Genomic DNA, 62,068 nt, shown 5'->3' with positions numbered 1-62,068 from the left:
GAGGAATTCACACAGTGCCTCTGCCTCAGCACTTGTCTTGAAGGCAGGAAAAGCCCAAAGGCCCAGGCACAGGTCGGGAAAGGCCCAGCAGTTCTTCTGGCTGAGCACCACAGTTTCTGCCACTTGTTTCTCTGGGTCATGGGAGGTTGGTGGCTAAGTTACAGCATCATTTCCAAGAAGGCACTGAAGCTGAAAATGAGACAACTAGCGACAGTAGCAGAGTGCCCAGTGCTACCACCTAAAGTACTGGCTGGTCTGAGCCAGGATGGCTCTGACAGGAGTCTGCTGAGCTCAGTCACGTCCCTGGGTGTGTTTAACCCCTGGCGTCTTTGTCCTGGGCCTTTTTCTAACTGTGGCTGCCAGCTGACAAGTCCTTCCTGCCCAGTTCTCATTTGTAGCATGCCCACAGCTGTGTGTGCTGCCCCCCTCAGGAATCACATGGGTTATTTGTTGTGGAATTAAGGACAAAATTCACCATAGCATTTAGCTCCTTTCCAGAGAAGCCAGATTCCCATTCAGGACAGTATCTTCTGGGCATGTTAGAATTATTCAAGAGTAGCACTACGATGGAAACCCTTAAACTAGCAAGATGAGACTTTGGCCAAAGAGTCTGACAAAAGGATAGAAATTCTAGTAGAATCTATAGGACTAATTTCTAGACCTGGCTTCCTCAGAGCACAGTAGATTCTCAAACACTTTTCTTACGAGTAATTTGAATATAAACTACCAGCTCTAGTTAAGCCCCTCTTGTGAGACTATTTTAGAGAAACAAGAAGTCTGTTTTCTCAGTAGATATCAAGCACAGTTTAATTTACGAAAATAATCCCATTTGCCCACAGGCTGAATTTATAAAATCTCTCTCACTGCAACTGATTCATATGTAGCCTAAGACAAAATTTATCTGTGTTTTACTTTTCCATAATATCCATGTATTTGGGTCAGCAGTAACCCAAATACACTAAAGTTATAACACCTTTTAAACACAAGGGAAAATTCCACTGTAACTATTCATTTAAATTGCTAAAGTCAAGGTACAAAATCTGAGCATCCTTGCTCCATCCTCCCTCCTGGTGAGTCCAGTATATGGAGGGGGAGGGGGAGAGGGAGGGGGATACAGAGCAGCCAAACCAGCTCCTTCAACTTCAAACAAGTCTTCCCCCCCTGTGCATATTGGCGACTAGCAGGCTGCCATGTGGCTCTGCAGACCTCTTCATATACTTAGAATTCTCCATTGTCCTGGGTTTTCTTTTCCTTTTCCTATTCACACTCTGCATTCCTTCCACATTGTCCTGAGTTTTCTTCTTTGAAAAACCCCACGTTATTCAGTTGCACGCTCTCCTGGTAATAATTTAAGGTTGCAGTTATATATACACGGATCCATTTCATGATGTCTGGTTTTGACAGTGAGTGTTAATACCCAAACCTTTGTACATGGCAGTCATAAAATCCATCAACTATGTACAGAAAGTGAAAGAAGTGCTTAGACTGTATTTTCTACTGTTGTGAAGCGGATCTGATCTTCCTGGGTTGGGTGGAACAAGGTCAATCCAATTTTACACACGTGATCAATTTAGTAGCCCTTTTGACAATTATGATGATGATTATATTGCAGATTAGAGAGTCCATAATACAGTAATTGATGCAAGGAAATCCAAAGAACTTATTGTTTCTCCTTTAGGAGACACAGATTTCTGGCTTTTTCATTAATTGTTTAGACTTTCTGTGCTTCTAATTCACTTACTGCATATTCTTATAGTTGTTAAGTAAGACTTAGCATAGGAGTTTGTTTCAAAAAATGCCTAGTGGTTTTTTGCTAAGTACCCTCAACTCAAAGCCAAAAAAGGAAGAAGAACCATCTGGAAGGCACAAAGTCATCTGCCAAAGCTTGTACATTTTACTCAGGAGGTACTCAGTGATGTGATGACTGCTCTCATTTCAGAGGCCATTTGAAAAGGCTTTGTTGTGTATTTTATAGCCTGTAATTGCTCAACAAATACTTATCTGTACACTAAACACATGCAGATCATGGATGCGAGGACTAGTGAAGGTGCAGTCTCTGCCTTCAAGGAGCTGACGATGTCGAGGAGGTGATACACCAATATACTAATAATGAACTTTGCTTAGAGACAGAGAAAAATCAGTGGCACGGGATCAGCAAACACAAAATGACGGGGGTCCAGAGAAGGGAGAAATTCATCCCCCTGGACTAAGGGAAGGCTTCATAGAGAGGTGGTACTTGGGTGAGGGCTGAAAGACCCTGCATCCCGGGCAGAAGGTAGGGCACAAGCAGGCACAGGGCAGAAAGTACAAAGCAGGGCTAGGGAACAGCAAGCAGTCATCACATCCCTGGCTCAGCAGAGTGGGGAGGAGGGGGTTAAAATGGAAGAGACATTTGCTTGCAATGGACAGAAAGTTGCAGTGAAAAAAATCCACTTAGGAGTTATCTAAAGACTGGGAATGAAGACCAGTGATACCCGTTTGACTGGATTTAGAAAGTAGAAATGAAGGCTCCTACCCCCACTTCTCTCATTTTCTGTGTGGTGCTCTCTTCCTTCTAATTTCATTCTCCTATTTCATTCTGGAGACCAACTCACCCACTTGGGGAACTTGGCTTGTATCGTTCAAGAAACAGCTTCTGAGACTTTTTCTAGTTCAAGTACCCAGTTGGTTAGGAGTAGGTTCAACTGCAATATAAGAACATAATTCTCTCTCACAGCTCACATCAAGAAATTCAGAGGTAAGGAGCTTCGGGCTGGCATTCGTGCCATCCCATCACTCTCCCGTGTGTGGGTTCCACCCTGTGATCCTCTCACGCCCTGGGATGACACTGAAGCTCAGCTGTTATGTCTGCCTTTTTCAGGCAGCAAAAAAGGAGAAAGGTTAAAAGAGCAGTCTCTCTTTTTAAGAGAACTTCCTTGAAGTTGCACATACCACGTGGTCTCTCTCCTATTTAGAGACCACATCACATGTCATCCATACCAGAACCCTTGTGTAGGTGACAGGCATAAAGTGGGACTGTCCCAGCATGGATGGCTGTCTGCCTCATATAGTCCATGGCCACACCTTTGTGTAAGGGAGGCTGACCTCCTGTCGTTTATTCTGGGCAGCCATGTGCTTGCTGGAACAGGGGAAAAGGAGGACAGATAACTAATTAGTATCTCTGCCACAAGCACCCTTTGACACATACTCAAACTCTTTGACAACTCTAAACTCCCAGAGAAAAATTCACAATTGTCATAGTCTGTGGACTGGTTTTGTATAGGGCAGGCTTCTACCCTGGTCCTATCAGCTATGAACAGGAAGAGGCAGTGGGGACAAGACAACGGAGTGCAAGGTACCCCTTTCAGAGGCTGTGTGCAGGAGCAGAGACTCTGAGATAGGGGCCTGGGCAGAGCAGGCAAGTTAACTGACTTGTTCACTACAACAGGCTAGAGATGGTGTTGCAGACGGCGACTGATGCTGTAAAATAGAAAATCACTCTACTCCAGCTCAGCAGGCAGGCTGTGGGAAATCACCAAAGTATTTTTTGTAAGGAAATGGTGTGAGTGAAGCTTACTAAGACAAGGTTATCCTGGTATGGGGTGGGCACTGATCTGGCCCAAAGGTAAGATGAGAATTAGAAGCTCCCTTAGGTAACACCTGCATTAGGCCACGTCAGACTGAATTGGATTTTTTGTTTCAAAGTATTAAGGGGGTACAGATGTTTTAGGTTACACAGATCACTTTTGATGCTTGAGTCCCAGCTATAGGGTGCCCATCACCCACATAGTGCACACTGTACCCAAGCTACAGAATGGGGGAAATATTCACAAGCCATACATCTGGTAAAGGGCTAATATCTGGAATTTACAAAGAACTCAAGCAAATCAGCAAGAAAAAAAACAAACAACCCTATTAAAAAGTGAGCAAAAGACATAAACAGAAGCTTCTCAAAAGAAGAAAGACAAATGGCCAATAAACACATGAAAAAGTGCTCAACATCAGTAATCACCAGAGACATGTAAATTAAAACCTGAAAGAGATATCACTTTACCCCCGTTAGAATGACTTTTATTAAAAGGTCCAAAAACAATGGATGCTGGTGTGGATGCAGAGCGAGGAACATGGAGGCACTGTTGGTGGAACTACAGATTAGTACAACCCTTACGGAAAACAGCATGGAGATGCCTCAGAGAACCAAAAGCAGACCTAACATTCGATCCGGCAATTCTACTATTGGGTATATTGGGTATCTACATAAAGAAAAAGATTTTCTATTGTACCCTCAATGAATCCCCAACAATAAAAAAAAAAGAAAAAAAAAAAAAAAAAAAGAAAAAGATTTTCCATCAAAAAGACACTGTAACTTCTGATGTTCCATCAAAAAGCTATAACCTCTGATGTTAACTGAATTTAACCCACTCTGACCCTTGTGGCAGCCCTTCACCTTTGACTTAGAGCAGAACTGTACAAGGGGAGAGAGAGGTGAAAGCTAAGTAGGCAATTACAGCAACAAGAAGGTCACTGGCAGCATAACCACAAAGGAAAAGTAGAAAAATCTATAAAAAGCAGAATTTCAAATTAAAAACCATGGCAGCTTGGACCATACAGTTAAGTGGCACTTAATACAAGTGTGACTGTGTTATATACCATCACACCATAATGTACAGTCATAATGATACCCTCAAGTTCTTTAAAAAAATCCTTGCACTATATTTCAGAAAGTAAGAACATCTGTAATACACATGCATTATATAACATGCTTTTATTCTTAATGTAAATTAAATTAAATGTAAGTTAAATTAAATGTAAATTTATTCTTAATGGTAAGAATAAAGTTTTGTTGTATTCGTTTCAGAGGTAAGCTTGGGTATTTGAAGACAGCCTTATTGGGGAACATCTTATTTCCCAAATAATAATTAAATGAGTCCTCACTGTACCTGACACAAACATGTTTTCAAATGGATATTATAGTTCAGCACATAGACGTATAGATTATGTTTACCTTGCTGACCACCAAGGGGGAAGCATTGCTCTGGAGACCCAAAAACCTCAGCTAAATGAATGAATAAAACTCATTCAGGGCAGCGCCTGTGGCTCAAGGAGTAGGGCGCTGGTCCCATATGCCGGAGGTGGCGGGTTCAAACCTAGCCCCGGCCAAAAACCAAAAAAAAAAAAAAAAAAAACCCAAAACTCATTCAAAGAAGTCAAGCCTCTTGTTTATCAGAGAAATGCAGCTAAGTAATGCAGGAGGCCTTAGTATGATATAAGACACGCAACATAAGCCCTAGGTAAGCACACATTTCCTACTGAAGGGCAGAGCTTATGTGACTCTCCCTTGAAAGACCAATTTCCGTAATAGTTTAATCCTTGAGCAGAATACATAGAATAACAGAATTATAAAAGACAGTGTAAAAGATGTATATATATACAGAAATCTATGGCCATCTTTTATGGTTTACATAGAAATATAATAAACAGTATTATGCTCTAAATTTAAAGAAACACACCCATGGGAACATAAGAGAAGGACTCTAGTCATTTTGAATAACAAATGGGAATACTATACTAGGATGGCTGAGAGAAAAATACAAAGAATCTTCTAGAAGTTTGAGCCTTTGCGTCTGACTGCTGAAGCATTCCTCCATTTCAAATGAGGATTTTTTTTTTTTAAAGCATCCCTCACAGATTATTTTTGACTTAGCCAAGCGGGGAGCCTATTTTAAAACTCCCAATTTGAAAATCATGGAAGCTTTATAAAGTCCTCCACCTGCATCTCTTTTTAGGAACACAGTCCTTTATTCTCTAAAGGATGAAAACCTCTAGCATATAAAAACTTTGTTAAGCTGTCATTATCAAAAGAGCAAAAAAAAAAAAAAAAAACCAAAAAAAACAGTGGACAAAGAAGAAACAAATTGCATCTTCGAATAAGTTTTCTTGAAGCTGTTGTTAAAAGCTATAACCTCTGATGTTAACTAAATTTAACCCAGTCTGACCCTTGCGGCAGCCCTTAACCTCTTCTTTCTTCTGTTTCCTGTGGCTGCTGGAGAAAACTGGCCCAGGCATTGGAAAAGCGTTCTCTGTAGCACACAAAGGCCCAGCCTTCCTGCTACCCTGTCAGGAGGCCCCGAGTTGACCGCAGGGTCAGCACCTGTGCTGAGAAGCAGGTGACAGTGGACTGCCTGCATCCTTCTTGAGCAAGTTGTGAGAGTGTCTACCCTTCAAATATCACACTGCAGTTTCAGGCATTCAAGCCACTGAAGTTCAGGTTTTCTTTGTGAATGCAGCCTTTACACAAATTAATCTATTGCTGTTCAACTGACTGTAAAATTAGTAGATTTACTGTTGCAAAAAAAAAAAAAAAGAAAGAAAGAAAAACTAAGAGCTTTCACTTCCACTTTGGTAAGGTCATGGATGTGTCCTAGGCTGCCAACAAAGCAGCTTTTAAAATCTTTGCAGCAGAACCTAGCAACTTTTAGGGCAAAAAAGCAGCAAAACAATGACTCCAATGTACAGTGGAAAGTCTTCCCTATACAGTAAACATCTAAAAATCCACATTTGAGGAACTTTCCAAAATGGAGTTATTTGCCTTTAATTCTGTTTTCTTCAAAAATGAGAAACAGTGAAAGTACAAATTTATCACTATCATTCCACTTGCTGTCAGTCCCACCTTCCTTAAATAGCCTCATAATCAGAAGGTCTCATGTGGGTGTTTAGAAATAGCAAAAAGTTGTATTTTAAATGTAAAATGCTAACTAATAACTTGGTCTCATTTTCCTTTGGTTTCCCCAGTAGTAAACATGGCACATTTTGTAAGCTTTCATATACTTGCTTGTTGTTCTGTGTGGTATCCTATCATAATGATAGAAATTATTTTCATTATTTCAAAATGACCACAGTTAACTGAATCACCCCAAACTCAACACCTTTGCAACAGAAGCACATGGGTCTGTTGTTTCTCCAAAGGAGACTTCTGTACTTACTTTTTGCTTCATCCACTTTTCACAGAAGATAAATGGACCTTCCATATACAAATACTTTTATTTAGCAGACATAAAAGCTCTTTTAAAAATTCATTACAGGGAGGAGGGTGGGGCCTGGTGTGTGCCACACCTTTGGGAGGCAAGACAGGATTGTAAGAGGGACTTGACCTAACAAATGCAATCAGTGTAACCTGGTTTCTTGTACCCTCAATGAATCCATAACAATAAAAAAGAAAAAAGAAAAAAAATCCACAAGTAAAAAAAAAAAAATTCATTACAGTATGTCACTTTAGACAGATTTTATTTTGCTCATTTGCAACCACCATGTTTTAATAATCGATGCCATCATTTTTTGACAAGAGAAGTTATTAATTTGGAGAGCAATGTTATGAGAAATCTTACATGGTAAAGAAATTTATTCTGACTCTAATAATAGTTTGAGAGCACAGATGTGGTCACAGATGTCCTCTAGCTCGGCTGCAGAGCCAGTCTAAGCAGCATCATGATGGATTTAGGTTATGTAAAGAAAGTGATTCCCAAGTCTTATAAAAGATGGAAACAAGGAGCTAAATTTCCTTGCCTGGAGTTTTTTGTTTTTATTTTTCAAAAATATAGAGATCTTTACATCTATGGAATAGATTGATCACAGTCCTTCTGAGGTAGATGGTAGAGATTCTGGAAGAGGGCTTTTAGCTTTAAAGGTTTATAATAACAGACACATGCCATTGGGCTAAGAGTATCTGTAGGAAGTTGAACAAGTTACCTAACACTCAGCCAAAGCCTCTTTACATGCCTGGCTCTTGATGACCCTTTTGACAAGTCTGTAAACATAAGCTAAGGATCCACTCAGTTATTGACTTGGCACTGTAGTGACAAGAGTTGCAGCCATGTAAGGTAATTGCTTTCAGCTCCATTTAGTTGTTGCCTCAAGTATTATAAACCTCAACTTCCCTACTTTAGCCCTGATAGGAGCTTATAATCTTATTGGGGGGAATAATATAAATTAACTATAATCCACAAACAACTATCTGTTGAAGAATTTTCTGAATATGTGAACCCACACAGGCTTTGTAACATCTATATAACTTCAAAATAAACTCGGGATTTTTATTAATATCCAATTTGTTTTATAATTAGTTGTTATAGTTATTTTGACATTATGAAGACACACCCTAGTGTCAATAACTTCTTAAAGAAATCACCCACAGTATAATTAATTTCTTTGTGGAAAAGATATACTGTGCCTCAGGGACCTTGGCCTAAGTAACTGAGTCTCACATACCTCCCTGTTTGAGAAGGTTCCCTCTGCAGCAGGGAAAAGTGAAAAGACTGAAAGCTCATAGGCAAGGAGAGGGACAGGATATTTCCATTAATACTTCACCAGAGCATTCAATACACAAATGTACAGAATGAGAAACTTCACAGGCTTACCATGGAAATTACAATGTGGTGGAAAGTGTGAAAGTTTTAGGGTCACCAGGATTTGAGTCTGAGCATTAATTTTGGTAAATTACATGCAGAACTAAGACTTGGGAAAGCTCTATGTGTCCAAGAGTTCTATGCACATAACAGATCAGATAGTTTACAGATCTGTGGCATAGTAATATTACTTTCCCAAACCAAAAAGTCTTTATTCTAGGGTCTTCAAAATCTGCCACCACCAAGCTGAACCCAAGGCTCTTGATGACTTTTTTTTTTTTTTTTTTAAATACGGAACACTTCACGAATTTGCGTGTCATCCTTGCGCAGGGGCCATGCTAATCTTCTCTGTATCGTTCCAATTTTAGTATATGTGCTGCCGAAGTGAGCACAGCTCTTGATGACTTTTGTTTTTGAGACCAAGTCTCACTTTGTCACCCTTGGTAGAGTGCCATGGAGTTACAGCTCACATCAACCTCAAACTCTTGGGTTCAAGCAATTCTCTTGCCTTAGCCTCCCAGGTAGCTGGAACTACAGACACCTTCCACTATGCCCAGCTATTTTTAGAGATGAGGTCTTGCTCTGGCTCAGACTGGTCTTGAACCTGTGAGCTCAGGCAATCCACCCGCCTCCGCCTCCCAAAGTGCTAGGATTTCAGGGGTGAGCCACAGTGCCAGGCCTCAATGACATTTCAAGAGTTGCCCAGTCCCATTTTGGCTGGAAGTCAAAGCAGCGCTCAAGGGAAAAGATGAAAAACAACAACAACAAAACTGGCTTCTTCTCTGTCTGCCAGCATGTCTGTACTGTCTGTCTCTTTCCTGCCTGTCTCCTCCCAGGGACAATGAGGCAACATATTGTAGATGTGGAGACATCTGACAATGGCAGGCTAGAAAGTTTCCCCAACTACCTACTCTGAACAGATCTGCCTTCAAAAAGGACTACAAATGGATGTTGGCAGGATGTAGCTTTGGTTACCATTGACTTGGTGTGAATTTATTCATATCATAATCTCACCAGTTTTACCACCCTTAGTTTGGGTACTAAATGCCTCGATTACTTTTACATATTTCACATCATTTAGTATGTTTGAGAACTTGTAACTTCACTGCTTCACTCACTACTTTAGCAGCAAGGAACCACTTAGGGTTAAAGCACCTACTATGGCACCAGACTGCCTAGGGTTATTTTTTAATCTTGATTCTACTAGTTGTGTGACCTTGGGCAACTTCATTTTTTTATGCTCCAGTTCCGTTATCTGTAAAATGGGTAATAAAAGTAACTAGATCATAAGGTTGTCCTGAAGATTAAATAAATTGATATATGTTAAGTACTTAGAACGGTGTCAAAGACATAAGTAAAAGCAATAATAGATGAAGGCAATTATAATTACAGAGCACCCTAACATTTCCCAAAGTATTGTGCTACTCACTCTATCCTGGTATCCATATCAAACGGCCTTACATCTTGGTATTGAGAAATAATTTGCAGAATAAAATGAATCTTTAATCCTTCTCGTTTAACGTGGAAATGAACTTTGGGTCACGGAGTGGTTTCAGGGTTTACCACCTTACTATTTTAACGGGGAAGGCCAACGCCACCAGCCACTGTGGACTTGAGGAAACCGAGACTTGGTCTTTGCGCTCAAGGGATACTTAAGGCTGAACTAGTTTCGTAGTCTGTAATAAAAGAAGTTAACACCTGATTCAAGGAGCTATTTATGAGAACGAAATAAGACAATATGTTAACAGTTTCTCTTCATACAAGTAATCAAACTATTCCCAGATTAGGTGGCTTCACTAAACTGGGATTGCAGAGTCTTGCTCTGTATTGAGGAACGTCCTATTGCATAGGAGGTGGTTAATACCAATTCGAAGGAAAAGGCAGTCAGCAGCCTCGTGGCCCTCGGGTCGCCCCCAAAATACAGCAGGAGAGAAACCAGGGGCACCCGACTGCACTTAGTTTTGGAAGTGGCTCTACTGGGACTCTGGGCAAGTAGGTTACACACTCCGCGTCCGTTTTCCTCTTGGTCAAACGACCATCTGTTAGAACCTCTCCCAAAGAGAACGTGACCCGAATCCGCCCCGCCGACCCCATCTGCCAACCGAGGGAAGCCTTGTCCCCGATTCCGTCTGCCCACCTGCATGTCGGGATCGTACTCTTTTACTCGCAATCATAAAAGACGTTTATTAAATATTTGGCTAAATATTATATTAAATAAAAAAGACGTTTACGAAAGTACATTATGAGCCCTAGTGGGAGACGTAGCCATACCGAGACTGGCATTAATGTAATTGGATGAAAGGATGCTCTGATTGCTGCCGAAACGCCAACATCTTCATCACAGCCCTGGCTGGAGCGGCGGGAGCCAGGAGAGCTGTAATTTCTCTAAGGGAAATTTCCTGCCCAAAGTGCTCCACATTTTTTGTCGGAGGAATTTAATCTCTCCAGCCGAAAAGCACCGCTCCCCTGTCACTTTTCCTTTAAAGGACGCGGGTCGAAGCCCCGCCCACTACGGAGAGCGAAGGGATCTCGCCCGCGATCCAGTCTACTGGCTCCTCTGTCAGACCTTACAAATCGCTGACCCCAGGACTGGTAATGCTGAAGGTGAGGGGTGTGCAGCGATGAGGGCACCTGCCGCGGGAGGAATTAGTCTTAGCAGACATGCCTGCGGAGAAGGTGGCACTGGCAGTGTCGCGTTCTTGGAAGGTCAGGGCCACTCCTTCCCGCCCGAGCGGAAGGCAGAGAGGTCCCGCAGGCCCTGCCGCGGAGTAAGAGGTTTGGCCGGGCTGAAAAGCCGTCTTCGGGCCCAGGCTGCCGCCCGAACTCCCAGGGTCGCACGTCCTGCTGATACCCACGTCCGGTCCGGTCCTGCTCCGCCATTGCGGCCCATCTGTGCGCACGCGCAGTTCGTCCCTTCTCTGGCTGAAGCGTGTAGCGGGTCCCCTTCCCTGGGTGGGCGTGGCCGCCGCTGCCACACGTGACCGGGTCAGCTCCGCCCGGAAGTGCCACTGCTGCCCGGTGCACGGGTCCCGCTCCGGCGCGGGTGCTGACCCCGAGAGGCTGGACGGACGGTTTTTCTTGCTGCCTGCTGGTGCCAGAGAAGCCCTTAGTGAAGACCACTGTGGCTTTTCCTTTTCTATTTATCGTAGGTTCCGTGGCCTAAAACGAAGGAAGTAAAATAAGTTTCCTACTGAGAAGGCTCAGTTTCAAGTATATGTTACGAAAGGAATTAATCTGAGAAAAGTACACAGGGTAAAGAGAGGAATCTGGAAAATCGACTGTTATTTATTGTGCCAAGCATAACATTATGATGAATAAACTGGTTTTGTTTCCCGCTTCATGGGAAACAGTCTCGTGAGGAAGACAAAGTAATACAAAATTGAAATTGTGGTAAGTGTTTTAAGGAAAAGATAAATAGGACTACGAAGCATTTAATGTTAAGCTCAACAAATTTAGGAGGGGATGGGAGATTTGGCTTAGTTTGGGAGGTAGTCAGAAGAATATCTGAGAAAGATAGCACTTGGCGTTGACAGCGAGTCCTGAATTTCAAACCGTGGCTTAGGCAGCGAGGAGGGAGGCTGGAGAGGTGGAGGAGCCTTCTGGTTTGGTAAAGGTGTAGGTCTTTAATCTCAGCGCAGTTTTAAGGCGGAGAGGGCTGTGGGTATGGTGACCGCAGTGCAGTGGAGAGAACTGGTTGCAGGGCTCAAGCTGAGTGTAAGAACTGCGTTAAGAGACTAGCAAGGACCGCAAGAAGATGGTCGATATTGGGCAGTACCTGTGGCTCAGTGGGTAGGGCGCCGGCCCCATATGCCGAGGGTGGCGGGTTCAAACCCGGCCCGGCCAAACCGCAAACAAAGAATAGCCGGGTGTTAGGGCGGCGCCTGTGACTCAAGGAGTAGGGCGCCGGCCCCATATACCGAGGGTGGTGGGTTCAAACCCGGCCCGGCCAAACTGCAAACAAAAAATAGCCGGGTGTTGTGGCGGGCGCCTGTAGTCCCAGCTACTCGGGAGGCTGAGGCAAGAGAGTCGCTTACGCCCAGGAGTTGGAGGTTGCTGTCAGCTGTGACGACACGGCACTCTATCTAGGGCGATAAAGTGAGACTATGTCTCAAAAAAAAAAAAGAAGAAGATGGTCGATATCATAGAGGAGGGTGGTAACTGTGGCAGAAAACTGGATGGACTTGAGTTGGTCCTCAGAGTGAGGGAGAGAGGAGTTGTCAGGTGGTTCACTAAGATACAGAGTTCTAAAGAGGAGGACATGGCCATTTAGAAGATAAACATAGAAATAAGTATTTTTTTTTTTTTTGAGACAGTCTTACTCTGATGACCTTACTACTGGGCTGTAGTGATCCTCCTGCCTCAGCCTCCAGAGTAGTTGAGACTACAGGTACACACCTCCATAGTTGGCTTATTTTTCTGTTTTTGGTGTGTGGGGGGGGGGGAGTGTCTCTTGCTTAGGCTGGTCTGAAACTACTGGCCTCAAACAATCCTCCCATCCTGGCCTCCCAAAGTGTTAGGATTATAGGTGTGAGCCATCATCACCCCTAGCCAAGTTCAACTTTTAATACTAAATATTTAATTCTGAGTTTAAAAGCTTTTAAAAAATACTCTGGATAGTCACTAAATTATTTGAATTTAACAGCTTAAAGAAATGTAGTTAAGTCATTGGCCAAAGGTATATATTGATTTTTTTCCCCAGTGTTCTAAATCAGAGTTCTAGCTTGTAAAAAGCTCAGCTTTATAGTGGAAAGCAGTTTGTGTTCTTTTGGAAGAGCCAAACCAGAGCCAAGGGAGGGCAGCATGAAGGTTCAGGAGGCATAATGCAATACTCTGGGATTAAGGCTGCACAAACCAGCTAGAGTAGAGAAGGCGGGACAGTTGGCAGGCAGAAGCAAGGACTTTGTTAAACTCTTCTAGAAGGTGTGAAAGAATTCTTAGGATGATAGGAATTGGCAAAATTCATTCCACAAATATCTAATCCACTAGAATATATGTAATTTTTATCCAGCCTCCCTGGAAAGGATGGATATAAATTTGTGACTTTCAGCTATGTGAGAAAAATCAGTGAGTGAACAAGTAATAGAAGTTATATTCACTTCCTCAGTCTGCCTGGCTTTAAAATGCAAGTAATTTAATTTCTTGTAGTTCACAGCAACCTCCAACTCTTGGGCTCAAGTGATTCTCTTGCCTCAGCCTCCCGTGTAGCTGGGACTACAGGCACCCGCCACAACACCTGGCTATTTTTAAGGACAAGGTCGGGCTCTGGCTCAGGCTGGTCTTGAACCTGTGAGCTCAGGCAGTCCACCCGCCTCAGCCTCCCAAGTGCTAGGATTACAGGCGTGAGCCACCGGTACCCGGCCTAGCAATTTAATTTCTTATAGGGCAGCACTCCCCATCCACCCCTCATGATACCACATATTTAAATTGTATTCCAGGAAGTTCTTTACAAATCTGTTATCAGTACCTTCAGGAGAATGCAAAATAATATATTATACAGGGGATGCAGCTGACCTTTGGAGCAATAACTGTCACTTTTTTTTTGGTTTAAGAATGTTCACAGTAGCTTTATTCATGGTAGCCAAAAACTGAAAACAGCATAGGTGTTCATTTTTTTAAATTTATTTATTATTAAATCATAGCTGTGTACATTAATGCAATCATGGGGCACCATACACTAGTTTTATAGACCATTTGACATATCCTCATCACACTGGTTAACATAGCCTTCCTAGCATTTTCTTAGTTATTGTGTTAAGACACTTATATTCTACATTTAGTAAGTTTCACATGTACCCTTGTAAGATGCACGGTAGGTGTGGTCCCACCAATCACCCTCTCTCCGCCCATCAGCATAGGTGTTCATTAATAGAAAACTAGATTTAGAAACTGCTGTACGTTCATATACTAGGACACTTCTCAAAAGCAAAAAGGAACAAAACTAATGTTACATACAACAACATGGATACATCTTGAAAACATTGTATCTCTGAGATGCCTTGCAACAAAGTATATATACTGTTCAGTTTTATTTCTATGATGTCTTAGAACAGACTATGATGGAAGAAAGTTAGAACAATGGTTATCTCTAAGTGGGGATGGGTATTGACTTGGAAGAGGCATGAGGCAACTTTCAGGGATGGTAGTGATGTTCTACAAATTGATAGGGGTTTTGGTTACAGAGATGTAAGTACTTGTCAATTTATTGATCAAATGTTCAAGGTTTGTACATTTCATTATGTGTAAATTTTATATCAAAAGAAAAAATTTTAAACAAATATTAAACTTGTTAATGATATTTGAGGATGAATGTACTAGTGTCTGTCTTAGTTTGAAATGTATCAAAATGTAAGCAAAATGAATGGAAAGAGAAGTGCATGGATGGATAAAGCAAGAATAAAAACATTAAGTATAGAATCTAGGTAAAGGCATTGGGGTACTCACTGTAAAGTTTCAATTTTTTTGTGTGTTTAACAGAAAAATTTTCTGTATCTTTGATTTTCATAAAAAGATGTTGGGGAATATAGTCCTTTAAAGAATATTGTTTATTTTAGACAACAGAAGACTAATATGAAAATAAATGAACACAACTGTAGGTTCACATGAACTGTAGCATACGGAGATAGCCACATATTTATTTCATAATTTCTTACTTTATGGCTACTATTTAAATAATTTCTGTTTCTTATGGAGTATGTGGATAATACATCAAAATAACTGTATTTTATACATTTGGAATGATGCCATTGGCATTCTTTCTTTCTTACATCATCCTGGGAAAGTCTTGGAGTTTTGATCCAGTTTCCGGTAAACAAGGAATAAATAAAAATAAATTATGGGTTTCTTTCTACAGTGTGGAGTCAGCTATTAAATTTAAAGCTACGGGTAGATGCAGACTCATGCAGTGTGGCCTGATTCTGATAAGGTCTAAGTAGTAATCAAATCAGAAATGGGCATCTTATTATATAAAATTGTGCATTTTAAGTAAACTGATGTTAAGATAATTGGCTTTTAGGATATTATGGATGTCTTAGAGACAGTGTAGTCGTGGGAGTAAGAGTACAGCTAATGCACAAATATTATCCTGAGAACATAGCATTTTTATTTTGATTGAGACTGCTGGTCTGTCTGTTGAGCTTAGTATTACTTATCTGACAGAAGTATCAAAGACTTTTGTCAGAGAATATTGCTTCCTAGTTTACATCAGCTTTTAAAAGTTAAGGGTAATCTCAAACATCCTGCCTCAAACTACCTTTGAACAACTTACATTATAATGTTTTATTACTCATTTTCTTAAATTTCTCTCTCTCTCTTTTTTTTTTGTCCTAACCCAGTGGTTCTTTACTGGAAAGGGGAGAGGAAATACCTGTGCTTTGAGAAACATCCCCAAATGATGCTGACAGGCCTCTAGTTTCTGAGAAACACTGCTCTAATATAGTCATGTGAACTTTTAACTGTTTATTAGCAAGAAATTGTACAAGTTCTATCTCAAACTGATATCACCATTTGTGATGATGAGACACTTCTAGACTCAGGTTTGATGAAAACTAGATAGAAAAATAAAGGTGATGTGCATCACAGAACAATTCAGAATTTTAAGTTTATCAGGTTCCTTACTTACAAGTCACTTAGTCATGGGCTTGAAACATCGGTAAAGCTGTACAAAGCCAGAGTGCCAATGTATAATACTAAGTTACAGTGAAATTTAGAACTGTGCAGACTCAGTAGGCATATCGACATGACTAGTGAAATGAACATTTTTCCCTATAGGCTATTCGTTGATTTTTGTTTGTTTGTTTTTAGACACAGGGTCTTGCTCTGTCACCCAGGCTGGAGTGTAGTGGTGAGATCATATTTCACTACAGTCTTGAACTCCTGGGCCCAAGTGATCCTCACCTAGGCCTCCCAAAGTGCTGGGATTACAGGAGTGAGCTGCCATGTCTGGCCTGATTGGTTTTTAAAAAACTTTTTAATTATGAAAAAAAATTGTGGAAAAACTTAATAACTGAACACATATATATAACCATAACCTAGATTCAGTGGATGTTGCCATAATTACATTGTCTAACTTTATATTTCCGGCTGAACCATTTCAAAGTAATTGACATGTCGTGGCACTACCCTAAATACTTCAGCGTTCCTTCCCTAAGAATTCCATTTTCTCACCTAAGAAAATTGACTCTACTTCTCTACTAGTGTCTAATACCTAGTCCCTATTCAGATTTTACTCTTCATCCCCAACATACCTTTCCAGCATTTTATGTGTGAATATCCTTTTTTCCCCTAATGACGTTGACTTTTTTAGATATCAAGCCAGTTGTCTTGTCCCACAATCTGGATCTGGAACAAGACACCTTGCAGTGTCCTCTGATTTGTTTCTCCCCAAGTCTGGTCCTTGTATCCTCTAGAAACTGGAAGCCAGCTCCTGACACTGCTTCAGGTTCAGGGTCAGCCTTTTGGCAAGGCCGCTTCATAGGTCTGGTGCACTGTGAGTGGCTTCACATCAGGAGGGGTATGCTGCGATGGCCAGTTGTCCCATCATTGAAGATGCTGAGTCTGACCTTTGATTAAGATGGTGGCAGACAGCTGTCTCCTTGGCAAAGTGTGTTTTTTTTCTTCTTCCGTCTGCAAGTAATCTGTGGGTGACCCTTTGGCGTCAGCTTTCTGCCTAATAATTTTTCACATCTACTGTTGTGTTAATCAGTGATTTCTTTGGAGATGGCCAAATGGTAATTTTCTAATTGTGTTTGCTTTTCTTTTCCATTTATTAGCTGTCATTCTTCTGTAAAGAAGAGCTTTTCCTCATCAAGTGGGGATGATTACAGTTCTTCTTTAAAAAGGTAGGATAAATGCTCAGTTCTTTTTGTTTAATTACCAATTTACCAATTTCAAAGTAAGGAATTAGAGTGTCAGCCACATGCAGTTGTGGCAAACTATCATTTTCATATATTTTTGCATGTTCAGTGTATTGAAATGAATTACGGTCATTACTCCTTTATGTTTAAATTATACCAAATTTGACCAGCGGGAGTCTCTTCATGCTGCCAAACTGTAAATGACATGTAAACAAACAAATTACAGTACTATCAGGGAAATCCTAAAACTAGATATTTGATGATAGAAAGGAACAGTTATTAATTGGGATTATTAAAAAGATAAAAATCATGCCTCTTAGAGATAGAAATGGAGGTATTCTCTGATAAAATAGGATTTATTTTGAAATACTTCCTGGGTAGCTGGGGAGGGAGACGGTTGAGGGCAGAGATGAAATGAAACAAGCGAGGCATGTGCTGTTTGTTGGCTGTTTGTCTGTAGGAGTTTGAAAAGTTTGCCAATGAAAGGTTTTAAACTTCTGAATTTATGTTGACATTTATAATTCAAATTAAATATTAGAGGAATTTTTATTTTTAAGGGCCTATTTTGAAGTAACATGTATATTTTCAACTTTGCTAATCTAAAGGCAAAATTTAAGTAGTAAAATGAATTGCAATGAACTATTATGTCTACTGCATAAATCAAGAAAATTTGAAGCTTTTTTAAATTTAAAATTAAATTTGAATAATGGTAAAAGACTCTGAATTAGAAAGCATCCTTTCAGTATTTTTCTACTCATTTCCTTTCCCTTTTTCTCTCCTTGGAAATGGTTTTTAAAGCCTTAAAAAAAAAATCTTGCATTATTTTTTTGAAATAGTCTTTGTTTTGTAAACGAATATGTATAGAATTTATTTACCAGTATAAAAATAATACTCAGAAAAATTTGGGAATAATGATGATCAGAAAAGATAAGGGAAAGATCACTTTTGTCTTCAAATAACCAGGGTTTTAATAAATTTCTTTGCATCTTTCTCTTATGTCTAGTATTTTTGTTTATTCACTTACTTCTTTGAAAAGAATTTTGCATTTTGAGCTGGGGGTGTGGGGAAGCACAACTATAACTCGGGAGACAGAGGCAGGAGGATCAGCCCAGGAGCTAGAGGCTGTGATGAGCTATGATGATGCCACTGCACCCCAGCCTAGGACAGGGAAGACTGAGGGGAGAAGCAAGTTTGATGTGGGAGATTCTGAAGTGAATTCTGGACTTGTTAACTCTGGAATGACTATTGCATACCTAGGTAGAAGTGCAGGGTACGCATTAAACCCTCCCAGCGGCAAAGATTGGAGCTAGAACTGTCAATTTGGGCGTTGAGTGTTAGCAAGCTGGGTAAGGATGGAAGTAGACTGCGTGTTCATCACTTTCCATTTAATATATTGTATTTTTTTTTTCATATCACTTTTCAACATGAGGGGTTGAGGTGTCAGTGGGTCATACAGCACGGTAGGTTCAAAGCCAGGAACTAGAGGAAATTTCTAGTTTTAAACACCCAGGTGATTCTCATACAGGTGGCACAGGGACTGTTCCTGGAGAAGCACTACTGAAGACACCTTTTTTCCTCCTTCCTCTGACAAGTCACACTTTAGCATACCCTAGATGAGACGACAAGTCCTGTCATCACTCCTTCAGCCTGTGTCTCTAAGATTTATTAAATGTGTGAGTGGAAGGAGAGAGGTGTAATTTAAAAAAATCAACGTACAGTTTATAAGTGCTTCCAAGTCAGTCTTACGGCCATGAAGTAAAACTGCTATCATCATATATGTTGCAGTTAACATTTGGCAGAAATACCTGAAAGATCTTTATCGTTTTTGAGGCTGGCACTTCAGTTTATGTTAGGGCATTTCCTTTTTGGCAGTCTCAGTTATTTCTTCCAGTGGGTCAGCTTCCTTCCTGGAGAGGCCTCTTTTCCATAGTATTCTTATCCTTTGTATATCATCACATATTGTATTGATGAATTATTAACAGTTAATTATACTAAAGTTTTATGAATTGGTGTTTATAAATTACCAATCATTTTATATGCTACATTCTCATAAACTCTCAAGACGATATCTGCTTTTGGAGTTGGTCCTAAAAGATCCATGGGAAATAATAGTCAAATGAGATCTTGTTACAGAAGGAAAAAATGGAAAACCAAAGCACTGTGCGAATCTGGCTTATTCTAATAACAACTTGTGCTGGGGACAGTGCCATCATGAGTTAGCCTGACCAAGGTGACTGATAGTCCACCTTATTGGTGCAGGTTTCTCTGCATGAATTTGGTCGACCAGGGCACAGCATTTCCTTAGCCCTTAACAGATAATGTAGTCTGCAACTTCACACACAACCCTGTCAGTTACCACAGTGTCAGACCACAGGAGTGACTGAATTTTAATGAACTTTTCTTACTACTTTCTTAGGATGGCTGCCCTTTTTCTAAATAGGTTAACTCTACAAACCATAAAGACTGAAAGTAATTGCATTAGATGTTTTGCAAAACACATTGTGCAAAAGTCAGCACCAGGATGGTGGTCCCCTACTGCTCCTGCCCCACGGCTGTCTTTCCTAGTTCATGCAAAGGCTTTTAGCACTGTCCACGACATCCAGGATGAAAGAAAAAAGAAAAAAAAGGATGGAACATCTTTCAGTAACGTTGGAAGAAAAATTAGTGAGCGAATCATTCACGTACTGGATGAGAAGGGCAATGATTTGGGAAACATGCACCGAGCAGATGTGATTAGACTCCTGGAAGAGCGGGACCTGAGGCTGGTTGTGAGGGATGCCAGCGCAGAGCCACCTTGGTACCAGCTCATGACGGGGATACAGATTCGCGAAGAACGACTAAGGCTGAGAGACAGGGAGAAAGCTAGACCCAAAATAGGTAGGTGTTTTGCTGTTTGACCACTGATCCTTCAAATCTGCAGTTTAAATTCTGGTATTTACATGGTGCCTGTGACATTGGGGAAACAAGAGATTGGCAGATTCATGATTCTGCCACCATCCTATGTCTCCCTTTTCCTTCCATCCCTTCTATTCCTTTTTTTGTTTTTCCTTGATACCTTGCCCATTGTCCCTTCCTCTAATCCTGTGTCAAATGAAGGAGAAACAAGATGAACAAACCAAAAATGATGGAAACTCTTTTCCCTCTCCAGCCTTGTCCCTGGAGCAGAGTAGCTGGTGGGGGAAAGGGAATGAGACTCCAAGGGATGATTTCAAGTTCCTTGTCCTGTCCTGGGTGTTTTTCCCGCCTCATCTCTAAAGTGGAGTTGTTTGGTTAATTACCTAGAAGTACCTTTTAAACTCTCAAGTGATTCTGAGTGTGTCTGTCATGTCACACTTGTCACTTAAGCCTCAGAGAAGCCGTGAGTTGTATGTAAAGTGAAGATATTTTTTGTAATTCCTAAAAAGTGCTGATTCTGAGAGACCGTTCAATGGATAAGGCATGAGGATAGGAGTCAGGGCCCCAGTGTTGCCATCATGAGCTTGTGCACCTTGAGAAAATCACACTTCATCTGTGGCCAGTTTTGTGAATCCACCTTAACGAAGTTGACTAGAAAACAAAAAAATATTCAGAACAGACTAATCACAGGGAATAAGAAAACATTTTTTTAAATAATTTTTATTTTGGAAATTAAAAAGCATACAGGAAAAGATAATAAACATGTTACCCATCATCCAAAATGAGCAAGTGTGTTGTTGCACTTTCAATTTTTTTAAACAAAACATTATAGAAAAAGTTGTCTTCTATATTCCCTTCTCCCATCTGTCCTGCCCAGAGGTGCCCTGCCCACTCTGTGCCCTGCCCAGCCCATGTTGTTAAACTAATCACATACAAGTGTATTTGTAAACAGTATATATTATTATGTGCAAAAAAATGGAGTTCTGTCATTTTCAAAACCCTATCCATGTTTATATAACAGGTATAGCGAATGTATTATTGCCTATGTCCTTCCTTATAAGAATGTATCATAAATTTAATCCAGTTCCATCAACACTGGGCTTACTTTCAGTAGTTATGAACACTGATACATACTCTAGCCCAGTGATTTTCAACCTTTTTTACCTCATGGCACACTTCAACCTATAGTTATACTTCTATGGCACACTTAAATTATGTTGATCGTAAAAAAAAAAAGATATACTTACTGTGCTTTGATCTTCTTTTGAAAGTAAATTAAGGGTGCATCTTACAAGGGTACATGTGAAACTTAGTAAATGTAGAATATAAATGTCTTAACACAATAACTAAGAAAATGCCAGGAAGGCTATGTTAACCAGTGTGATGAAAATGTGTCAAATGGTCTATAAAACCAGTGTATGGTGCCCCATGATCGCATTAATGTACACAGCTATGATTTAATAAAAAAAAAAAGAAAGTAAATTAATGATCCTTAAAAAATTTTGTGGCACACCTAAAATCCTCTCACAGCATACTGGTTGAAAATCACTGGTCTAGGGTCTCTGAAACTAAGTGGGTCAAAGTGCTTTCCTCAGCAGTGTATGAAGTTTTTTCTACATCCTCACCCATACTTGGTACTCTAGTTTTTGTCATGCTAATGGTGAGAAACCGTATCTTGTTTTAATTTGTATTTCTTTTCACCATCTGAGTTTATTCTTCTGAGTTGTCTATTCATATTTCTTTTTCTTAGGTGATTTTTCTTCCTGATTATTAGCTCTGTTGTAATATAACCATTTTATCCCAAATGTATTTTTTACTTTATTACACAGTTGCATTTTTGAGATGGGAGTCTTTCATAATGAACTCCTTTCCCTATCCTGAAGTCAAAAACTAGTGTATCGTTTCTTCTATTTGTTCTAAAGTTAAATTTTTTCCCTGCAGACAATTAGTTCATCTGGGAGATCTAACTTCCCCATCAGAAAACTTCCAATTGTCCCAATATCTTTTTGAGCAATCTGTTCCTTCCCTGTTGAGTAATTTTCCAGTAGGCAGGACTTCTGGAGACAGAGGGTGTGGACGCAAGGAGAGCATCAGAAAAGGGGTGGATAAAAAGAGGACTCCATAGACACTGGCCCGTATCAGAAAGAAAAATGGGAGAAATTAAGTTTATCATAAAGCTAAACTTTATTCTTTTAAATAATTCTTTTGATGTTTTTTCATCCAATGATGGTTAACAATAAATGGAAGTATTTCAGATTTTAAAAACCCTTACCTGGCAGGTAAAAAATGGGTACCTTTATGTTTATTGCCCCCATTTAATCAACTGTTTACAGGTCTGTGAAACAAAGTCATACAAGAGGATCATTAGGTGGTAACCAAATATTCTGTGAAGTGATATGGGAAAGGTCAGGATTCATAGTAGACTCATCAATAATAGCCCTGCACCAAATGTCACTGTTTTGAACTAGGACCAACCCTGATGAAGGAGCTAACTTTTTCTTCAAATATTGGACAACATGATTTGGACACAAAGAATAAACAGATTCAGCATTGGATTGAAAAAAAATTCAAAGTTCAAATTACTATAAAGAAAGGGAAAAACACAGATGAGCCAGAAAATAAAATAGTAAGTAAAAGCAGGTATGATTGACTGGTTTCTTTTCCAACCTAAAACTATAGCTGTAAAAAATCTGAAGACTTTCAAGGCAAAGAAAAATGACTGGTAAATCTACCCAGTGTTATCAGCTTTCCAGTTTGTTTTTCAAAACATAAGCATACTATGTATGAATTTTCCATTATGGTGTATTTTGCCATATGAAAATAAGACATCCTCCAAAAATAAGACCTACTTATAGGAAAGATAAAACGTCCCCTGAAAATAAGACCTAGTGCATCTTTGGGAGCACACTTTAAAATAAGACACTGTCTTATTTTTGGGGAAACAGGGTATAAAAGCTATATGCAATTCTATTTTACAAACTGTAGACTAAATGTTAAATAAGAAAGCTGGAAACTTTACAGACTCATCCTTTAAGTTTGTTTCCACTTTGTATTTATGAAAAGCATCATATGGTCGAACTGTCTTCTATAAAGTATTTATGAGTTTAAAAGCCCAGGATAAGTTTATGGAGTATCTTATTTCACTGTTGAAGTCAGATAACTTTATCACCCATCAAAGGCAGCATTAGTCCAGTGGTTTTGAACCCTAGATCCATGGTATAGTCATTAAGGTGATTAGTCCCAGCAGATGAAGAATTTGAGCCCAGGTCTGTATTTTTTTAAAAATTACTCCAAGTGACTCTGTGTTAGTGAGTGTTGGGAACTTCACTGAGCTAATAATTTTCAAGATAAGGATATACTATGCCAATGCCCAAATCCCTGCTTTGTACTTGTTTTGGGGAGAGGGCAGTCTGGAACGCAATGTAGCCCCTCAGTGCAATTACAGTGGAGATCTAAGACTATAAAAAGCCTTTACAGTGCATCACGTCAGTTACATGAAAGTTACTATACAGATTTCAGTCATCTTGACCAGGTATGTGTGAACTGATGCTAATCCCTTAAATAGCAATTCAAGAATGTTGAGAGTTTTATGGATATTAAAGCATTGACACTAGAAAGCATCAAAGACACTTATTTTAAATTAATCTTTGGATGTTTTCCTTTTTTAGGAGGAGATATTTAATCAAATACTCGAGACTATGCCTGGAATAGCTACCTTCTCATCCAAGCCACAAGCTATTAAAGGAGGAAAAGCTTTAACCTGTGTTCTCTGTCCGCTGACCAAAAAGGAAGAGAAGGGATATAGAGACACTGAAGAGACCCAGAAAAGAGACACTTTGAAAAAAGATAATGGAAATGATAAGGAATCAAATGTTCTACATCTGTGATTTTAATAAAGAAAAATATGCCTCTAAGAATTTTCCTCTAAGGAAAATTACTGAGCTCATTGGTCTATAGCCCTTTAAACAAAGCAATGTGATACTTAGTTGAGGGTAAGTATTGCAACTGTCGAGAGCACCTGGTCTTTTATACAGCTCAGCGCTTCTCCATTTTTAGACAAAGATGAGCTCTGCTCTTCTAGTTTCCTTTTAGGAGGGAGATAGCCACTGAGACGAGAGGCCAAACTCCGTTTTTCACGAGATTTTTTTACCTTTGAGAATAAAGAAGATAGGCAATTAGAAATCAAAATCAAAATTATCTGAATTAATTTGATAATAGTTTTATGTACTGGCAGATACAGTATACAACATTCCTTTATAAGACAAGTCTTTCACAGTAGTGCTGACTCATATAGTAATTGCAAATATTCCAAACAGATTCTATCTCGCTTTATTTTATATTTTTGAGAGAGTCTCACTCTGGAGCCTTGGCTGGAGTGCAGTGGTGTCTTCATAGTTCACTGCAACCTCAAACTCTGGGGCTCATGTGATACTCCAGCCTCCAAGTAGCTGAGACTACAGGTGCACACTACCACTTTCGCTAATTTTTTTCTATTTTTGGTAGAGATGGGGGTCTTGCTTTTGATTAGGCTGTTGACAAACTCTTGACTTCAAAAGATCCTCCCACCCCCACCTCCAAGAGTGCTGGGATCACAAGCCTGAGCCCATCTGGTTCTAAATAATTTCTCTTTTAAAGAAACAGCCATCCCAAGAAGTTCCAACTTACTTTGAATTTCATTTTCTTCTTGTCAGGATCATGCACAATGGCATGTCGAGTGAGACTTTGCTATAATGAAAGAAAAAGAAAATGTTACATTTTTAAAACACTTGACATGTGGTGTCTATTAACATGAAAACTCCATGAGTTATGGGTAAATGTCAACCTGCTTTCTGTTATGAGCTTGTTGAGGGAATTGACTTCAATTCCCCCACCAGAGCTAAAGTAGGACTTTTCCCTCAAAAATCCTGGACTTAAGTCATTACTTTTTCTAAGGACTCGTTATATTACTCCCAACCACCAGTGGCTTCTTAGTTCTTTTGTAAGGCAGGGGGTACCTATTGTAAGTGAACTAGTCCAAGCTGGAGGAGGCTTTTAACTGCATCTGTCTAAGCAGTGTTCATAGATACAGGTGGGAAATCTGACCAGCGTCTTGCTCTTGACTCTGCAGAACTGCATAGGTCCCTCCATTGCACCCCATGTTCTGGCTGGCTGCCGAGGCCTGGAGCAGATCCCAGAGTCCTACATCCCTGATCTCCTTGCTGCCCATGCCCCTTCTCAGTCTCGAGGTGGTGGGGGTCTAAAAAGACTCCCAAAGTACAGCTCGCTTTTACAAGTACTCAGCATATGATGCCAAGGCCACTGGCATCATAAAAGTGTAAGAATCCCCTAAAGAGGTTGCTAAAACAGATTTTGGTCCTACCCCGAGTTTCTGATTCAGCAGGCTAAGTGGAGCTGTGAGTCTCTATTTTTAACAAGTTCCCAACTGATGCTCCTGGTCCAGGGCCACCCCTTGAGACCAACTGGGCTTGGCAAAGCTGGCTGTTCTGTAGCCTTTAGTTAAGAACCGAGGGCGACGCCTGTGGCTCAGTGAGTAGGGCACCGGCCCCATATGCCAAGGGAGGCAGGTTCATACCCGGCCCCGGCCAAACTGCAACAAAAAAATAGCCGGGCGTTGTGGCGGGCGCCTGTCGTCCCAGCTACTTGGGAGGCTGAGGATCAGCCTAAGCCCAGGAGTTGGAGGTTGCTGTGAGCCGTGTGACGCCACGGCACTCTACCGAGGGCAATAAAGTAAAACTCTGTCTCTACAAAAAAAAAAAAAAAAAGAACCAACCAGCTGAAACAATAGTGTAAGGTGTAGAGTCCAGGGCTCCGGTGTCACAGCACAGACTAGAGGACCCTGAGTGAGGGTGAGCACTTACTTTCATTGCAAATGTTTTCCCACAGCCAGCATGTTCACACACAAAGGGGCGCCTTTCCTCGTGGAAGGTGAGGATGTGGCTTTGGAGATTAAACACGGTTGTGTAGGTTCTTCCACAGCCTTCTCTTGGACAGTTACACACATCCCTTTCTGGAGCATGAGTTTTCATATGTTGCTTCAGATAATCTTTGCGTTTAAATGTTTTCTGGCATACTTCACATGTTATTTCCTCTGTTGGAATAGAAAAATTTAACTAACATCCCTATGTCGCCATGCAGAAAAAAATTCTAAGTAACATTCAATGCCTCAAGCCTCACCGTTATACAAAAATCAGAAATTTCTGAGAAATGTGACCACAGTTTTTATCACCTAGTAAACTGTCAATTCTCCTAAGTTCTTATGCTACACACAGTTGCTGTTCGCTTGACAAGGAGCAGAGGCTTGCTGTGTGGTGATGGGGGGTGAGAAAACGAAAGAGACATTGGTTTCCTTTCTTGTCATCCAATGTGATCGGTAGGACAGTGTTTCCTGCAGAACACTAGTGCTCCCGAGATGCCTCAGTGCAGACTGCCAGACTCCAAGCCTGTGGAAGCTGCATGGTGGTAGTGGCTCTGAGAGAACCGGTACAGCCCTGCTCATCCATCCTACAGCCATAGTACCAAGCATGTCACAAAACCTTGTACAGAAACCCTTTTACTACAGCACACAGTTGGCATTTCCCTTTATTTAAAAGCACTAATGAGTTTTGCAGGGGCAGGTATTTACAACATTCCACTCAGGCCTGTCTCACCTCTATGAGTTTCTCTCACATGTTTCAGAAGTTCTGTCCATGTTTTCGCCACAAAAGAACATCCTTTTTGACAAATATAGCCTATTTAAAAAAAAAAAAAAAAAAGACTGCTGAATGCATTGCTTGTGAATACCCAGTGTGAACACTAACCATAACTAGAAAGGAAACTTTCTGGCCTATGTAATTTTTCTCCCACCTCCTGAGAGGATCCTGTTAAAGGTTTATGTTACACCAAACGAAACAGCTGCATAGCAGATGCTTCATATTAGGGTTTTACCTTAGCAAGACAGATGCCTTTCCTTCTGCTGTTGTCAGAAGTTGGGTGTGCTGTGTACAGACTCCCTGTTGCTTTAATCCCATGTCTCCAAGTCTCAGTTCCCTTCCTCCTGCCTGCTTGTCCGAGTTTTGCAAAAGTGTTGTACAGTGCTTTGCTCTTAGCACACAATTGAAGTCTCAGTAGTTACAGTACCCTCCACTCCCACCCCAGCCCCGGCTTCCTCTAGTCTTGCCCTCTAGCAGTTTGCCCACTGCACAAAGAAGCTGAGTACAGCTATGGAAGAAAACAAACTGAACAAATGTGCAAAGCACTAAAATTGGATTCATCGGTCACCATAACAGGCAGGCTGAATTTCCTCCAACTAGAAACTAAAAAGGAAACTGCCTCTCACTCTCAGCTACTAGTGTCTTCAAACATGCAAACAAAAAAACCAGAAAAACAAATTCTAGAACCCGGAAATTAGAGATGTCAAAAACCCTTCATGGAAACAGATAATAGATTCAAGTAGTTAAGTCTTTTTTTTTAAAAAGTGACATCTGGGCTCAGTGCCTGTTGTTCAAGTGGCTAAGGTGCCAGCCACATACACCAGAGCTGGCGGGTTCAAATCCAGCCCGGGCCTGCCAAACAATAACAACAACCGCAACCAAAACACAGCCAGGCCTTGTGGCAGGCGCCTCTAGTCCCAGCTACTTGGGAGGCTGGGCCAAGAGAATTGCTAAAGCCCAGGAGTTGGAGGTTGCTGTGAACTGTGATACCATGGCACTCTACCCAGGGCGACAGCTTGAAGCGCTGTCTCAAAAAAAAAAAAAAAAAAGTGACATATGGTGACTCTGAAAACCACAAACTACTATCCAAGTTTGTTGAATGGTCAACAAATAAAGAATGGCAGAGGTAGTAAATAGAAGAGGTTAAAAACAAAGTGAAGGAGCAAAGCCTTGGCTGGAATACTAACATGTTCACAAGCATCAAGTATAACCAGGCACCCTGCACAGCAGTGACAGTAGTAAAAGAAGACACACGTGTCTGGATAAGACTGTAAGAAATGAATAGGCACAGTGACAGTCCCCTGCCTACACAGTTCCCTCTTCTCAATATGACCCTGAAAGAGACCAGCAGGCACCACGTACTCAGCATGGCCCTCAGAGCCAGCACACCAGGGCCGTCGTACCTACCCTCATGGGTCTTGCTGTGTCGTTTCAGCTTGCTGGCCGAGGCAAAGTGCTTCCCACACCCTTCCTGGGTACATCTGTGTTAGTGACACAGGAAGTATTAGCCAGTCCATTCTCAAAGAGGATTCCACTTAGGGTAAATGGCACTTTGTCCTAATTCTCCACCAAAGTCTTGCCTCTTCCCACAACCAAACCCATCATATTAAAAAAATATATTAAAATGTTGAACTAGTCATGAGTGAAATGCAAGTTACTTGAGCAGCCCTGGACCAAGTGCACCATTTGAGAGGGAATAGTCATGTTACTCTTTAGCTTATGTAACCATATTAAACACTATTTTCATCTGTATAGAGATGAAAATACACTCTGCTTTCATGGCTACAGAGAAGACAGTTCAAGAGGTTCTCTGACTCGGCTTAAGTAAATACCACTCTAATTCGTTTGTATCTAGTTTTCCTATTGACACTGCATGGGGGTTGTGTGATCTGAGAATACAGCAACAGATCCATGAGCCCTAGGTGCACAGGGAAAGGTACGTGCACTCCTGCACTAAGGCCATCTGCAGAACGAGAGTAAGTGGCAGACCGACAGCAAGGACAGGCAGCAAGCATGGTCACCGCAGCAACTCAGAGGCACAGTAAACTACTTTATCTCAAGAGGCTTTAGGAGTAATGACATCCATGCGAGCCTGAGTGCCAGCCCCTTCCAGGTCTAGTCTGGTCTGTCCAGCCTGCACTTAGTCCCTCTCTAACTGGAGGCTGAGGCCAATTACTTTTGTTTTTTGTTCTGCAAGAAAAGAATGAGTGTCTTCATACTGACATTTCACATACTTGAATAGGCTCTCTTGGAATAGTTAAGTCATCTCTTAGCCTTCCCTTCAAGCTTAATCACAACTGTTAATAATCTTCCAAATTATTTTGAAATACATATTTCTTTTAGAGAAACAAAAGCAAAATTAAAATGCCCCACATATATATAAACATGCATATGAAGTGCATGGTAATAGGAAAACACCGATCAGGAAACTGTTCCGGAACACTTGTTTCCAATCTTTGCATTTCCATCTCACCCATGCCTAGCATTTAAGAGATTTTCAGCCATGTGAAGTACCTACTTGAATAGTGGTTCATTGGTATGATGGCACTGATGGGTTTTCAGCTGCTGATGTTTCTTAAAGGTCTTCTCACAACCTTCAAAATTGCACTGTTTAGAAGATATTTGTTAGTCTCTGAGAAAAATATTTAAAAAACCACCACAGTTCATAACAGAATCTTCTCAAGATAAAAACATTGTGGAGATTATATAACTGCTACTTTCAACTCATTTAGTTACTGTGAACTTCTACTTTATCTCAAGAAGCTTTAGGAGTAATGACACTTGAAAAAGCAAAAATGTTTCAGTTGAGGTCATCTCTCAGTAATACACTTTAATTCACACAATGTTTGCTTCCAAATAAAACCTTTATGATGATAGCTAGAACAGACTAAATTCAGATATTTGACAGGAAAATATGATGAAAACTTCAGAAACATAAGAAGCGTAAAAAATTCTCAAAAATCTTAAACATTTAAGTCATACTTACTACGTATTGTTTTTGCTGATTTTCATGTTTACGTTCAAAATGCTTCTTCAAGTTTGATTTTGTGTTGAACTTTTGGTCACAGCCAATAGCTGTACAACTACAAAAAGTAATATAAATCAAAATATTAACAAACCAAGGGAAGAGAAGTTTTTTTTTTTTGTAGAGACAGAGTCTCACTTTATCGCCCTTGGTAGAGTGCCGTGGCGTCACACAGCTCACAGCAACCTCCAACTCCTAGGCTTAGGCGATTCTCTTGCCTCAGCCTCCCAAGTAGCTGGGATTATAGGCGCCCGCCACAACACCCGGCTATTTTTTTTTTTGTTGCAGTTTGGCCGGGGCTGGGTTTGAACCCACCACCCTCGGCATGTGGGGCCGGTGCCCTACCCGCTGAGCCACAGGTGCCGCCCGGGAAGAGAAGTTTTAAGATGCATATATCCTCCCACTTTATAAAAGCTAATTATTCCAAATAATAGTACCAGGTGTCCAGAAGATAGACAACTATTTTGAATTGCACACCAACTTTATGGACACCCTGTATAAAACAGCTCTTTGCAAATTCCAAAGTGGTAAGCCCTCCCAGGCAGGCCTCCCACTACCTGATGCAACTATCATCTAACAAGATGCTTTTTCATGTTAGGCGTTTGAAATTAAGCACACTGTTAGACACATCGTTATACACTGGGCGGAGGGAAGGTGAAAATACTCATCCCAAAGACCTAAACCCTGCTTCCTCTTTAATCATGCTTAAGTTAAATTATTCTCAGCTTAGAATCCGACAACTGTAATTTTGCTTGAAATGTCACTATAAACTGCATTTCCAAAAAGACCTAAAAAACAAACAAACTGGTTCCAGCTTCTCATTAGCGGTAAAATAGATACTTAGAGCAGAACCATATGCTATTACCGGCCCTGACCTATCAGCGAGCCATTCCAGTTTCTCTTGTCTCAGCACCTGGGCCTTGAATGATCTAAATCCTTTGTGAAGTTTGTTTTCTTTTTTTTTTTTCTTTTAAATATGTTTTTTTGTGAAGAGTCTTCCTAAGCCTGAGGGATAAAGCAGGGGGAGCCTCAATTCTTCATGTAGGTCTTCTACTCCAGGTTCCTTCGAGTTCATTATTATCGCTCAATAATAACAAGGAACAACATTCATATCGGGCACGTGTTAGCCCCGGAGCCAGGTGGACAAGGACCAAGACAGTGGGAGGAGCACTGTGGCAGGGCTCACCAGAAGTCCCCACTACCACAGGGACAAAACAGAGTGCTACATGGGCAGGTAGCCAACAGAAAAAGCTTTCTCCAGCCTCCCTTGCAACTAGTAGTGACCATGTGGCTAGCTCCACTCATCTTGCTCAATGCCCACAAAGTATCTATAAAGGGGACACACCTCTTGTGGCCTTTCCTCCTCCCTGCCAGCTGGAATGCTCATGCAACAGCTGGGCCCCAACAGGCTTCTTAGAAAAAGAGGGAGAAGACTCATGGCAGACCAGTTACAGGGAGCCCCAGCCCCCTTACCCTCTGTATTTGAAAGACAGTCCACCATTATTTAAGCCTCTCTGGTACTGTGGGTTTCCTGTCATTCCTGGCTTAAACCCGACACAGACCCAGACACCAAACCCAATATGAGTGTGGGGCAAGAGGACAGGGCTAGAAAGAGTCCTGAAGGGAACCAAAGACAAGTACAGGGGCATGAAAGGCCCTGGAAAACTTGCAGAGTAGGGGTGTACTGCACCACTCCTTCATGTCTGAATCAAGCAAATGGGGCAAGATAAGCAGAAAAGGACCAATCACACAGGGTGTACAGCTCACCAGGCTTCTTATGTAAGCAGTGTTTGAAACCACTGCACAGCTTTACATAGGGAAGCACCCTGGGGTACCGTGGGCAAGGCCTTTTGGCAGGCAGAGAACACTCTTTAGTTGTTCAAGCAAGGAGTGGGGGCTGGAGATAACACAGTGGAGCAGGGAGGGTCTGAGGGTAAGTTACCGCACCTGATAACCTACTTGTTATAGGAGATGGGAGGGAAGGATGAGTCCAGGGAGCTGCCTGAGCTTTGCTGTGGGTCACTGAACAATATGCCACCTACCCAGAAGACCAAAGAGAAAGGTGAACTCAGTGTGGACTGGGAGGATTTTCGGCTACGTGGAATTTAGGAAGCCAGAAAGATAGCTAAGTAGTGCCGTCCAGCAAGCAGCCTGATACAGAGACCAAGAGTGTGAGAGGGAGAGTCACCGTGGAGCTTTCCCCAGCTACAATGTTTCCTCCATTCTGCCCCTACACAACTCACCTACTGCTCTCAATACACGTTGACATTTTTAATTTTATTATGTCACTCCTGGGGGTTCTTTATACAAATAGGAACAAATACAAATACAGTTTCTTCCTGTCCACCCAACATGTCCCCTGCAGCTTTTTAACACACAGAAAAGCAGCCCACTCTGGAGGATTCTTCTGCCCGTTGGTTTTCTGATTGGTGTGCCCTGGAGATTTTCTCATGGTTTCACAGACAGCATGTGTCTTCTTTTTTCCAGCTGTACAGTACTCCACTGTTTTGATATACTTTAGCCTGTCTGTACAGATGAGCTTATGTGTTGATTCCAGCATTATGCTGTTAATGCTGTTGCACCTGACCTTGTATACACATTTAGTGCATTCCCCAAACTGAAACTTCCAAATCAAAGACATATCTCAATGTATTTTGAAGACCACTTTAGTTATCCTTTGCTGGTCTAGTTGACCTGAACTATATTTTGAAATAAAATAAGCTTTACTTAGAGTCACTGATTTTGATGACACACTATGCACTTGAACAGGAATTGAAATAAAGACATGTGCCATTTCTGGTACTTTGCCCCATACCCACCGGCTAGCAAGCTAGGAAGATAGGGCCTGGTGTGCCTGTCACTGAGATGGCTCTTCACACTGAAAAGTGACAGTGAAGTCTGTCCTATGTCAAGAATTCAACTTCCTTAGAATGGACTTTTGTGAGACCTGAGACACTTCACATTTATTACCACCTCTAAACTGAAAGAAATTCAATGTAGGTCATTAGAAAACCTTACTGCTCAAAGAACTGTCTCATAGAATGAAATTATGATTATCAAAACCTAATATCTGAACAAAGTGCTATTCCATTATTTCCTGATAAGGTATCTTGCATAAAGCTTTCATCTACTACAGATATTCTGATTTTCAGTGAAAACTATATTTTCTCATGGAACATTTTAGTTAGTGTTTCTCAAAGTATGTAAGCAAGACCAGCAACATTAGCACCACTTGGAAACTTGCTAGAAATGCAGACTCCCTAGCCCCATCCCATACCCACTGAATCAGAAACACTGGGGTGGGTCCAGCAGTGTTTTAGCAAGCTCTTCAGGTAATTCTGATAGACCTTACATTTGAGATCCACTGAGTATCTCCACCCTTTGAGATATAATCAGCAATTCCTGATAGAATAAATTAAAACTTGCCTGTTAGTGGTGCGAAGGCCTAATTCAAAGAAACACAAGATAAACTTTGAAAGCTCTACTTCTTGCTTATATTTTTGATATCAGTAGCTTATTAAGAATCAGCTGTTCATAAAGACCCTGACAACTCTGGGCCAAGATCTTTCCCGGGAACCATTTCCATCTAGTCCAGCGGTTCTCAACCTGTGGGTAGTGACCCCTTTGTAACAATGAAAATACACTGTGGCATTAGGAAGGTCGAGAACCACTGATGGAACTATGTGTCTTTAAGCTTAATTTCTTGTTTTCTATGTATCTTAAAGGGAGATGAGAGGATGCAAACTCAAAAGAACTTCAGATTAACTCACTCCTGAGTTTATTACACACAAATGACCCAAAAAACCCCTATTCTCTTTCACACATTCAAAATCTATTCTGCTCTTATACAGGAGAATGAATGAAGCTTCACATCCTTCATCTTATGAGTTAATCTTTTGAGTCAATCTTCTTACCAAGTCTGTATGCCGAATACAGCCTGTTTCAAAATCCTAAAGAATCCACTACTTACATGAATGGCTTTTCTCCAGTATGAATCAGGACATGGCGACTCAAATGGTAGTCCCTGAGGAAGGCTTTACCACACCCTTCATAGTCGCAAACAAATGGTCTCTAGGGAAGAAAAGAAAAAACATGTTACTAGTTATTAATTCTGAATGTTATTTAAAAGCTTAAAGTGTCTAGTAAGTAAAGCCACAGACTCCTTGTCTAGAGATGGTCTCCACTCTCCGCTATTGAGCACCTGCTACACCAAGGCAAGGTTTTCCTGCATGAAGTTACAAAACATAAATACCGCCCCTTCTCACCATGTTGGCGCAGATTTTCACTCTATGAACAGCATTTGAAAAAGCAGTCACACTAATGACAAAGCATTGCTAACCTGCTCCTAACCAGTCATCAGGCTTCCAAACAACCCCCCTGCAAGATTTCTTTCCTGTTAGCATGGCCTGTCTGCATAGATCCCCCACTACTTCTAAAGCAGTGGTTCTCAACCTTCCTAATGCCACGACCCTTTAATACAGTTCCTCATGTTGTGGTGACCCCCAACCATAAAATTATTTTCCTTGCTAAGCACCATAACATGAGGAACTGTATTAAAGGGTTGGGGCGTTAGGAAGGTTGAGAACTACTGTTCTTAAGAAAGGCTAGGGCAGAGGAACAAGCGGGTTCTGCCTCATCCTGGACAAGCCCAAAGTCTGTGCTAAGAGAGTATCAGGCATGGAAAATGCGTCACACATCTAAAAAAGCTCACACGTGCCAGGGAACAACCAAAAAACAGCTCATATTCCTAACTGCAACCACTATTTGAGATTTGAGACCAAGGAGTTGGGAGGAGGCACTCCATTCTGAACTATAGGAAAAGCCAAAACACGTCTCCCAAATAACCGGTTTTGTGTATCTAAGGAAAGCATACCACCAGGGCCTCAATGGGAGAACTAGGAGCAGAGCAAGTGGGCAGGAGGACTGAGCTGTATACCTGGGGCGGGCCGCGGAACCTCAAGCAGCTCCAGTTGTGTCAGTAGGTACTTAGTATTTAATTAGCGTGTGTGATTTGGGACCACAAAGACGACTCCACATTTTCCAGGCTGACAACCCCCGGCACGTGTTAAGTTATCCTTTGCACCAGTCCCAGAGGCTAGTGCTTGGGCAGGTTTCTGGTGGTAGTAGGCCGTCAAGACGTATACTTGTTCACAGATTACGGGGAGGTGCTTGTCTGCCCAAGACTCAAGATCAAAAAAGGGGAAAGGGTTGCTTGGTAAGCCTTGAACCTGTGGCAACGACGCCGCGGTCCCAGCAAAAAGGTCCTAGACTTTTTGTCCACTTTCTCAGCTCCTGCTCTAAGTCCGGGATGCCAGAGCTGAACAGATCACACACAGAGGGGCCTGCGGCCCTGTGCCCTGGGCGCACACGCCGCTCGGACAGCGCCCCCCCGGTGAGCCACCGCGCTCCCTAGTCCCAGGGCTGGGCTCCACGTCTCGTTACCTCCCCAGTGTGCTTGCACAGGTGCGCGTCAAGCTTCCAGGCCTTGTTGTAATTGGCGCTGCAGTCTGGGAAGGAGCAGATGAACCTCCTGGTAAGCGCGGGAGGTGGCGGAGGCGGAACCGGGCCCTCATCTACCGCGACGAACACATCTGCAAGGGTCAGGGACGATACCGCCTCGGCGACCGAGACTGAATCCTCCAGGACTCCCAAGTCTCCGCAGCCCTCGCCCCGGCACGCGGCCAAGGGCGGAGCCACGTGAAGCGAACCAGGGTTCCCAACCCACCGCTCCAGGCGCACCTGACACGCGACCCCGGGACACTTCCGCGAGGACAGCCCTAGGGGCGGGGCATGGAGCACTAGCGCGCTGACGCCAGGCCCCGCCCCACGCCGGCGCCGTGTCCGCGCATGCGTCTACAGCTCCAGCAGCGGCCGGCTACCCTCCAGCAGTTCGCGAGAGGTGGGGACCACATCGTCTGCAAAGGAACTCTTTGCGCCTTACAGGCAAGCGAAGCAAAATCGGAGGCATTGCTTACGTGTGACTTGTTTGCCGTGAGCCACCACCTTCTGGACTCTAGAAAGTACTAGACTAACATAATTTAAACTAGCCTGTTCGTGCCATATTATCGGTTGCCCTCCTGTGGACTCCCTTCTTTGCATCCTCTGGACACTCCTCCCCTGTGAGCACCAGGACAGTGTTTCCTGAGCTTGCCTGCTAGTTAGAATCACGTGGAGATCTTTTCAAAGGTCTGCCCGTAATCTGTGAACAAGTATACGTCTTGACGGCCTACTACCACCAGAAACCTGCCCAAGCACTAGCCCCCCAGAGCATACCTGGATCAATTAGATCACAAAGTCTGGAGGTTGGAAACAGGCACCAGGAGTTTCAGAAATTCTCCAGGTGATTTGAATTGCAGAAAGGTTTGGGAGCCATTGCCCTTTGCTGCTCAAAGCGGTCTGTGTACCGTCAGCATTATTAGATCCGAGTCTCAGACCTTCTTGGATCACATCTCCAGGTGATTCTATGCATGTTAAAATTTTGGAAGCACTGTGGAGAGCCCTGAACGAACACCGGTATATTGGTTTATGAGGACCCCGTGCCCAAAGAATGTCATTGGATAGCAGGGGCAGGACGGATTGTCCGATGTTCACCAGGTACCTATTTTTCACACTCTACATCATTCCAAGTCATTAAGGGCCCTGCACAGAAGTGCACCTTTGGAAATAAGCCAGGGTTTGTTGTCAGCCACTTCACACCCACTCCTTATCCCCAGCCTCCTCATCTTGAAAGTGGGAAAGATAAGGCCTGTTTCGCTGGTTCTCAGGAGAACAGGACTATGAGAGGGCATACTGTGATGCAGGTCCACCTTTGCTTTCTTCATTTGCTGCACCCCCTCTCCAAGGGAGACGTCTACTCACATCCCCCTGCAGCTCTGGAAGCCTGAAATGATTTCCCTTCTATTGGTTCTGGCTTTTTCCTTCCCATGCCTCATGAACACTGCAAGGGTGGTGAATCTCAGCTCCTCCTTTCTGCTGGCCTCCTGGCTGGGTGCTGTGCAGCACACTTACAGCTTCCCTCCTCCTGACTTCCTGACTCTTCCTGTCTCCTAGGCCAATTGCTCTTCCACCTTCTTAGCTTGGTACTTGTGTTTTCATGCTCAGCCTTCTGCTAGTATGTATCATAGCTGGAGACCACTGGCTTTCAGACTGTCACCTGATTTCAATTTTAACTATAAATTTACTAACTGTAGGCCTTTGGTTAAGGTTCTTTGAATCTCTTTTGCTTACCTTAAACTGGGATTGTAAGTACCTACCTATTAAGGTCATTTTTAGAATTAAATAATTAACCAGTATTCCATCTGTGCTAGACACATTTACCACCAACCTACAATTCTCCCAACAACTCTGCGTGTAAGGGAGCTAATGGGTCATGCCATACTCTCAAGGAAGGCTGGACGTTTTTGTTCCCACATACTGATCCATGGTGCCACCTCTTTCCTCTCTGCAGTTTACTCCACAATGCATGCCCCACATTCTTAAATGACAAGTATTTGCTTTTTCTTTACTTGAACATCAAGCAATCACCTCAAATGCAACATTATTTGTAAGTCAAACAATCTCACCACCTCTGCGCACACTTCCTTCTATCCTCTTTCTCTCAGTGGCATAATTTTGTGTCCAGCCATGAAAACTTACAACAGTGTTTCTCAACTCTGGTTGCACATGAGAGGTACCTGGGAGCTTTTGAAAAATGATACGCCTGGCTCTGTACCCTCACCAGAACGTTAAGGCTCACCTCCCTTCTCTGCGCTTCCCTAATGGCTTCTGTGCCTATCCTGTCCCATTCTTCTCCCTGTCACCCTCTGTCAGGCTTTTCTTTTCTCTGGGCTTTGACACCTAGAACAGCCCCTCAACAGGTTTCCTTGTCTCTTCAGTTCTCTTGCATGCAGTGCTAGCAGCATCTCCCTACAACATATGAAACATTATAGGGTTCAGCTTGCAAGACTTTCAAAGTATTTTTATTTCTTTTAGCTGTTTTCTTGTTGCTTCTCAGCCTTTTGGCTAAGATCAAATGTAGCTATTTTCTTGTGATTCAAGTAACAGTGCTCAGGTGAGAAATGGGTACCCTGGGCTCAGGCCCCTTTCTACCCTAGGCTCAGTTCCAGACCCAGATCAAGTCCTGCTTTCCCTGGATTAGCCTCACCTGACAACTGCAGCCCCCACCCACCTTTTCTACCTCTGAACTTTTGTGGCCCTTCCTTCCTATAGCAGTGAATAGACAGTCCTGGAATGTGTTAACCTATTTTTAACTATTCAGAGACAAAATTTCTTATTTCCCTTGTTTTGGTTTAATCTCTGTAAGGGCAGGGTCTGGGAGATATCTTTTGAATCCTTAGTAGCAAGATAACACGCATGCTCAAGGGACTAACAATATAATTTGTTAGCTGAATGGACATAACCATGAAGCTATTGTGTGAAATTGTAAAGATTTTACATGAATGTCTTCATCAAGGAATCTTTCATTGCAAGGACCATAATCACGGTCAAGCTAATCTATTGAAAAGGGTTTTTGTTGTAAGGATGCAAAGGGATCTCAGTGAATTTTAGAGACACACAGAAATGGAGCTAAAATCTCTTCCAGTTCTGATGTTTTGATCCTTTGATAAGAAGTAGGGAGCGAATATTACAAAGAACTCTTTAGGCCCATCACCCAGCTTAAACAACTGAGTTTTGTCATCTTGCTTCATCTAATGGCCTCCATTCCCAGCCTAAGACCCACAGGTCTTCAAAAGCAGCACATTCAGAACTGCCCTCTTCTCTCCTCCCCCAGGGTCTTCTTGTCACCATGAGTGTTGCCACTACCTACCCAGCTTAGCAGGTGCTTCCCTCTGTCACCTCCTGCATTTATTGGTCTGTCACTATTGTTAATTTTATATCCCCATCTGAGTTACACCCCCAAGGAAGGGCCTGGTCCTCTAGTTCACCTGCTCAGCTTGTGAGACCTGAATCACAAGAATAGCCCCTGATCAGAATTCCCTCCACATGGTTGGGGGTGGCTATTTGATTCCTAAACACTGCTCAGAAAAGGAGGGTTCAGGGATTAAATAGCCACCCTCAACCATGTGGAGGGAATTCTGGTCAGGGGCTATTCTTCCCCAAGCTGCTGTAGATCGTCCCAGATCCCCCGTTTCATCAAGCCTGCACCTCTGCCACCCTCTGTGCTACTGTGATTTTAGTATGAGCAGAGCACATGGAAATCCAGGTTAGTCTCCCCTCTTACCGCTCCCTACCTAATAACTTAGGAAAAATGAACTTCAGAAAGAATTTGTGCAAAATAGAAAGCTAAAATCTCTTCCAGTTCTGATGTTTTGATCCTTTGATAAGAAGTAGGGAGATAAAAAAAAAAAAGAAGTAGGGAGATGGTGAGGCATTTTTTGAGTTAGCGCTTGGCAACACAAATGTGATCATTCCAGCTCTAACATTCTATTATTCTATGATAAGAGAGAGGGAGAAAGTGATAATTTTTCAACTCAGAGCTGGACAGTACTAACTATGGTACCAAAGAGAAAGAGGGTATATACGTGGTATTAGGATTAGACAGGGAGAGCCCCAGGATAGGAGGGCACACTAAGGCCGTTTTTGTCAGCAGAGCAGGAGAACTGGACTTGAGAGGGCAACATTGGAACCAGGAAGAAGGGTGCAGATAGAGGCATTTGAATGTTTAGGTAAAATGACAATTCATTCATGGTGGTGGGTAGAGGCATGGGCTTTGAGGTTTGGCAGACCTGACTTTGAGTCCTGGTGTTGCCATTAACTATTGGACCTTCAGCCAGTTATTTAGTCCCTCTAATGTTAACATTTTCTCACCAATGAAGATAGTAATGCCACATGATTGTGAGAATTACATGAGCTGATTAACTTATATAAGGTATTTAACACAGCCCAGCATAGTAAGTAATAAGAAGTTAAATAGTAAGTAGCCCATTTCTTGTGATGAGATCACGGAAGGTTGAGACATTCATCTTGGTGGCAGGCTCTCCTCCTTGCCTCCTTAACGTTCTTGGTTTGTGTACTTTAGAAACAAAGCTGCCTTGCTGGAGAAGTCTACAAGCCAAAGACTTGATGGTAGCCTCTGGCCCACCGCCAGCTAGGAACAGATGCCCCCGGTTATCAGCCGCCCTGGAGGAACTGAATTCTGCCAACAACTATGTGAGCTTAGAAGTGGTCTTGCCCCAGTCAGTCCTTGGGATGAGACCCTAACCCTGGCTGACTTCTTCACTGCAGCCTGGGAGAAAGCCTGAAAGAAAAGCCACTTAAGCTGTGTCCGGATTCCTAACCCAAAGAAACTGTGAGATACGTGTAATAAATGTGCCTTGGATTAAGCCACTGTAATTTGGGGGTGAATTGTTATGCAGCATAACTAATACATCAAGTCAAAGCCTTTCACTCCACAAAGTAACTCTGGATCTGGTGGTTCTGAACTCACACAAAAGAGACAGCATTTGAATGAAAGAGGGTTCTAGCAGCTGCAGGGCTCTTCCACACAATCTAGCCATTTTACAAGTTTCTTCCTAACCAGAAATCAGATCAGGAAGTCCTCCCTTAACATTGCCAGTAGGTTCTTGGAAACTGTGACTTCAGTGAAATGACTTTGAATGAAAGATTTTCTTTTCCTCATCAACATTATAACAAAATGATATTGAACAAAAGGACCTTATTTGAGGACCTGCTGTGCATTTCACTTAAAGGTGTGGTTTCTAAGAACCTAATTGATGATGTTAAGTGAGGACTCACTGTACGTAATATGACCAGAATGAATGTATTTGTGGTGATAACTGGACAAAATATCTTGGGTGTGGACTGTTCCGGAAACATCGTCAATGGGTGGTCTCTTTTATTCCAACTTTACTCTTTATTTTCTAATGTTAACTTCTCCCAGATGATCCCAGCATAGCCAAGGTTAGTGAGGGACATTGTCTTTGCAGGTCAGGTAAACATACCTTTAGCTTAAAGAAGTAGAACCATGTACTCTTTTCCTTTTTCAAAAAATGTTTTTCAATTAAGAATTTTTTTTTTTGTAGGGGCAGGTTCTTGCTATGATGCCCAGTGAAACCACTGCCTCTGGCCTGTTTCTTCTTTCATAGGCAGCACTGTATAAAAGAAGGGGTCCTTCGCGTTGGACCCCAATGGCCACTAGCTAATTTGAGTGTGACTTTGAACAACTCTCCCTACCTGTGTTGCCTCATCTACAAAATCAAGGAGACCAGCTGAACAGCCCTCACAGAGTTGTTACAAGCATCCTGTGAGATTTTGGCACGTTAACTTCTCTCTACCTCACCAGTTGATCCAGGATAATGGTACCCACCCCACAGGATTAAATAAGAAAATGCATGCAAAGCATATAGCAAAGTGCATGGCCAAGGAGAATTACTCAATAAATGTTATCTCTCGTCACTGTCATCAATATGATCTGTGGGAACACCTTTGGCAATGATGAGGTGCTATCCATCTGTGAATCATTTCCAACGCTTCTCAGATATTGGCCAGACAGAAAGTGAGTGAGTGAATGAGCACACCATGTTGGCTAAGGTGAGCCAGAAGACAAGGCTCACAAGGAGTTTCCTCCTCTTCATATCTGGATTGAGTAAGAGAGAGTCTCACCCCTGGGCCATGTTCCTGCTGGACCCCCAGTTTCTCAGGAAGCCTCAAGGAGTCACTGATTGTCACTCAGGACAGATCCTTATGCTGTCGCCTGTGTTTTGTCTTTGCTCCCAGCTGTGTCATCGGCTGATTTTGCACTCTTTCTCGGCATCTGCTCTTTGAATGTTCCCCACCACCACCCTTGAATATTTACTTATTTGGAATCATCTAGTGGACGGTGTTTAGACATGGCACCATTTTGCCGCCTTATCAGCTCATCCAGCCTGGTTTCTCTAATTAGCGCACTTCTCACTTGGTGGGACATTACATTTTCCTGCAGCTGCCTGTAATTGCCCCAGCGGGGTTCTGCCACAGGCCTGTGCTTAATCACTGCCATCCACTTCAAATCCATTTCATCCCCTAGTAGCCAGATTCCATCTAGTGAGCACAGCGTAATTGCTCTCTGATTACCCACAGGGTCAGGTGCTTGAATGTGCACAGAGTTTCCATCCACAGCACAGGCAAGATTTTTGTGTTTGCTAATTTCCTCTGACAGCTTCTTTTCACTGAGCCACCAGAGATGCCCCTGGCAGAGGTGAGCAGTCACCTTGAAAGTACCCTCGCCCCATTTCTGGAAGGCTCCTTAACTTACTTTAGGGGCAGAATCCACCCATCTCTCTTCCCCAGTCCAGTCTGCCATGGTCTCAGCTGATCTCCCAGTGCAAATGGACTCAGCCTCTCTAGTTCTTTCTCCACACCACTGCTAAAGGATCCTGCCCAAATGCCAGGGATTTCAGTGGCATCCCACAGCCCTTAGGAGAAAGCCCCAACTCCTTTATGTTAATAGTATGCTTGCAGGACTTTCTATTAATAGCATGCTTTCTCCTGGCCCCATTTCTCACCACTTCCACGCTGTGTCTGAGCGCGCTGAGCTGAGCTGAGCTTCCTTCCTTCCTTGCACCTGCCCATCTCTCAGTCCCCTTCACATCCTCCCACATATGGTTGTCCCCCAGTATTCATGTGGGGTTGGTTCCAGGATCCCTGAGGACACCGACATCTGAAGATGCACAAGTCCATAAAATAAAATGTCATCTTATTTTCTATAGACTGCATAATACTCCCAGATACTTTAAATAGTCTCTAATTACTCAGAACGTAATACCATGTAAGTATTTGTCATACGCTATCATTTAAAGGATAGTGACAAGTTTGTACATGTTCAGTACAGAGGCAGGGTTTTTTTCCAAAAATTTTTGATCCATGATTGATTCCACAGATGTGGAATCATTTGAGAGCCAACTGTCTCTTGGTTTCTTTTATACTCTCTCTCCTTTTTTTGTCCCTCAAAACTTGCAAATGCCTACTCACTGTCAGGCAGCAGTGAAAGGATCAATTCCTCCAAAGAACTAGCCAGACCTACCTCAGCTGACTCAGCTCCACCCCACAGTGCCCTGCTCTCCCTCTTCAAAGCACTTAATGCGCTTTACTGAAGTTACTTAATTAACTTTTTACTCTGCTGTGTTTCTTTAATTGATCTTTTAATTTACTGCATTTGTTTGGATTAATCTTCCCTGACAGCATGTAAACTCTGCAGGGCAGTGTCCATGTACCTTATTCACCACGGTGTCCCCTGGGGCTGACCCAGGGCCTGGCACATGGTAGGTTCCAGTACATATTTCTTCATGAAATCAACATACTTCCCACCACTGCTCTGAAGCAAAAACAAATGAACAAAACCCCAAAAGCACGATTTTATGGCATTTCCCTTGGTCAAACATTTACTGGTCCAGACATTTCATATGAAACATTAATTTTTGGCTTGAACAAAAAGCTTTATTACTTTCTAGCATGCCAGTGATGTTTTTATTTACTTTTTAAATTTTTTTCTCACATACTTCACAAGTTTCTTATAACCTCTGAATTGGCTTTGAAATACCACTCCCTCTCTTTACTTCTCAATCATCTTGGGTCCATTTTGAGCTAATTTCTACATTAAGCATTTTAAATGGACCACCTCATATAATCCTACTCCAAGGTTTGTGAGGCAGACATGATCGTTCATGCTCACAGGTGAGGAAGCTGTGTTCTCAGGGGAAGGGTTACATCAGCTGACTCTACCAGGCCATGTGCCTGCTCATTCATCCCTAATGTGTGGTGACCTCTTCTTGTCCCCACAGGTATGGATTCCAGATAGTCCCGTTGGGTGCTCCCCTTACTAATATAAGTGGAGGTATTTATTTATCAGCTCCATCATCCCATTTTAGAGTAAAGGGGACTCTTCTGGAGGCTAGAGAATTATTTGTTCTGCATATAGCACAGAGCAGAAGCAAAGTTAAAAATCTTTGAGACATTCATTTACTTTTAAAATTTGTATTAAACCTCCTTAGAAAGTGAGGGTGCAAAGCCTGGGAGCAACTTCATACAGAGTTGGCATAGCAGCTATCCACCTACAGCCCAGGCAGGTGAATACACCTGTGAGTGCTGCGCTTTGGGGGCCAGCGTTTTTTAACTAGGGGTTTTATGCTTTAATTTCCTCCACTGTGTGATCTTGGGACTCACTGGGGCTCATGAACAGTGACCCCCAAGCCATCACAGATGCCACCACTTTTCTCCCCAGAAATGTCAGTCATATATACATGCTTCTGTCTTTTTTTATCTTTTTTTTATATACACTCTTCTCTCTTAACTGTAGATGCCACCAAGTTCTTTCTCTTGTTCAACGACTGGCAAAGGGAAATTCTATAATACAGTTGCTAAAAAATGCCAAGCAGGGTCTGGTGTGTAGCTGTCATAAAGAGCTTCTAAATGATTGGGTTAATTAATCGGGGCTGGGGGTGGGGGGCGAACAGATGGACAAAGAAGGTCCGCTGACAGCACGCGGGTGCTCCATCTGGCACTGCCCCGATCAGTGATTTTCAACCTGTGTGCCGCAGCACCCTGCTGTGCCCTGAGAGGAGCTTAGGTGTGCTGTGAACATTTTTAAAGATCATTCATTAAACTATTTTCAAAAGAAGTTCAAAGAATAGTGAGTATATTCTTTTTCTTACTCTTATTTTTGATCAGCATAATTTAAGTGTGCCACAGAAGTTTAACTATAGGTTTAAGTGTGCCATGAAATTAAAAAGTTGAAAAACACTCCCTTAGATTCTATTAAACTCTGCAGACACAAGACATCAGCAGGATTTCCTTGGGAACAGACACAATGTGAGAAGGGTATCTTTTCAAATCAGTCCTCCTAGAGGGCGCAGTGGCTCACGCCTGTAATCCTAGCACTCTGGGAGGCCAAGGCAGGAGGAGTGCCTGAGCTCAGGAGTTCAAGACCAACCTGAGCAAGAGTGAGACCCCCCCATCTCTAAAAAATATCCCGGTGGCAGGTGCCTGCAGTCCCAGCTACCAGGGAGGCTGAGGCCAGAGAATTGCTTTGAGTCTAAGAGTTTGAGGTTGCTGTGAGCTATGATGCCACTGCACTTTACCGAAGGCAACATAGTGAGACTCTGTCTCAAAAAAAAGAGGGAGAGAGTTTCAAATAATTCCTCCTAGAGAAGATGGGGAGGCATAGGCTCGCAGCCCAGACTACCAGGGCCTGGTGGCTTCCAGCTCCTAGGGGGCAAGTTTTAAATTTGAGGCAGGTTACCTCCTTCTTGGAACTTTCAAACTACTGGGTTTGTTCATATTTGCCCAACACAGCCCATGTTCAGGAGACACATGCATCTGATGAGAAGTGTAGACAAAAGCAGGTGATGGAAAAACAGGCTGGTTGGGTCCTTTCTCACTGTTCTCTGAGGCCAGCTTCTGAGACAGGAGGTGTCTTTCTGAGAGTGGAGGGTTGTGTGGAGAAGGGCCTCCCTGCTCCTTAGGACACGTGTGTGAGGACTTACAGGATATGTCTTGAAAAGTCACTTCTCTAATTCATATGATAATACAAACTTGCTCCAGAATCTCAAAAGAACTGTTAATAGTCATTTACCTGTGGAGAAGAGAAAATAGCTGGTCTCAAGGGTTCTGTCTTCTAAAAATGGGGATTTGAGCAGAGGTGGGGAAAGTTCCTGACTCTCCCATCCATGCCCTGCCCTTCCCCTGCCAGAGGGAGAAGACTCTAGAAAGAGAAGGTGCCCTCATCTGTTAATAATTGCAGCTGGGATGGATTGGGACGAAATGGTTCTGTTAGGCTTTTCTCTTTTCCAGGCCCTTTGTCATTCTTCTCCCCAATGGAGATAGTGTGAAAGAAATTGAATTATACAGGCATTTCCTTTAACAAATGCAGTTAAAAATATCCCTGCATACCAAAAGGTCTTCCTTTGTCACCCTTACACTACAATCAGGGAGCCATCCCCAGTTTCCCTCCCCAGAATAAACTCACACTCTACATGGTACATGGTTTCACGGACTTTGGGCCCCAGGTTAAGACTTCCTGCTGCAGAGGTGAGAAGAGACGGGGTTTTCACAATTAACTTAGGGCAGCTGAGATGAAATGGAGCCAGCAACTTGGTTTTGAATTTTAGATCTTTTGGGTGTTCTTTAGTGTAACAATTATTCCTGGAGCTTGTGTCTCTGGTGGTGCTTGTGTCAGCACAATGGCCTCCTAGAGCATCTCAAAGGGTGGACAGCCATCTGGAAGGGAGGGAGCCTGCTCACCAGTGGATGGTTTACGGCAATAAATTTTCTATGTCGGCTCAGCGCCTGTAGCTCAGTGGTTAGGGCACTGGCCACATGCACCAGGGCTGGTGGGTTCGAACCCAATCAGGGCCTGCTAAACAACAATAACAACAATAACAAAAAAATAGGCAGGCATTGTGGTGGGTGCCTGTAGTACCAGCTAGTTGGGAGGCTGAGGCAAGAGAATCACTTGAGCCCAGGACTTTGAGGTTGCTATGAGCTGTTAAGCCATGACACTCTACTGAGGGTGACATAGTAAGACTCTATCTCAAATAAATAAATAAATAAATTTTGTATGTAAACAGGTGGTTTGCCTCCCTTGGTGACTGCTATAGCTAGACATGTTTATGGCAGTAGTTTTCAAGCAGTGTGCTGTGAGGGAGTCTTAGGTGTGCCGTGAAAATTTTTAAAAATATTTTATTAAATTATTTTCAAAAGAAGTTCAAAGCATAGTAAATATATTCTTTCTCTCTCTCTCTCTCTTTTTTACAGTTTTTGGCTGGGGCCGGGTTTGAACCCACCACTCTGGTTTTATGGGGCCGGAGCCCTACTCCTTTGAGCCATGGGCACCACCCTTTTCTTTTTTTTTAAATCAACATAATTTAAGTGTGCCCCAGAAGTTTAACTATAGGTTCAAGTGTGCTGTGAGATTAAAAAAAAAAGGTTGAAAAACACTGGTTTATGAAATAGAGATGATGGGGGTGAACCTAAACATAGGGCTTCTCATTGGTTCCATGTAAGGAGCTGTGCCAGCCCCAAGATCATGGTAAGGTGGGGGGCGTGTACTTTCAAGCTGCTGCTCATTGTCTAGTAAAGGCATTGAGACACAGGGGGCCGGGGCCATGTTAAGGCTAAAAAGTGTTTAAAATTTCCCAGCTTGAGATAGCTCCTTGTTTAGAAGGCTGGTGAGGAGAAACTTCATGTGAGCTTTGCTGATGGCATCACATACGACCTTTCAATTAAGTTTCTATTTATCTTGCTTTGCTTAATAAATATGTATGTAAAAGTATGTAAATCTGGGAGAATGTAGGACAGTGTCCTTTGGAGAAAATTAAAGGATTACTTTTCTCTTTCAAAGTTATTTTGAGAAACAAAGACTCTTGTGTTGCTAGTTTATACTATGTACTTGTAAAAATACTCTTCAAATATAATTGTAGTAAAATTGACTTTGCTTGAAGAAATTGTATAGGGGTGATAAAAAATTAGGATAAATTTCTCAAATGTAGCCCACCTTGAGGTAGTGGCTGTCTACATGGAATGATTTCAGGGGTCCAAGAACTCCACCCCACAATGGTTCCTCTCCCTCAAGCTTGGAAGTGCACAGGTGTTGCAGTACCTGGAGGAGAAAAGCAAAGGTTCCCGGGAAGGTGGACCTTGGCACCCTCCCGTCACAGACCTCTGGGAGCCCTCTGTGGTTGAACAAGTTGGGTTTGTTGCCCAGCCCATTGGATGTACAAATCTGAAAAGGTCTAGCCACAGATACAAAATGGAGAGTACTGAACTATACTTTTAGGACCTAGACTTATTTAGAGCTCACCACCCAGATCCTCTCAGATCCTCTCACATTTCTGAGACCTGCCACCAGCCTGCTGGGCGCCAGACTCACCCCCAGAACATTCCCTGGAGCTTCCAGAGCCTCTCTCCCTGTGGGCAGGTGCAGATTCCTGGACCTTAGGCAGCCACCTGGCCTGGGGCAGAAGCCAGGTCAGGCCAGTCTGGGCCTCCTTTCCCTCCCTTGTACCTGTTTTCCCCTGGGAGCACTTTCTTAATAACCCACTGGCTCACAAATCCCCGTCTCAGGGTCTGCTTCTGGAGAATGCAAAGTCAAATCATTTTATAAGGCTGATTATGAAAAACCACATGTCCCTGGCTCCCAGCTGGGCCCCCTTCAAGGTCTTGTTCTCCAGAAGCAACCATTTTACATCATCTTACTTTTTATTTTTTTAATGTTCCTTTGTATTTCTTTTTTTTTAACTGTATTTATTTTTATTGTTAAATCATCGCTGTGTACATTAGTGCGATCAAGGGGTACAAAGTGTGGGTTTCATATACAATCTGAAATATTCTCATCAAACTGTTCAACGTAGCCTTCATGGGTTCCTTGGTATTTCTAAATAATAATAAAAATGTTATTTAGAAATGTAAATGTTATTTAGAAATGTACAGTGCTGCTTCCTGATTTTTCCAGCTGGGGCATTTTCTATTGGTTTTCCTCTCTGGACTATCACAGTTAAGGACACCCACCCCCCGTTCCATTTCTTCCCCTCCACTTTCTGACATGGTTATAAAATAACAACACTTGGTTATGCATCTATAGAACTAATTACACGCTGGGCATCATTCTAAATGTTTTACATGTATTATTTCATATCATGTTCTTCCAAACCTTCTGCCATAGGTTCTGTTTTGATCCTCATTTTACAGAAGAAACTGAGTTGCAGAACAGTTAAGCAGGTGATGGATGCGGATGTGACAGGGAATCACTGTATTACACTGCTGGGATTCTGCCATAACTACAGTTAGACCAGTCTTCAGCATTTCCACTAATGTGCTAATGGTAATGATGGTTTTTCTTTCCTTCTTGCAAAATCCGTATTATACCTAGACTTAAAAATCGTTTTTTTGTTTATCTGGTCTTCTATGTCTTATGTACTAATCACTAATTTAACTTACCTGAATCTCTGCTCAACATCACGACAGGTATTTGATCAATTTCTCCTGGAGCATTTCTGACCTGTTCCAGTCCGGACTGGCAGTCCCAGAACCTGCTACAGCCCTCGCCCTCTGGATTCCCCCATCCTTAGGGGGAATCAACTCCATCCTGTTCTCTAGATCTTGAGTTTTCCTCTTTTCTTGGCTCATCTTTTTGTCTCCAACTTCATGCCATCCTGTTCTCTAGAACTTGAGTTTTCCTCTTTTCTTGGTTCATCTTTTTGTCTTGGAGGTGTGCTCTGTAGCTTCCTGAGAAAGGACAAGTAGAAAGCAAAATTAGGGGGACCTTGTACATTTCAAAATGTCTTTTTTCTCTCTACCCTTCTACTTAATCGATTGCTTGGCTGAGTATAACATTCTATGTTTGAAATGCTTTTTCTTCGGCATTTTGAAGGTATTGCTTCAGTATCTTCCAGATACTTCAGATACTTCTGCTGAAATGTGTGAAGACAGGTGGACTCTTGATCCTTTATATCATCTATACCTCTGTTGACTTTGTTTTTCCTTGGGGGCTCTGAAAACTTTTAGGTGTCTTTCCTCTTTATTGTTCTGAAATTTCACAACAACATTCAATGCTCTGTCTTGTTACGGCCTATTTCATCCATTAGGCTGGGTACAGGTGGGCTCTCATAATCTGGAAATCTATGTCTGTATTCCTAAAAGTTTTTTCTTGAATTATTTCTAAGTTGATGCCCTCTAATCTTCTAATGGTCTCATCTTTTCATTCCTATTTTTTGTTTCCTTTTCCTTTTGTTCTATTTTCTGGGAGATTTCCCCAGCTTTATTGTGTAACCCTTCTATTGAGTTTTTAAAATGTGCTATAATATCCTATAATATTTTTGTTTTAAAATTTCTCTTATTATGTTTTAAATTTCGAACTTGTATCTCTCTGCTTGTTTTTTTTTTTTTTTATATCATCTCATTCCTGTTTCATGCACGTGTTATCTTCTCTTAGCTACTGGAGGATATTAAGGACATTTTGAAACTTTTAACTCTCTGGATATTCTGTTTCCTCCACATTATTTTCTTCTCCTTGTACTGGTCCCTGTCTTATATCAGAGAGTTGTTAAGCTCTGTGGCCACCTGTTGGGACTCAACACACATCACCCCAAAGTATGACGGTAGGAAACCGGTATATGCCACCACCACCCCCCAAAATACTCCATTGGTATATTTTGAGCTGGTGATTCTAAGAAACTGTAGGCATGAGAATAAACTATGAAAAGCTGTCTTTTTGTAAAATAAATTTGTATCTGTAAAGAAAATCTACATTAATACAATTATCTATATCAGGAAGAGAGCTACTCTAAGGTTGCTTTTTTACCTGAGAGACTTTTTATCTGCCCAGCAAGACCACTTAAATTCACCAGGCGCTTCCTCTCACCACCCTCCCCTCAGAAGCCCCAGGCCCTTCTTCTGTAGCTCAGGATGCTGTTATATACGCACCAGTCATCTGGTGTTTTTTCGAATCTCATATTTTTTGGGACTCCCATGCATACATATGTAAGTAAACATGGTTTTTCTCTTGTTAATCTATCTTGTGGCCATTTAATTCAAAGCCCAGCCAAAGAACCTAGAAGGGTAGAAGGAAGCCACTTTTTCCCTCTACGGATCCCTGGCTGTTTCGCCTATTTAATTAAAAAACTGATTGAAGCCCTGCACTCATAGGTGGTGCCTGAGAGCTGGGGGCTGTCTCACTGGGAACCCCAATGTTTCTAGAGCATTTTTCTTGAGCTGGTCACAGCCCCCAGGATCCTGCAGACAGTGCACTTTGGTGCTTTGTGGGAAAAGAGAATGGAAGCGTTGCCCTGTTCGTTAGATAAACTTCACCCCAGTTCCTCTACCCGCAACTGTACCAGCTTTTTATCAATCCAGAGACCCTGTACTTTAACTGTTTCATTAGTATAGCTCCAGGCTTCTGCTGGGGAAAAGAAAGGGGAAATAGCCCAGAGCAAGAAATGAGTGTGGTGTGCGCGCGTTTGTCTGTGTGTGTGCGCGTGCGTGCGTGCGTGCGTGCGTGTGTGTGTGTTGTAAGACCTAAAAGGTCCTGTAAGCCTTAGAAGCTCATGAGGTTCTCTGAACTCTCCTGCTCTGGCCAGCTACAGCCCCTACTCCTAAGCAGCAAAGCCTCCCCACCTGGCCAGCTCCCCTCTTCTCCTGACCAACTATGCTCCATGCAGACACCAACCTAATATGTTTCACCTCCCTGGCAGCTGTGGAATTCATCAAACAAACCTATTCCATCCTCCCCTGGAAGAATGCTACTGCAAAGTCTGTCTCCTACGTCCTCCTGGTTACTCAGCCCCCCAGTGCCTCCCATGGGTGGCCCTGGATGGTATATGGTGTCCTCCTCCCCAGGCTGGGAGTCTATGTGGCTGATGAACTGCAGTCATCTCTTCAGTCCAGTGTCCAATGTTCAGCCATTTCATACCATTTAGGACAATGGCTCCCTCGCTCACTACCAGGGCGAATCAAAGGTAATCAGGATACAACGTGTGTGCACGTGTGGTGTGCCCAGGGGTCTAACAGCTCCTTAAGCAGAACTTCAATTAGTTTCTCTATTTCTAGCACCTCCCCTCTTCTAGAGGAAAGACACAGTGCTGCAGTCGACTGCCAGGAATTGAATTCTAGCTCCCCCCAACTTTCTGGCCCCAGCTGGGCAAGTTATTCAACTTTGCTTTACTTCAGGTTCCTCATCTGTAAATGAGGATAACAGTAGAGGGTTATCATGGTGAGTAAATGAGGTACTACATGCCAAAGGCTCGTTTTGGTGTCTTAATAGAGATGGTGGATTAAACATGATCATTCACTTCTGCTTCCTTCCGAGCTCCCAATAAAATGATAGTAAGGACCGTATTATCACAGAAGGACACAGAACAAGAAACAAGAGATTGGCAAGGTGCCGTGGCTCACGCTTGTAAGCCCAGCACTTGGGAAGCCAAGGCAGGTGGATTGCCTGAGCTCCCAGGTTCCAGGTCTGCTAGAGCGAGACCCCGTTTCTAAAAATAGCCAGGCTTTATGGCAGGGGCCTGTGGTCCCAGCTACTTGGGAGGCTGAGGCAACAGTTTGAAGAGTTGAACACAAGAGTTTGAGGTTGCTGTGAGCTAAGATGCCATGGCACTCTACCAAGGGTGACCAAGTAAGACCGTCTCAAAAAAAAAAAAGAAAGAAAAAAGAGATTGTAGCAACAACATATTTGGATGCTGGAAAGCAGAAAATTGGTTGATAACTAATTGAGCAGAGGCAAGAAGTCGTCAGGAGAACTAAATACACGTGCAGGCATACCTTAGGGACGGACGTTGCAGGCTTGGTTCTAGAGAACAACATAAATCGCACATTGTCATAAAGCAAGTCACACTAATTTTTTGGTTTCCCAGTGTATATAAACTTATGTTTACACTATCCTATAGTCTGTTGAGTGTGCAATAGCATTGTCTGAAAAACAATGTAATACCTTAATAAAAAACACTTCACTGCTAAAAAATAATACTATCATCTGAACCTTCAATGAGTCACCATCTTTTTCTCAACGTTGATGGCTGCTGACTGATCAGGGTAGTGTTTGCTGAAGATTGGGGTGGCTATGGCAATTTCTTAAAATAAGCCAATGCTTATTTTTAATTGCTACATCAATAGACTCTTCCCTTTCATGAAAGATGTACCCGCTATAGAACTTCTTTCAAAATTGGAATCAATCCTCTCAAATCCTTTTGTGCGTTCTTAGCTAAGATCATGTAATACTCTACATCCTTTGTTGTCATTTCGATAATGTTCATAGCATCTTCACCAGGGGTAGATTCTATCTCAAGAAACCACTTTCTTTCGTTCCTTTCTTTTTTTTTTTTTTAAGAGACAGAGTCTCACTTTGTTGCCCTCCGTTGAGTGTTGTGGCATCACAGCTCATAGCAACCTGCAATTCCTGGGCTTAGGCAATTCTCTTGCCTCAGCCTCCCGAGTAGCTGGGACTACAGGCACCTGCCACAACCCCCGGCTATTTTTTTGTTGCAGTTTGGCCAGGGCCGGGTTTGAACCCACCACCGTTGGTATATGGGACCAGCGCCCTACTCACTGAGCCACAGGCGCCGCCCAAGAAACTACTTTCTTTTCTCATTCACACGAAGCAACTTCTCAGGCATTCAAATTTTATAAAGAGATTGCAGCAGTTCAGTCCCATTTTCTGGCTTCATTTATTCTAGTTCTCTTTCTATTTCTACCACATCTGCAGTGACTTCCTTCACATAAAGGTTGGAATCAACTTCTTCCAAACTCTTGTTAATGTTGATATAAATCACCCATCTTCTTAATGGTAAATCCTTTCCAGAAGGTTTTCAATTTCCTTTGCTCAGGCCTATCAGAGAATACCCTATCTATTTCGTAGTCTAATTAAAGTTATTTATTAAATAATAAGACTTGAATGTCAAAATTACTTCTTGATCCATGGGCTGCAGAATGGATGTTGTGTTACAGGCATGAAACAGCCCGTCTCTTTTGTGTCTCCATCAGAGTTCTCAGGAGACTCGTCAATGAGCAGTAGTATTTTGAAAGAAATCTTAAAATATTCAGTAAACCGTGCAATGAACAGAATGCTGTCATCCAGGCTTTGTTGTTCTGTTTATAAAGTACAGGCAGAGTAGATTCAGTATAATTCTTAAGGGCTTTAGGGTTTTCAGAATGGTAAACGAGCTATGATTTCAATTTAAAGTCACCAACTGCAATAGCCCCTAATGAGAGAGGCAGGCTGTCCTTTGAAGTTTTAAAGCCAGGCATGGACTTGTCCTCTCTGGCTATGGAAGTCATGGATGGCATTTTCTCCCAACAGAGAGTGTTTTGTCCATGTGGAAGAGCTGTTGTGTAATACAGACCCCTTCGTCCATGATCTTAGCGGGAATCTCTGGGTAACTAACTGCAGCTTCTCCATCATCACGAGCACCTTGCGCTTTTATGTAATGCAACCACTTTCTAAACCTCATGAACCCATCTCTGCTAGCTTCAAACTTTTCTTTGGCAGCTTCCTCACCTCTCTCAGCCTTCACAGAATTGAAGAGAATTAGCTCTAACTTAGGAATTTAGAATTAAGAATTGCTCTAAATTAAGCTTTGACTTAAGGGAATATTGTGGCTGGTTTGATCTTCTATCCTGACCACTCAAACTTTCTTCATATCAGCAATAAGTCTATTTCACCTTCTTATTATTTGGTTATTCACTAGAGTAGCATTTTTCATTTCTTTCAAGAATTTCCTTTGCGGGCGGCGCCTGTGGCTCAGTCGGTAAGGCGCCGGCCCCATATACCGAGGGTGGCAGGTTCAAACCCGGACCCAGCTGAACTGCAACCAAAAAATAGCTGGGCATTGTGGCGAGCGCCTGTAGTCTCAGCTACTCGGGAGGCTGAGGCAAGAGAATCGCTTAAACCCAGGAGTTGGAGGTTGCTGTAAGCTCTGCGATGCCACGGCACTCTACTGAGGGCCATAAAGTAAGACTCTGTCTCTACAAAAAAAAAGAATTTCCTTTTCATTCACAATGTGGCTAACTTTTGCCGCGGACCGCCAGTCGAATGAGTCTCAGTCTGAGGGCTTTCAGGGTGAGAACGGCTCAGGTTGATTGAAAGGGCGACGCAGGAAAATGACAAACTGCTACACACTAAGGATGATGAAGAAAGCAGTTGTGCTTTACTGATTTTTAGGCATGGTATTTATACATTTTTGACAATGTCTTACAAACTACAAAAGATATTTTTATGACTTGCTGATGCTTACAAAGTTCTTATCGAGTTTTGTAGATGGGAGTAGTCAACCGTCTTTTCTTAGACAATGCTTTTGCCCGCAAGGGGGAACAAAGACTGCTGCTTATCAGCAGTTACTTTTTTACTTCTCTTTATCTATGTTTAAACCTTCTTTCTTTGTAAAACTGCTTTGTTCACATTTTGTATTTTTATATTTTTATATTTGATTATGATTTTTATGTTGTTAGTGAATTGATAGTGAATTATGTATATGTTTTAAGTGTATAGTGACAAAATTATAGAGAAAGCAATTTCATAGAAAATTTATTTCAAAGAAACAGTTTCAAAGGGACATAAGGTAGAGATAAGAGACCGGAGGGAGCGGGTATCTGGTAGGAACATCTTAACTTATCATCCCTGCATTCTCTTGATACATTGTTTCAATTAACTGACCTTTATGGTGGGAACGTGTTCCCTTGGAGACTTTTTAGTCTCCATTGTATAGATGAAGTCATGGATTAGTAAGTCATTATGTTTATTCTTAGTTTCTGAGGACATTCAAGCAACAATTAACCATTCAACTCAACAAACAAGTTTCAAACAGGTTTTAGGGTAAAGGTTACTCAGGCCTTTATGCCGCACCTCATGACTTCCTACGTTCACTAAAAGGCATGCTAGGCAACTTATGCGCTGCTGTCGCAAACCAGGGGGACTGGGGGTAACGCTCCGAGGAGCACCCACCGCCTTACCACAGTTTTTACAACGCGGACAGAGCCATCCCGCCACGGCTTGATGCCGGGGGTGCGGCATTTCCCCCTTTTTTGTTAATGAAACGTAGCTCAAAGAGGTCTTGGCGAACAGCCTTTAAGGAGGAAAAGACACAACGAAGGAGACAGGGTAACAGTAAAACAACAAAGAATATTAGGCAACCAATAATGACAATAAACACAATGTACTGAATCCAAGACACAGGATTTAAAGATTTAAGATTGTCAGAGAGGGATTGAGCCAGTGAATCAAGAGAAGTGCTAGGTAAATGAGCTTCACTGATGGCAGTGATATCCTTTTGGAGAGTATGTAAATCATGTGTAATATCATTGTCCTTCCAGACACCCTGTAGATGAGCTTTAGTTTTGTCCCAGGAAGTGGACATATTATAAGGTAAAGGAGTGACACAAATAGCAGGAAAGGCAGAATGACATCTGGTTTGAAGTTTATGTTGTATAAACTTGATATCTTGTCTTAAGGCTAAAACTACTTCTTCTAGGATGTTGAGTTTTGCTTCAAGTTTATTATCTATACTGGCTTGAGTCATTAAAGCTAAAGTGATGTTGCTGCTGAGAGAATTCACAAAGTGAGCTGTGTGAACTTCTTGTACCAAGGTAGTTGTAGCCACTGTAAATGTAGTGACTATAGAGATTAAAGTTAAAATTCTTAAAATTAATGTTGTTATAAATTTCTTAGGTCTAATTAATTCATTAACAGTATGTAAAACTTGTAAGGCAGAGTTATCATACTATGGATTATTTTGCAAGTCTACAGGTAACAGTACATAAGAAGGTTTTTTTACAATTAACATAACATTCAGCAATCTATTATTTACATGAAATATATCAGAAGAAGCAATACAATTGGTTATTTTTACAAGTTAAAAGATTTTAAAGGAAATACATAGTTAACTGGATCACATGTAAATTCTTTCATAAATTCTCTTTTATGAGTTTTATTTAATTTGCACAGACCATCTACAAACATTCTAAACTTTCTTGAACTTTTGTTCTGCCTTTTACTTTCTTACATAACTATTCTGTTTCAGGACAAAATTTATCACACAAGATTCTTTCTTTATACAATGCCATTCTCCTTTCTGTTTAATTTCTCTTACTCTCAAAAACTCACTTTTCATTAAACAGGATTCCAGTTTACCATGAAGTTACTTATTCACTCAGCCAAACTGATAATTAGAAGGTTTAAAAGACAAGAATCTTATCTATTGACAAAGATTTAGTTTGTAAAAATATTTTTCTTATTTATATAAATTACTAGTGGCAAAGAGTCAATAATAAAGGTTTTAAACCTCACCCTTGGGATTTCGTCAGTGCTGCTGTTTGGGGGCTGTAACACTTGGGAGGCAGGCCCGCCCCACGAAGGGCAGGGGGGCCCTCAGCTTCTTTCCCTGCTGGGTCTTTTCAGCCGTCTTGGAGTCAGTGGAAATGTGCCGGGTGTCGGTGGTTTTGTTTGCTATCGGCGAGTGTACTTTCATTTTCTCCAAGTGGCGGGTGAGATCTTGTAGCAGCCGCTGGTGTCTCCTTCTGCGTTGTCTTTTCTGAATTTGAGTTAACTACTGGAATAACTTCAAAGTTTTTAGTATAATTTGAACTTCTCCCAATTATAATTCCAACTGTCCCCGGTAAAAGCTGCCCTTTTACTGCAGTGGGGATTAAAGTAACACCATCCCATTTGGATAATAAGACATTCTTTTCACTTGCTAAATTTAAACCTGCACTCTCAGGCGTGCCCCGTGAAAGGTCATGAATAGTAAATTCAGGGGCTTGAGGATTCAATGTAGATAAAGGTTGTGTTTTATAAGCTACAGCCTGCTCTCCCTTGGGGCCTGGGCTGGGAGAATGCCCCTTTTACTAGTTTTTTGATCTCCGTACGTCCTGATCCTCAGGATCAGTGTCACCCTTGTCATTCAAGGGGGTTCCATCCTTATGAAATTTTGATTTACATTCATTTTTCTAATGTCTGCCCTTCTTACAGCGAGGGCATAAGCCGGGTGGGTCCCCCCTCGGCTTATTGGCATGGGACTGTTTACAGTCCTTTTGCATATGTCCTGGCTTGTCACAATTGTAGCAAGTGTTGGTAGGAGCTGTTGGCCCCTTGCCTCCTTTATTGAAGGAGTTTTTCACATATGAGCTAAATTTTTGCCCTTGCATTGCTGCAGCATAAGCCATACCCTGGGCTATAGCTGGTGAGGCATCCATACATGCTTCTAACTGTTTGAGCAACAGTGATGTGCCCTCAGACGGGGGGAGTATTCTGTTAATGGCTTCTTCCAGCCTTGAAATAAAGTCTTGGTACGGCTCCTCCGCACCTTGCTTAATAAGAAAATGTATAAGTTCCTCCAACCGTTTGAGGGACACATTGAACCCATTTTTAACTAACAAATGTTGTAACATGACACTGAATATACGTTCCTCTTTGATCAATGCGTGCCTCATGGTACCTGTTGATTACTCACACTTAACCGGTCAGCCTTTACCGGCGGGACTGCAGCTCCCTGGTGAGAGTCGCCTTCAATCTGAAAAGAGAGAAAGAAAGAAAAAGAAAGATCACCTGTCCTTCAAGTCCCTGTTCGAGGGCGCCAGCTGGCGCGGACCGCCAGTCGAATGAGTCTCAGTCTGAGGGCTTTCAGGGTGAGAACGGCTCAGGTTGATTGAAAGGGCGACGCAGGAAAATGACAAACTGCTACACACTAAGGATGATGAAGAAAGCAGTTGTGCTTTACTGATTTTTAGGCATGGTATTTATACATTTTTGACAATGTCTTACAAACTACAAAAGATATTTTTATGACTTGCTGATGCTTACAAAGTTCTTATCGAGTTTTGTAGATGGGAGTAGTCAACCGTCTTTTCTTAGACAATGCTTTTGCCCGCAAGGGGGAACAAAGACTGCTGCTTATCAGCAGTTACTTTTTTACTTCTCTTTATCTATGTTTAAACCTTCTTTCTTTGTAAAACTGCTTTGTTCACATTTTGTATTTTTATATTTTTATATTTGATTATGATTTTTATGTTGTTAGTGAATTGATAGTGAATTATGTATATGTTTTAAGTGTATAGTGACAAAATTATAGAGAAAGCAATTTCATAGAAAATTTATTTCAAAAAAACAGTTTCAAAGGGACATAAGGTAGAGATAAGAGACCGGAGGGAGCGGGTATCTGGTAGGAACATCTTAACTTATCATCCCTGCATTCTCTTGATACATTGTTTCAATTAACTGACCTTTATAGTGGGAACGTGTTCCCTTGGAGACTTTTTAGTCTCCATTGTATAGATGAAGTCATGGATTAGTAAGTCATTATGTTTATTCTTAGTTTCTGAGGACATTCAAGCAACAATTAACCATTCAACTCAACAAACAAGTTTCAAACAGGTTTTAGGGTAAAGGTTACTCAGGCCTTTATGCCACACCTCATGACTTCCTACGTTCACTAAAAGACATGCTAGGCAACTTATGCGCTGCTGTCGCAAACCAGGGGGACTGGAAGTAACGCTCCGAGGAGCACCCACCGCCTTACCACAGTTTTTACAACGCGGACAGAGCCATCCCGCCACGGCTTGATGCCGGGGGTGCGACAAACTTTGGCACAAGAGGCCTAGCTTTTGGCCTATCTCAGCTTTCAACATGCCTTCCTCACTAAGCTTAATTATTTCTTGCTTTTGATTTTAAGTGAGAGACATGTGACTTTTCACTTGAACATTATACGATTATTCACTGGCCTGATTTCAATATTGTTGTGTCTCGGGGAATAGGGAAGCCTGAGGGGAGAGAGAGACGGGCAAACTGCCAGTAACTGGAGCAGTCAGAACATACACATTTATCTATTAAGTTTGCTATCTTATATAGCCACACTTCATGGCACCAAAAACAATAGTAACAGCAACATCAAATAACAGATATAATAGGAATTAAAAATTGGAAATATTGTGAGAATTACCAACATGTGACAGAGACATGAAGTGAGCACGTGCTTTTGGTAAACACGGTGTTAACAGACTTGCTCCATGCTGGATTGCCACAAAACCTTCAATCTGTAAAAAAACGCAGGATCAGTGGAGTGCCATGAAGCAAAGTATGCCTGTAAGTTAATACGTGTTAAGTTCAGAATAATCAAATGCAGTGAAACTATTTTGGAGGGTTTTAGGCTGGTAGAAAAAGAAAAGCTTTGAAGAGAATGAGGTCAATCCACAGACTTCCTAAAAAAGAAAAGAACTGATAGCAAGCAGTTAGAGCCACCAGGGAATGTAGGTGAACAACGATGAATGAAGCTGACTTATTCCTTCCTGAAAGCAAGTTGTGAATTACAGAGGTTTAAGGAATAGAGAAAGGGATTATCTTAATATAAAATAGCCAAAAAAAAAAGGTCACATGTGGAAATTATATAAAGCTTGAAGGCCCAGGTACAGTAGCTCACACCTGTAATCCTAGCACTCTGAGAGGCCAAAGTAGGTTGGACTTCCTGACCTCAGGAGTTCCAGCAGCCTGAGCCAGAGAGAGACCCTGTCTCAACAAAAAAAAAGAGGTGGTTGCCTGTAGTCCCAACTACTCAGGAGGCTAAGGCAAGAGAATTGCTTGAGTCCAGGAGTTTGAAGTCGCTGTGATGCCATGGCACTCTACTGGGGGTGATTGAAGTGAGACTCTGGCTCAAAAAGAAAAGCTTGAGCATCATTCCATTAGGAGGGATTTCAGTCAGTGCATCCCCAAATCCGATCTGGAATCGACCCTGATACATGTGTCCACTGCAGCCTCCACCACCACATCCCAAATTTCCGAGCATAATCTCAGGCTTTGCTCTAGGCGCTGGGAAGTTAACCATGAACAAAAATCCCTGCAGACACAGAAGTGATTTTAACTTTGGGTGGAGGGAAGTGAAGGGTGCTGGGGGGTCGGGGAGAGAGTAGAAAGGGAAGGGTACCACAAACAGCAAAAAAAAAAAAAAAGAAAGAAAGAAAGGGAAGGGTCTCACTCAGCAAGGAAGGGAGGCTGAAGTCACTGGTTCAACTCATGCAGTTTGGACAATGTTATTACTCAGAGCTGGTGCTGCCTGTCAAACAGGAATTGGTCCTGGAGCCCATGCTGTTGCGGAGAAGAAACCACACAGAGCCATCTGGTGGTGGAAAAAGGATACACAGGTTTCACCACGAAGACTTCGCTGGATTTTATAGGACATTAGCAGGTGTAAATACATCTGCATGCTGTTGTATCCTTGAGTCCTCCCATATGGTCCAGCAGCATTTTAAAATGGTCAGCAAATGTTTACAACAATCTATGCTTGTCCCACTAACACGTTTACCACAGGTAATTAACTTAACTACCTGATAAAAATGTAATTGGAGTGTTGTAACACTGGCTATTGTCTGAAAAGAGTTTGACTGACAGTTACTTATGTTTGCTTCTTGGTTATCTTTATGGGCATAGAATCAAATCCAAAATTTGATCATTATTTTGTGATTTGATTAAAGTTAATGGCCAAACTGGCTAATCATGATCCAGAAAGGTTTATTATTTATCTCAATTATGTGGTTTGGATTTTTATATTGTTAGGACATAATGAGAAATTAGTCTGATTGCTCCTAAATGCTATGCAGCCCCACCTTCCCTGTCAAGGGTAAACCTAATTCATCAGAGACGATGCCACACGGCTGTGGAATATTAACTGCATGCTTCAAGGGTTCATGTTGCCTCTCTTGGAAGCGTCTGTCATTTCATCTGAGTTCATCACATTACAAGCAGCAGCAACACGTACCAAGCTCTATGAAAACATGGAGTGGGTCCCCAGCCAGCAGGGAGGAGAGAAATGGATTGCAAAGCAGCTGCTGTCTGAGACAGGGTCTCCTCCTGCCACCAGCACCAGAGTCACTTGCAACCCTAGGATAGGGCTGTTATAAACAGCTTGACCAACAGTGAAAAGCTTCCTCAAGTTGCTTCCGCTATGACTGGTGATAAACACATGCCTTCCCACATACAAGGTTCTTCCTGCATAAGCTCAGCAGATGGTCCCATCTGAACTCTTATTATAAGGGACAACTTTTCCAAAGTGTGACTTTTAAGGGTTCTTCATCATCTGCCTAGAAGTGGTCAGGACCCACCAGGTACTTCCACTGATTTGGGCAACATCTCAGCAGCCTGCCCAAGAATGAATCCTTTGCTGAGTTAGAAAGGCCTGAATGTTGAGACCGTAAATCAGTGGTTCTCAACCTTCCTAATGCCTCGGCCCTTTAATACAGTTCCTGTGGGTGGCGACCCACAGGTTGAGAACCATTGCCATAAATGAAGGGACTGTAAGAGCCTCTGGGTGGCGTTGATGTTTCTGGATACTAAGCAACAGCCCCACACCCAGTCCAAGAGGAGGCTCTGCTACAAATGCCTTTGGCCATGCCCTTGAAGTTGGCTAAGACAGAAATCAGTTCAGTTTTTAAGACAGCTAGTTTTTCTCATGTCCTTAGGGCAATCCAAATTGTGTTCCCTGTTCTTCTACACCTGTCTAGAACCCCACCACCACCCCTGCACCCTGCGCCCTGCAGTGCCAACCCAATCTTTGCTTAGCACAGTGGTTCTCAATCTTCCTAATGCCTCCTATTGCCATGACCCTTTAATACCGTTCCTCATGTTGTGGTGACTTCCAACCATAAAATTATTTTCATTGCTACTTCATAACTGTAATTTTGCTACTGTTATGAATCATAACATAAATATCTGATATGCAGGATGTATTTTCATTGTTACAAAGGGGTTGCGACCTACAGGTTGAGAACCGCTGGCTTTGC

At 42.1% G+C, this 62,068-nt stretch overlaps 2 protein-coding genes and 1 non-coding gene across 4 annotated transcripts; 1 reads left to right on the top strand and 2 right to left on the bottom strand.

The window, feature by feature from the left end:
* Positions 1-8,666: 8,666 nt before the first annotated feature.
* LOC128567021 (U6 spliceosomal RNA) lies at positions 8,667-8,773 on the bottom strand. Its single transcript, XR_008374697.1, has one exon. It is a non-coding gene; the product is annotated as a U6 spliceosomal RNA (small nuclear RNA).
* Positions 8,774-10,894: 2,121 nt separating this feature from the next.
* Positions 10,895-24,044, top strand: MTIF3 (mitochondrial translational initiation factor 3). 2 transcript variants are annotated; one of them, XM_053563473.1, is made up of 6 exons: positions 10,903-10,985; positions 11,531-11,771; positions 17,150-17,218; positions 19,650-20,110; positions 22,597-22,754; positions 23,797-24,044. In XM_053563473.1, exons 4-6 carry the CDS (start codon positions 19,651-19,653, stop codon positions 24,013-24,015), a joined length of 837 nt encoding a protein of 278 aa, XP_053419448.1. In that variant the 5' UTR covers positions 10,903-10,985; positions 11,531-11,771; positions 17,150-17,218; position 19,650; the 3' UTR covers positions 24,016-24,044. The 2 variants fall into 2 exon arrangements, with proteins under 2 accessions (XP_053419447.1, XP_053419448.1); XM_053563472.1 differs by lacking the exon at positions 11,531-11,771 and having other exon boundaries at positions 10,895-10,985.
* On the bottom strand, positions 24,002-35,656 carry GTF3A (general transcription factor IIIA; the record flags this gene model as incomplete). Its single annotated transcript, XM_053563335.1, has 9 exons — positions 24,002-24,278; positions 24,794-24,853; positions 25,987-26,216; positions 26,776-26,856; positions 28,225-28,298; positions 29,336-29,424; positions 29,804-29,900; positions 33,813-33,913; positions 35,285-35,656. Coding segments are annotated over 9 exons (1,272 nt in total), but the record flags the coding sequence as incomplete, so codon positions are not given.
* Between the last annotated feature and the right edge of the window lie 26,412 nt (positions 35,657-62,068).

The sequence above is a fragment of the Nycticebus coucang genome, chromosome 15 (assembly GCF_027406575.1).
Source record: "Nycticebus coucang isolate mNycCou1 chromosome 15, mNycCou1.pri, whole genome shotgun sequence".
NCBI classification, from domain to species: Eukaryota; Metazoa; Chordata; class Mammalia; order Primates; family Lorisidae; genus Nycticebus; species Nycticebus coucang.
This window is presented reverse-complemented; position numbering and strand designations above follow the sequence as displayed.

Excerpts from the sequence above, each read along its gene's own strand:
- MTIF3 (XM_053563472.1), top strand. The coding sequence starts at position 19,651 with ATGGCTGCCCTTTTTCTAAATAGGTTAACTCTACAAACCATAAAGACT. Across the intron at positions 20,111-22,596 it reads GAAAGCTAGACCCAAAATAG|GACCAACCCTGATGAAGGAG; the intron begins GTAGGTGTTTTG and ends GTTTTGAACTAG. Across the intron at positions 22,755-23,796 it reads ATGAGCCAGAAAATAAAATA|GAGGAGATATTTAATCAAAT; the intron begins GTAAGTAAAAGC and ends TTCCTTTTTTAG.